At 44.3% G+C, this 72,089-nt stretch overlaps 3 protein-coding genes across 3 annotated transcripts; all 3 read right to left on the bottom strand.

Annotated features, from left to right (window-relative positions):
- Nucleotides 1-1,871: 1,871 nt before the first annotated feature.
- LOC112880942 (putative nuclease HARBI1) lies at nt 1,872-3,068 on the bottom strand. The gene has a single exon (XM_025945672.1). It carries the CDS (start codon nt 3,066-3,068, stop codon nt 1,872-1,874), a length of 1,197 nt encoding a protein of 398 aa, XP_025801457.1.
- Nucleotides 3,069-3,168: 100 nt separating this feature from the next.
- On the bottom strand, nt 3,169-4,111 carry LOC112883101 (zinc finger CCCH domain-containing protein 43-like). Its single transcript, XM_025948333.1, has 2 exons — nt 3,831-4,111; nt 3,169-3,745 (listed from the first exon to the last, which is right to left on the bottom strand). Exons 1-2 carry the CDS (start codon nt 3,966-3,968, stop codon nt 3,191-3,193), a joined length of 693 nt encoding a protein of 230 aa, XP_025804118.1. The 5' UTR covers nt 3,969-4,111; the 3' UTR covers nt 3,169-3,190.
- A 38,776-nt stretch (nt 4,112-42,887) lies between these two features.
- Nucleotides 42,888-49,327, bottom strand: LOC112879676. Its single transcript, XM_025944037.1, has 2 exons — nt 49,273-49,327; nt 42,888-45,585 (listed from the first exon to the last, which is right to left on the bottom strand). Exon 2 carries the CDS (start codon nt 45,580-45,582, stop codon nt 44,839-44,841), a length of 744 nt encoding a protein of 247 aa, XP_025799822.1. The 5' UTR covers nt 45,583-45,585; nt 49,273-49,327; the 3' UTR covers nt 42,888-44,838.
- Between the last annotated feature and the right edge of the window lie 22,762 nt (nt 49,328-72,089).

The following is a 72,089-nucleotide window of genomic DNA, read 5'->3' as shown; positions in this document are numbered from 1 at the left end:
ATACCAAAGCTATAGAACACTAAATTTTATAGTTACTATCAAAATTTAAAAGGATTTGGATGAACATAATGGGAGTTATGAATTTTCTCATAACCAGCAGCGTTCTGTCCACCTTTTTTCTATGGTCTTCCGAGTTCTACATCTTCCCGCACCTATCCTATTGAACCTTGGAAGTAATATGGATCATTTTGCTAATGAAAAACTTCCACATTTTAGATGGTTGGAGCAACACGTGGTAACCCTGATGGTTTTGGCAACTCGAGTGGTAGCGGATCGCAGCAGCCGTCACCACATACACCCAATCTGGTGGAAGTAATGGCCGCCCAGACCGAGTTGCTCCCCCAGCTCGTTCAAGGGCAGCAGCTCCAGCAGCAACAGCTAGGTGGGCACAATGTTCACCAACCTCAGGCTGCCATCTACTCAGATTTCCTAGGCACTCAGCCCTCTTTGTTTCACAAGATGGAGGAACCCTTGGACGTGGACGCTTAGATTCGCACAATTGAGTCCAATTTTTCTCTACTTGTGGTGCCATGTTCCGATGCAAATAAGGCCTATTTTGCCGCGCAACAACTTTGCGGTACCGCGCGCCTTTGGTGGGACAACTATTTCGCCATGCTCCCAGCCGATCATGTTGTCAATCTTGGGATGAATTCAAGAATGCCTTCAGAGCCCATCACATTCCAGAAGGGCTCATGGAAAAGGAATTGAATGAATTCCTGGCTCTCACTCAGGGTATCCGTACTGTACTCCAGTATGCCCAGGCTTTCAATAACCTTTGTCAGTATGCAGGCAATCACGCTGACACCAATGCTAAGAAGCATGATCGCTTCTGCAGAGGCCTTAGTTCCAAGCTCAAGGACCGCTTGAACTCCATCAAGGTAGACACTTATAATGATCTGGTTAACTTGGCCATCACTCAAGAAGATTGCATCATGGCTCACCGAGCCAAAAAGAAGAGAAAAGCATTAGCTGGGCCCTCTAGTGCTCCACCATAGAGGTATCGCTTAGTGCAGAATGTTACGCCTAAAGCTCCTTAGAAGGCCCCTCAACAAGGGTGTTGGGTTATCAGGCTCCCACAGCTGCAGGGTGTCACACGTTCCCGTGTTCCTCAGCAGACTGGCTCAAGGCCTAATGCTCCACCACTAGTTTGTCCTAGCAACGCAAATTGTTACTTCAATTGTGGGAGTTCTGGCCACTTTGCTTGAGAATGCCCCCAGCCTAAGCAGCTAAATTAGGGCAAGGCTCTATTCAGAACAATAAGAACAAAGAAAAAAGATAGACTGTTCAAGTTCGGCAGGGAAGGATCAATTTCACTACACTTGCTGATCTTCCAGAAGGTGCACCAGTGATGCCAGGTACATTCTCTATCCACAAGAAGCCAACAGTTATATTATTTGATTCCAGCGCATCATATAGTTTTATTAGTGTAAAATTCGGTGCAAAATTGGGACTGGATTTTTGCCATACAAAAGGGTCATACATGCAGCCTGTTTGGCACAGCTGAAACTTGTTCAGAAGCCAGCTGGTGGCTAGCTGACCAGAGAAGCAGCTGGTAAAAGAAGCAGCTGGTTACAGAAGTTAAATGTTTGGCAGACTGCTTATTGAAATGGGCTGAAATCCTATCAGAAGTGAGAAATGACTGAAAAACCCTTACTGTTTACTGAATACATGTATTTCTTATGTACAGATATATATTTATTTATTTTTACAACAGAACAACAATAGAATTATTAACAACACAAATATATCATACAATTAATCATAAATTACTCTTAAATAAGATAATAATAACTTAATTATAAATTAGATAACATAATTATAAATTAGATAATAGAGTGTCATTACATCATTTTTTTGCGTAAATTACATTATCAATATTCTCCGGCCAATGCTTGCACAATAGCATCTCGTACATCTTCCATATCTTCCTCATCACCAACATAACTAGTAGTAGTTCCCGAATCCCCATCAACATATGTCTCATCAGATGCAAGTGTATCAAAGTCATTATCACTCAAATTGCTATCTCTAATAAAGTTGTGCAACGCCATGCAAGCAATTATAATCTTTGCTTGCTTCTCCATTGAGTAGCTCGGCATTTTTAAAAGAATGCGCCATTTCATTTTCAGCACCCCAAATGAACGCTCAATAACATTTCTAAGCGATGAGTGAGCATGGTTGAACAACTCCTTCAACCCAATTGGTTGGCTAGCATTTTGAAATTCTGTAATGTGGTACCTTTGACCTTTATAAGGTGCTAGATAGCCATTTCTATTTGGGTAATCTGAGTCAACAAGATAGTACTTCTCGACGGGAGGTTGTGGAAAAGTATTTTTGTATTTATTGAACACAGTGTCCCTCCATATGCGAGTATCATGAGCAGACCCAGGCCATCCCACTACCACAAATGTGAATCTCATATCAAAATCACAAACAGCCATAGCATTCTGACTGCAATATCCATGTCGATTCATATGCACTGGCTGCTTAGATGGTGGAACAATGACTTCAATATGTGTTCCATCTATTGCACCTATGCAATTTCTGAAATGAGGCCAGGATCTATGCTCTCGGATTTTTGGATGCACCACAGCAAAGGTCTCATCTATGGGTTTAATATTTTTGGCAGCCAAAAGATTCACAGCTTCTAGGACATCATTGAACCTCCTACTCACAGTTTCTAAAGAATGTGAAAAAATATGCTTTGCTTGCCGAACTGATTGAGGTGCACCACACATCCATAAGAACATACCAAGTGCTTCTATCGAGCACATCTCATCTGAGGATGTCAAACCATAATTGTTAACTAGTTCCTCATGCAAGCTATAGAACACTAACCTTCCCATTCTGAACATGTTATAGCAGCTCTCTTCATTACTGAGTTGCCTCTGAACAAATTGATAGCCTGATTCTTCAGGCACTTTTCTTGGCTTCTTTTCAGATGAAGATATCCCACAATCAAGCATTGCATAAGCTGCTATTGCTGCTGCTTCATACATCCAACCACTTGATTCACTTGAATTACTTGCCATTTCAGAATCATTAGACTCACTTGAAGTGAAAGCCATCTATACAGATAACTAAAAGCCACATGTCAAAGTTCAAAATTCAAAACTGGTTCAGCATACAACACACTAAATTAAAGGTACAATACAAATGATAATTTGAAAATACAATACACTAGTAATCTCTAGCGTTTCTTCCTCTCCTCCCAAGTCCTCTTAAGCCATGCAAGCTTCCCTTCAGGGGTTTTAAGAGTGACAAACACATCTCTAAATTCCTTTTTGATGAGGAGTTGCGTGGCATAAAAATGTTCATCACTTCCTTCACATGCCCCAGCTTCAATGACTGATTGCAATATTTCTGCTATCTCTTGCCTAACATGATCAGTGGGTGAAGAAGTTGCAGAGCTTGAACTAGCTTTCTCCACAAATGAGTCCACAAATCGCTTGAACTGCATATCTCTAAAATTTTTCTTCCCCTTCTTTGGAGATTTATAAGCAGCACCTCTTTTCGCAGGTTGTTTTTCAGCAGGACTTGGATGTACCTCTTGGACATCATCACTACCATTATCCTTATCATTATAATTTCCATTTCCATTACCATTACCATTACCAGCTGACCCCTCTCTTGCACGTAGAGCCACAGCATTTGCATTGGTGCATGACGCACCACTAAACATGATTTCAACATCTTCTTCGTTATCCAAAGGGGCAAATCTAAATTTTTTGCACAACGACATGGCCTGAAACACAAAAACTCTATGAGTTTATATTATCATACAACAACATAATGAAATATACAAAAAAATCATATACAAGGTTGCTTACATCAATTTTTTCTTCCCACCAATCATCACTAGCAGCAATTGTACCGGTCTTTAGGTCTCTTCCCAATCCAGACGCACTAAGAAGTAGTGTCTTCCATGTGGTAAAATCAGCTTTCAATGCATCCCATCGGTTTTTCATTTGAACACGGGTGTAATTCCTACCCGTCCGTTCATTGAATTGGCTAATAAGGTTGGCGTAACCTTTGTTGTTCAAACAACCTTGTGGTCTGTTATTTGCCAAGACTTGTTCCACACATATCTCATTAAAAATTTTTGCGGCATTTGCATCCCATTGTGCATTGGGTTTCCTAGTATTTTGCATTGGCATGTTCTCCATCTATGCATTCAACAATTGATTGAGATTAGGATTACATGGTGCGTATCCATGATTATATAGCTTGGTTGAGTGGTTTAAGTGTTTAGAAGTTGGCCCTAGTCGTGCAAATTCAGAAGCTCCACCACTGCTAATGACCAAGAGATAAACAGATTTTCTATGTCAATGACACCCATAAAACAATTATATGGTTTGTATTTATCATTTTTATTTTTCATCTCTAAACTTTGTGATGCTTTTATACACTGTTCTCCTAAAATCTGTATGCGTACTTCATGCACAAAATAGTTACAAATTGGGGAAAGTAAGCGTTGAACCTTATTCCTGCAGAGGTTGCCCTTCTATTGAAACCAATTAGAAGCATATAAACTACAATATGACAGCCAGCCAAAAGTCCGAAACAAAGAAATGCAAAGAAAACCTTGCCACTCAAATTGATTTACTCGACAATGCAAATGCAAACAGTCACTCCACATTGCATGGTAACCAGATATGGAGTTACCAATATTCAAGCTCACTATATACAAATTATATATAGCTCTTTGAGGTTAAAATAGCAGGAATTGAGCCCTCAAATTCCATGAATGTTCTAAAAGATTCCCATACTCATAAACCAAACAACATAGTTTAAAGTTCACATATCTAAACTCCTATTCCTATATTTTAGTACCTCCAACCAAATACGTTGCAAGAGAATTGATTATTGGTTAGAACAGGCAGAGCAAGGTGTAAAGGCCTAGCTATTTGAGACACGGATTCTCTTCTACTAATTTTCCACCTCGAATAAAAATACTCGGTATTTCCAAAAAAAGATCGGAGATAGCATGTATGCATTCAACAGGAGGCTGCAGCGTCGAAGATCGTCGCAGGGGGTGGCGCGTGGCTCGGTGAAGACCGTCGCAGGGGGCGGCGCTCTCCCGGCGCAGGCTGGAGTGGGAGATGGTGCGGGCCCGGCGCGGGGGCGGCGCGGGCCCGGCGCGGGGGCGGCGCGGGCTCGGCAGTTTGCAAGTGGTCCGCCGGGAACTCGCCAGAGGCCGGCGCGGGGTCAGGCCGCCTGGGTTCTCCCAACCCTAGCTCGTCGCCATCTTCGGTCACGGGCATGGGAGAAATTGGATTGGGGAAGAGAGACGGGTAGAGAGGGAGGCAGCGCTATTTGTATGATGGCAAACGCAGGTAATTTTGATGAACTTTGAGGGGAGTTAGACCGCATAAGCTGCAGAAGCTGGTCCGCTCCCACTGCTCGTTCCACGCGTGTTTCCTGAAGGAGGTCCGCAAGCGCTGGTGGGGGAAGCGGTCAAGAAGCGGAGCGTTTGGCCGGCCCGTGGCTTAAAATTGCTCAGAAGCTGGTTCAGAAGCTGTCCTAAAAAGGCCCATGATATCAACACCGGATGGTAAAATTGCTTCAAACCAAATCATAAGGCACGTACTGATCAAGTTGGGTAGTAAAACTATCAAAACTCACCTTATCCTTTTAGCAGTGGAAGGCATGGACATTATTTTAGGGATGAATTGGATAGCGCTGCACGGGGTTACATTAGATATTTTTCCCGAGCCATGGAAATAAATTCACCCAGTCACGGAGCCACTACTCTTTACCTACCTTACCGGAAATGCATAAATTCTTGTGTTTTCACGATGGAAGGAGTCAAATCATATTCCAGTGGTATGCGAGTTTGCCGATGTTTTTTCAGATGACTCACTAGGAATGCCACCAGATAGGGACATTGAGTTCATTATGGAACTCCAGCTAGGCACTGCACCTGTCTCAAAAAGACCCTATAGAATGCCACCCAAGGAGTTGGCCGAATTGAAAATACAACTGCAGGAACTTTTAGATAAAGGTTTCATTCATCCAAGTGTATCACCTTGGGGTTGTCCAGCCCTATTTGTGAAGAAAAGGGATGAAAGCTTGAGGTTGTGTGTGGACTACCGACCTCTCAATGCGGTGACATTCAAAAATAAATACCCACTTCCCTGCATTGATGTTCTCTTCGATCAGCTAGCTGGAGCTAGGGTCTTCTCAAAAATTGATTTTCGCTCTGGCTATCATCAAATCAGAATTCGACCATCCGATATTCCTAAGACTACCTTTTCCACATGATATGGGCCATACGAATACCTGATCATGTCTTTTGGTCTCACGAATGCTCCTGCCTACTTCATGTATCCATAAATTCGGTATTCATGCCCAAACAAGTTCATTGTGGTCTTCATTGATGACATCCTGAAATATTCCAAAAATAAGGAAGAACATGTGGAGCACCTGCACATTGTTCTCCAACATCTCAGAGACCATCAGCTCTATGTGTCGGTGTTTTACCGGCTGCCCACCGAGGGATATACCCAAGGTGGTAAGTTTTGGTGAGGAGACGCCGAGACCAGGAACTCGAAGGTGCAAGGAACACAAAGCTTAGACATGTGGTAAGTTTTGGTGGTTAGTATTTCCTTTGGTGTAGTTTGATCTGGAGATCTTGTTTTGAGAGGGTCCCTGCCCTCCCTTATATATCCGGGAGGTCAGAGTTACAAGAATCCTAACCGATATCAGCTAAGGAATCATACCAGAACAAATCTCATATAGATTTCTTCTGTATCGGTTAGTTTTATCTCTTATTTAAATGGGATAAATAAAAGATAAACAAGGTAAATAAGAGATAATACGGACTTAATCTCTTAAACCTCTTTAAACTACGTTATGTACACAATCCCGTGGGCCCGGGTCTGACAAGCCTCGGAGCTCTTCGTAGCTGAGTACTACAGGCTTATCGAGTACTTTCGAAGTAGTCTTTGACTTCTTTCGAAGCTCCGTCTTGAAGTCCTGCTTCGAGTACGTACTTGGCTGCATCGAAGCTATGAGGTGCTCATGCCCCGAATTTTATTTCTGATATGGTGTGCGATTGAAAAATTGCACTCCATATGGAGTAGCCCCCGAGCCTTAGGTTGAATCGGAGAATCAGGCTAAGGGTCACATTAGTCTGTAATCCTCCTTACTTTTCAAATAAATTTAAAAAATAAGTAGTCGATGCCACGTATCCCGCAGCCCCCGAGACTTGAATCCAAATCGCTCAAATTTGGAAATAAGTATCCAAAAGTCGTGGCATGCAATGGAAAAAATGTTCCCATGTGAAACAATTGGAGCGATGGTACAAGTGATGGAAATTAGATTTCTATAATTCGGAAAACCCCTTTTTTCGGGACAATAGACCTAGAAAAAATGATTAATCGAATAATGTATCCAAAAATCCATCAAATGAACTCTCGGCTTCCGAATATTCCCTTTGATGATTCGTTCCCCTCTGGAACAGTAAATCTGAATCCAGTCGACGGTTATTTAACCCCGCGGTAACTTGGGGGTAAAATCCGTGCTACCAATCTGCAATCCGCCAAGAAATCCCCCAAGCAAAACGGCAATCTGCCTTCTTCCTTTTGAAGAGCCCCAATCCTCCCCCAATCTCTCCGCCCCTCTCCCCGTAGCCCCCGAGCAACTCGTGGCAAGCGGATCCAGAGATGGCGCCCAAGAAATCAGAGAAGGATGGGAAGAAGAAGGAGACGCAGCCGCCAACCGGAGAGTGGACACACAGTAAGCGCTCCCTCAACGAACTCAATAGGCTTGTTTCTGTGACACCCTAGGTGTCAAATAGATCAAACCAATAGAAATAATGTTTGGTGTGAATTAATTTGTGTGGAAATCTAGCAAAGTTGTGAAAATAAGGGTAATTGTGTAAATTTATGAAAATACAAGTCCTTTTATGTAACTTAGTTGGAGTATAAAGTAACTTTCCAAAAATTACTAAGGGTCAAAGTGAAAAAGGTGAATGACATATAACCAGCCTTAAATGCTTGCAGATAAGCCCAAGAGTTCATAAAAATTACTTTACTAGGACAAGTTTTATGTAAAGTTTATTTTGAGTGCAAAATGGTAAAATAATTTAGTGTGCTTTAGGTTTCTGAACTTGAGCCCTAAAGCAAAGTTATAGGTCTTGAAAAGTTCTACAACTTTTGTTTTAACTATTTTCTCATTAGGGCTTTGGATCAGTGGGAAATTTTCTGTTTACAGTGAAGTCCCTGAGGTTTTTACAATTTCCAACCAAGTCCCTTGGACCTCCTCCTCTCTTCTTCCTCCTCTGGCAACTCCTCTGCTCCGCCGCTGCACCCCTGCCGCCGGTGTCAGCACTGTTTCCCCGGCCATGTGCTGCGCCTCGGTCGCTCCCCGGCGCCACCTCCAGCTCCTAGCCACCCCACGCGTCGACCCCAACCCGAGCGCCGCTCTAGCTCCTCCTCCCTGGCCCTCTCGCGCGCGCGCCACGCCGACCCGCAGCTCTGCCGCCGCCACCTCGCCATCGCCATGGCATTGCCCGTGCACGCCCTCTCACCTCATCTCTTCTGGTTCAAGAGCAGCACTACTTCCCTCTCTTCCCATTCCATTCCCGTTTCTGCTCTTTGATTGCCCGGAACCCCAAGCACCACCGCCGCCATCTCCTCCATCTCCGGCGCCCTTCTGTTCGCCGTGGGCAACCCCCTCCAATCCTCCCCGCACCACCACAACACCATAGGAAGTTTCCCCTTGCTCCACTGAAGCTCCCGAACCATTCCCCGTGGCCGGACCTCCACCAGAGCTACCTCGCCGCCGTTCTCCTTCCGCCGGTAAGCTCCTGTCCGCCGTCGAACCCCTACCTCCACCCCTCCTCTGTCCAATTCGACTACCCCATTAGCTTCCCCTTGCCCTGCTGCAGCTCTCCAGCCCAAGCTTGGTCCTCCTCCTCATCGGGAATCCCATCACCGACGAGCACCCTTCCGCCGCCGTCTCGGCTGCCGTGGAGACGCCCCTTCCGGCCATCCCTTTCTTTTTCCAAGACCTCTGACAGGTGCGCCTTGACCTCCTGGTGCTTGCTGACCACTTATCCTCTGACCCCTCGCCGTCCCCTCGCCGGAATTTGGCCGGCACCTCCCTCTGCCCTTCTTCCCCGACGAGCCAAGGGTATAAGTGCAAGGATTTCAAAAATGTTAAGGGTGTCCCTGTAAATTTCCAAAGCCCCCCCAATTCAAAAGCAGTGAACTTCAAAAATATTTAGAAAATTGTAGAAAATTCAGAAAAATTCCAAACTAGTTTTGTTGGAATCCTTGAGTTAAATTCGACTACTTTTATGTAATGAACTTGAGCTATATATGTATAATTTCTGTTGCAGATTAAATACCAGAAAATAAGTGTTTTATTTGTATCTCATGTTGTAGGCATGTGTTGTAGCTAAAATTTGGAAATTAGATTGTATGTGCTAATTATATCTCTGTGTAAAAAGTTCGAGTACTTTACTGTTCATTTTCTTAGATTTTGAGTACTTTTTGCTATATGTTGATGAAATGCTTAAATTTTTAAGTAAGGGTGTTTCTGTTGATGTTTGTATTTGAACTTTTTACCATAACCTCCTTTTTGGATGTGTAATCCATGGTAAAAATATTAGGATTAATAAAAGGTCATACCCCAAGTTATGAATTTTTGGTTTGTTTCTAAAGATAATTTTTTATACTAGCTTTTATTCATGGAAAATTATGAAAATATTCTATGATGTTGTTCCTAAGTAGTGTAGCATAACTACAAAATTTCAACCTATGATTAGGTCTAAAATAGCTAAAATAAATAAAACTTGATTATTAGATCTATATTAAATAATAACTTAGGGTTTTTCAAGGTGATTAGCTAGTTAATTAAATAAAAATGTTAAGTGTAATTAGTTTAGTAGTCAACCATGTTACTTCTTGTAGTTAGCTAAATGTTTGGGGTAGATGACCCTGTTACTTAATGTAACTCAGTAATTTATTCAATACTCGATAAATGACTGACCAGTAAGGGGCAATTGTGTTGTTTGCTATTATATGATCTTATGTTCTTGGCTTGTAATTTTGTCGTGAAGTAGAATGACAATCTACGCATTTTCTTAATTGCATCTTTTTCATCACATGTAGACTCGACGTTTCTTGCCGACGGTGATTATCAGATCTTTCCGGAATCCGAAAGAGAAGTCTCTGAAGACGCTGGGAACATCGTCGGAGAATCAATCGAAGCCCCGAACCCGAGTTCGGAAAAAATTATTAACATTTCTGACCCCAGCCCCGCCAGTGAAGGCAAGCCCCAGACATAAACCCAGTATCTTATTTACACTGCAATTTACCTCTATATATAGTTATATACTTGTGCATTAAGTTCTTAGGAGTTGTCTGGAAACCGTAGATGCATCTCCCTAGGAACCAATGTACTGAATATTAGAACCTGAGTTCGACCAGTGCTATGCTCATAGGACCGGTAGAAGTCGAGTGATTACCTGTCACTCGCGCGATATAGGAATTGATTGATTACAATTCTGCAATCACTATAAGGATGACAGACGGGGTTATAAGTAGCATTTTGGAAAGAAAGAATACCCCGTCTGTGTTGATGAATTTGGTTAAGGTCGCAGAGTGTGGTAGTGGCAGTTAAGCGTTTGAAAGTACTAGCCACATGCCGCAAAATATGGTAAGCGATAAGCCTAGTAACCAATCGGCCCGGCAAGTGGACTCGTCCCCCACCACTCGACTTTTATTTTATGTTTAAACGCACCGACTGTGGGAGTACGTTCTGTAAAGCAGATGGGAATACGGTTATGTAGTCACGCTACAGACGTATGTCCTGCACATTGGATGTGCGTACGGTCCAGCAGTCGCTTGTGGTGGCTTTGTTCCATGACCCGGAATGAAAGGCAAACGGTTGCTTCGGAACGACCTGTTGGTGTTCCAAGCGTATGAGTTAGGTTTACCTTGCAAGGGTTGAAATTCGATTCAGAATCGTCCGTTTCTCACGAAGATTGGGATTGCTTAACTCTTTTGCCACATAGAGTAACAAGAGTAATGTTGTTGATGAGAAATACTGGTGTATGTTTAAAAGACTCTATCTTGCTTGAGTAATTACAGGTGCTTACTTAGAATCGTTAAAGAAACTAGAATCTGAAAGCTAAAATATGAAAGTAAGGACCTACTCTTTGTTGCTTTTCGGCTGAAACCAAACTTACCTCCTCATTAAAGCCTTCATAGTCTAGTTATGGGATAAGTATACCCAAATCTCCGGGTAAGCCTTGCTGAGTATTAGAGTACTCAGCCTTGCTATATGTGTTTATTTCAGGTAATATCTCTGAAGACCCTACTTACCCCATGCCTTGGCCTTATGCTTTGCCTGATGATTGGTCCGTGGAGTGGGACCCGTCCCCGGCCAACCCTGATCATAACGAGTGATGTTATGCCATGGCTTAGCATGACGTCCTTACTGGCGACGTGTATAGTTATCGTACTTTAAATTCCGCTGCTAGAAATTGAACTTTAAAACTGGTTTGTAATAATGACTCCTAGTTTGAACCTTTGCTGTTTCTGCAAACCTTGTAATAACTTTGCTAAGTGTAGAACTTTGTACTACTTGTGGAAACGTTTGTAAAATAATTTCCCTGTGATGTAAAAAATGATGGTGACTGTATCTCTGGACTCACCTTCGTGTGAGGTAACCTTATTTGATCCTGTATCGGTGGTTTATCGGGACGCTACCTGACAGACCAAGGGATTATACCGTTTGAAGTATGTTGGAGCCCTCTGGAGTGGACTCGCGTGCTTGAGCCGGTATAATTCAGGTTGGTTCTGCCACAGCTGGTATCAGAGCTATAAGGTTACCCTGGAGATACATTTTACTTTAAGAATGCCTTCAGTATAAAAGTTTGACCAACAAAATGATTGGCAAAACTACGTTGGATTCGTTAAGGATTGTGCTTAGTATGTAAAGCCCTAAGGTAATGTTAATATGGGAAGTATAAGTGGCTATAGTATATGTATATAACTCTGACTTCCAGCACTACTTTCTGTTAAACCTTAAATTTATGTACAACCCAACTTTACATTCTGTAACGACATCTTCGATGGTAAGGTAAGAAGGTAAGGATCCTCAGATAACTGGGGAGTTAGCCTTCCCGTCGGTGATGCAAACCGAACGCTGTTTCTCAAGCAGTGGCCTACTTAAGATGCTGCCAATATATCAACTTAGGTTGATGATATTGGGAGTATATGGTCAGTAGCAGGGTATGAACAGCAATGCCCCCGCATTTTGCGGTATCTTGTGAATACGTTGTTTCGATAACGTATGTTAACGTCGTCTGTACGGCGGTAATTGTACAGATGCTGTTTCTATAGTAAACAGTAATGTTTGAGGATGCTTTCATGAGTGCTGGCATGAAAGGTTCATATATATTGTGGTTTTCTGCAGGTACACTAACGCCGGTTAAATAGGTTAAGACGAATAAGCATATTCGATTAGTTATTATACAGAGAGACGGATATATTGTGCTACCGAAACTAATTATGTAAGTCCAAACATATTTGGCAATTATTTTGAGTTGTGAGGACGCATAGCACGTGTATGCATATTCCTTGATTTGATTGTATGAATGGCATGGCTTGTTGTTTCAATGATATCTAGAGGGTATGTTAGTAACCAGTATAGTTTGAAAGGGGTAATTGGATAGTTCTGAGGTTAAAGTTTCTACCTTATCATTTCATTCTCAGGATCTAGAACCATCTTTCGATCTTCAGATTTTTGTTGTTATCAGGGTAGGTCATCTCGTTTCTTTTACCCTGTAAGGATAGCAGTTTTCCAGTCAATCTATCAATCTAACCCACATTTGTATCTGCAACCTTCTCAAGGTGTATGGTTGAAAACTTGTAATCTCACCATTTGAATCCTTGTTTCAGATGGCCGAGCTTCCAAGGTTCTTTTGGGATTCCGCAGGACACGCTCATATCAATGCCTTGCATTGGGAGGGTTTTCCTCATCTTTTGTGGGAATCTCTCCAGGTGTTTGGTTACACCGAGCCTCCACCTTATGGTGGAGTAGAGTATGAAGAAGAAGGTGTTCCCCGTTGTAGGGTGAAAATGACTGTTCCTCCACATCCTACCTTATCTCCGTGGCAGCCGATTGAAGTAAATGTGATTGGTCATCGCCTTGCCGATACTTTTGAAGCAGCAGCTATAGAAGCTATTCACATCTTTTGTGATCAGCATCCTGAGGAAGTTGCAGGATACCCTATCAGTTTATTTCCTGCCATGGATTCTCGTGACCCAGAATGGACTTTCAGATTGACATACTGTGACCACTTACTAGGAACTCTAGCCGGAGAGACTTTACGCACCTAAGTCAGATTTATGAATGCACAGTATCGTTACCAGACACTTCAGCAGCATGGTATTTATCGCTTGACCAACATAGCCCAAAGGTATCGTAATCAAGTTGGCGGCAGAATACACAGATTGAGGAGCTTCAAGCCGCTGTCATTGCTAGGGAAGAGGTTATTACTCGGCGGGAAGAAACCATTCGGCATCGAGAGGAACAAATTGTTGAGAGCGATACTCTCATTACCCAGCGCGATACTGTCATTGACTTTCTTCAAGAGCAAGTTCATGAGCTCAACCTTAACCTTGGCCAAGCCATTGACCATATCAACATGCTTCATGAGCAACCAGTTCAGCCTGTTGTAGATGAGTTTGAGAGTGAAGAAGAAGTAGAAGACCCTGAAGAGGTCGAAGGAGTTTCTGAGATCGACTCTGAGCATGGAGATCCTGTGCTTAGTCCTCACCATTCCTCTTCCGGTAGTCAGTCATCTGTGGGCAACCTTGATGACTTCTAGTCTTGTTTGAGTTGACGGCATCCTAGATGTAGATAGTGTGGTAATGGAGTGAGTAGTTAGATGACTTGCGAGCCACTTGTTGTAGAATATGTGGCAAACCTATGTATGGTTTGGTTTGGAACCATGTGATGTAATATGGGACAAGTTTTAGTTGGTTATGTAAATCTGAGTTGCTGTTTGGATGGTTAACACTTGTGACTTGGATTTATTACCTTGCATTGTTCAATAAAGCTATATTGGTACTATATGATTTCTGAAATTAGAAGCAAGTATGGGTAAATGCTTATGGATGACTTCTATATTTCAGATGGTTGGCGCTACGTGCGGAACCCCAGAGGGATTCAGACTGGATCAAGCTAGTGGTTCACAACAACCACCACCTCCGCGACCACCGAATCTAGCGGAAGTGATGGCCCGTCAGATCGAACTCCTGAACATGCTGGTGCAGGCCTAGCAACATCAGTTCCGTTCTCCTCAACGTGGACGTGAAGAGTATCCCTCGGCTGGTTATCAGGATTTCTTCAGTACACAACCCCCACTCTTTCATAAGACTGAAGAACCCTTGGATGCAGATGCATGGCTCCGTACAATCGAGTCCAAGTTTGCATTACTCTCGGTTCCGTGCTCTGAAGCAAACAAAACTCTATTCACAGCCCAACAGCTCCGTGGTAATGCCCGCCTTTGGTGGGATAATTATCATGCCATGCAACCGGATGGACATGTCGTCAATTGGGAAGAATTTAAGGCCGCCTTTAGGGCGCATGTGGCAGAACCAACCTGAATTATACCGGCTCAAGTACGCGAGTCCAATCCTGAGGGCTCCAACGTGCTTCAAACGGTATAATCCTTTGGCCTGTCGGGTAACGTCCCGATAAACCACCGATACACAGGATCAAATAAGGCTACCTCACACGAAGGTGAGTCCAGAGATACATTCACTATCACATTTTACATCACAGGGAATTACATTCCAAGGGTTTCCAAAAGAGGTACGATAATTTAAATTCAAAGAAAAGATTACAAATTGTTAAAAACTATGGTTGTTAGCAGCGGAAAACATACGCGATGATTACCATACGACGTTAAGACGAATGTCATGCTAAGCCCGAGCACGACATCGCTCGATATCACCAGTACTGGCCGGGGACGGGTCCCATTCCACGGACCAACCTTCTGGGAGAGCATAGGGCCAAGGCAAGGGAAGAGTAGGGTCTTCAAGACATCATCTGCAAAACATATAACTAGCAAGGCTGAGTATACTAATACTCAGCAAGGCTTACCCGGGATTGGGTATACTTAGCCCATAACTAGACTCATGAAAGCTTATAATGGTTCTGGGTTTAGTTTCAGCTGAAAAGCAACAAAGAGTAGATCCTTAACTTCAAGTTTTAGCTTTCAGATTCTAGTTAATTATTCATTCTAGGTAAGCACCTATAACTAAGCAAGCATGGTATAATCTTTGGTCAAACATCATCTTTGATAACCATAATATTGCTCTTGTTACTCTATGTGGAAAAGGGATCAAGCAGTCTCAATCTTCGTGAGAAGCGGACGATTCGAATCGAATTTAACCTTGCAAGGTAAACCTAACACACACGCTTGGAACACCACAGGGTCATTCCAAAGCAACCGTTTGCCTTTCATTCCGACTCGTGGATCAGAGCCACCACAAGCGACTGCAGGAATATACGCACACCCAATGTGTGCAGGACATACGTCTGTAGCGCGACTACAAAACCCGTATTCCTGGTTGCCCTTGCAACACGTATTTCCCCAGTCGAATCAAGTAACCAAAAGAACCAAATACATGTGGTGGGAGGTATGTCCACTCCTCGGGCCGATTGGCTACTAGGCTTACCGCTTACCCAAAATTCACGGTATGTGGCTAGTACTTTCAAACACTTAACCCGCACTTCCACACACTGCGACCTTATCAGATTCATCAACACAGACGGGGTATCATCTCAACCATGATACCGCACAAAACTCCCGTCCGGCATCCTTATAGTGGTAACAGGAATGTAAACATTACAACTCCTAAATCGCGCGAGTGACAGGAAATCACCCGACTTTTACCGGCCCTATTAGCGGAGCATCTATCCGTTAAGGACTCGGGAGCATTACATTGGGTTCCTAGAATTCATGCATCTAGGGTTTCACTCCAATTCCTAGACTTAATGCAAGATATAATATGGATAGATATAGATTGCAGTGTAAATAAAATAGTGGGATATGTCCGGGGCTTGCCTTTACTGGTGAGGTTGGGGTTAGTCAAGTTAATAACGTCCGAACTTTGATTCGGGCCTTCCGAGAATTCCCTGATGAAGTTCTTGGGGTCTTCAGAACAACCTTCTTCTGGTTCTAGGATCTGTAAGAATTTCCACGGCTTGGTCCACGATCAGCTGATAATCACCTCCAGCGAGAATAGTCGGATCTATATGATATGCAAAAATATAGAATTAAGGGATGCATAGTCTTTTTATTTTATTTCACAATACGTTGCAGTCCAAAATATTAACACCCAAGAATTCATGGTGTAAAAGAAACTTAAATTTTGAATTATAACTATTCAACTTACGACCATAACATTAATTTAATTGGAAACAGGAATTAAAATACTTAAATTTAAATTTAAGATTGAAAGTAAACCCTAAATAATTAGGGTTATAAAGTTTTGAAAACTTAAACACAGATCAATTGCATATTTAAAGATTTTGATCAAAAGATTTAATTAAATAAGCTTTACTGAAAAGGCTTTAGCTAATTTTTATATAAAACAAATGGAATTGATTAATCTTATAAGAATTGAATTATAAACAAGATTAGGTTTAAATAGTCCATATTATTACATACTTAATCTATGGAGATTGTATATTACAAATCATGATCACCAAGTTAACCTATAGGGTAAAAGTTGGAATTACGAATTGGATATTACATTTTTATGTCTTAGATTCAACATTGATTCAAAACTATTTGGTTTCAAATCAAACTCACTTAATAGAAGTTATAGAGTTCAAAACCTAGTTTCAAACAAAATTGGTTTTGTAATTTTTGGAATTTCCTACAATTCTCTATTGAATTTACAAGCCAAAAATACCACTCACATGAAATAACAAGCGCCCATTCACTTCTATTCTAAATACGGCACAAACTATTTATTTTCACAGCATGGTCATAAAACAAAGGTGATAGAATTTGAAATGAAGATTCACATGCAACTGGTTTCATATTTTTTTGAATTTTCTACGATTTTCTAGGGATTTTACAAGTCAGCAGCATCACTTCACACGAAATATCAAGCACCCTTACATACAGGTCCTCGAACAGTACTGTTCCTATGGGTCTACACTTCGCAGAAAACACCCTGAGCTTGCTCTAATTGTTGCACAAGGTCCTCAAGGCGAGCTTGAATAGAGGAGGCGCTTGGGGAGTTTGGTTCCAACGGGAGGGGACCATGCCGGCGGTCGGGGAGTGTCGAGCAGCACCCTGGGGACTCCTTTTGGCGATCAGGAAGCGAGGAGAAGGGCCACAGGGAGACATCGACGTTGGGGAAAAAAACTTACAGGTGCTGCTGTTCTGTGCTGCTGTTCTGGCCGGTTGGGCAGGAGGCGACGATGCAGCTCTGTCCTGGGGAAGGGCAGGGGCGGCACAGGGACCCGGAGGCGGGGTTGGAGGCGGCCTGGAATAGAGGGGCAGCGCACAGCAGGGAGGAGGAAGGGGATGGCAGTTCTGCGCAAGGGAAGCAGCAGCAAACAGAACGAGGGAAGGAAAATGAAGGCGTCAGGAGGTGGGGAAATGCCAGTGGAGGCAGTCCTCTGTGGTGAAGCAACTCAGGAAGGAGAGGGCCGTAGCAGGGATAGGCAGGAGGCGCACAGGAGGGGGTGGCGTGGGGAGGTCGGCCACGTGCAGCTCGAGCGGCAGCGGCAGACACGTAGGGGCGCGAGGAAAGGCCACGGAGGCGGGCTAGGGCAAGGGGGCAGGCCTAGGGGTGGCGCACGGGGGTGAGAGGGCAAGGGGAACGCACTGCCGCAGCCTGTATTCAAGAATTGCGGCGCCGGAACAGTGAAGCAAGGGAACAGAGAGGATTATCCAGAGGAAGAAGAAGAAAGAAGATTGGGGACGACTGGACCTAAATGTAATTTTTCAAAATTCCAGGGACCTGTCTGTAAACAAGCGATAACTTTTAAACTAGAGCTCAAAAGGAAAAGTGTTCAAAATGAAAGTTGTAAAACTTTTCAAGCTCTACAACTTTGTTTTAGGGTTTGAATTCAAAAACTCAAAATATACAACTTTATTTTGAGATTTTGGACTAACCTTAAGTTTTATAAAAATTTGTCCTTGTTGCATATTTTACACACAACTTGGGCCTAATTGCAAGTTTTCAGAGCTGTCATGATTACTTGCATTCTTATAATTTGGCCCCTAGTAACTTTTGAAAATTACTTTTGTAACTCATGCATTTGCACAAAAGGACTCATATTTTTATAAAATTACACATAGGGTCTTATTGCTACAATTACATCCAATCTTATACATATCTACACATGCATTACATTTCATACATATTATGGTACAATTTGACACCTAGGGTGTCACAGCCCTCCCCCCTAAAAAGAATCTCGTCCCGAGATTCGAAGGCAGAAAGAATCAGACGATTAGGTTTGGGGATTGGCTTGAAGGAAGTTTGGGAAATTTTGTTGAAGATAATATTCTGTTTCCCAGGTTGCTTCTTCTTCGGTGTGGTGATCCCATAAGATCTTGTACATCTTAACTGTCTTTCTTCTGGTGGCTCTTTCCTTGGTATCCAAAATTTGAATAGGTTGCTCGGTGTAAGACAGATCAGGCTCAATCTCAATGGCGGTGGTTTCAATGATCTCCGTAGGTACTTTAATACACTTCTTGAGTTGAGAGACATGGAAAACATCATGAATGGCAGCCAATTGAGATGGAAGGCGAATTTTGTAAGCCACTGGGCCACAAACTTTAAGAATCTCAAAGGGTCCAACATACCGTGGTGCTAACTTTCCTTTTATGCCGAAACGCTGGACACCTTTGGTAGGAGAGACTCGGAGATAAACAAAATCTCCTACTTGGAACTGCAAAGGTTTCCTTCTTTTATCTGCATAGCTTTTTTGTCTAGACTGAGCGGTTTTGAGATTGGCTTGAATAACCTTGACCTTATCTTCGGCTTCTACAACCAGATCGGGTCCGAAGATTTTGCGTTCACCGGTCTGAGACCAATTCAAAGGAGTTCGACATCTGCGACCGTATAACGCCTCAAATGGAGCCATCTGAAGACTAGATTGATAACTGTTGTTGTAAGAGAACTCGGCCAAGGCAAGACATTTATCCCAGCTTGTACCATAATGTATAACACAAGCTCGGAGCATGTCTTCAAGAATTTGGTTGACTCGCTCAGTCTATCCATCAGTTTGGGGATGATATGCAGAGCTTCGAATTAGTTTAGTTCCAAGAGCAAACTGCAACTGTTCCCAGAAGCATGCAATGAATTGGGGCCCTCGATCAGAAATAATGGTTTTAGGAACACCATGCAACCGAACAATTTGATCCAGATAGACTTCGGCATACTTCTTAGCTAAGTAGGTGGTATGCACGGGAAGAAAATGAGCTGTTTTGGTAAGTCTATCAATGATTACCCATATGGAGTCATGCTTTTGAGATGTATTGGGAAGACCAACAATGAAATCCATACTGATGTCTTCCCATTTCCATGACGGAATGGGTAGTGGCTGAAGTGTACCAGATGCTTTGAGATGAGTGGCTTTGACTCTCTGGCACGTATCACACTCGGATACATACTTGGCAATTTCTCTTTTCATTCTGGTCCACCAAAAATTTTGTCGAAGATCTTGATACATTTTGGTACTACCAGGATGAATAGAGCACTTGGATAAATGTGCCTCATCAAGGATTTGCTTGCGAAGTTGGTGATCTTTAGGTACAACAATTCGATTGTTGAACCATAAAGTTCCTTGATGATCAGTGTGAAAACACTTATATTTAGCTTCTCCCTGTGATAGCTTTAGCTTGATATTACTGATACCCTCATTATGTAGTTGAGACTTGGTAATTTTATCTCGAAGGGTATTCTCGATGGATAAATGATTCAGACTACCTTGAGGAATGATTTCTAAATTGAGTTTCCTCATCTGATTGCAGAGAGTGTCACTGATGGTTGCTATAGACAAACAGTGACAACGTGCTTTGCGGCTAAGGGCATCTGCAACCACATTGGCCTTGCCAGGATGGTAATGTACCTCAAGGTCGTAGTCTTTGATCAGTTCTAACCAACGCCTTTGCCTCATATTCAAGTCAGCTTGGGTGAAGATATACTTGAGGCTCTTATGGTCAGTGTAGATGTTACACTTAGCACCCATAAGATGATGTCTCCAGATCTTGAGAGCATGAATAACCGCTGCCAATTCAAGATCATGAGTTGGATAATTTTGCTCATGATTTCGAAGTGCTCTGGATGCGTAAGCGATGACTCGGTTGTTTTGCATAAGAACACAACCAAGGCCAGTTCCAGAGGCATCGCAATAGACATCAAAAGGCTGAGTATTATCCGGCTGAGCTAGTACTGGGGCAGTTGTCAAAAGTCTTCTCAAAGTGTGGAATGCTTCATCACACTTAGTATCCCAGCAAAACTTAACTTCTTTCTTCAATAGCTCAGTCATTGGTTTAGCTATCTTGGAGAAGTCTGGAATGAATCGACGATAATATCCTGCCAAGCCAAGGAAACTTCGAATTTGATGGACTGAAGTTGGGGGCTTCCAATCCATAACTTCCTGGACTTTAGTAGGATCAACCGATATGCCTTCACTAGAGATAGTGTGTCCCAAAAATTTCACACTATCTAGCCAAAATTCACATTTCGAAAATTTGGCATAAAGGCGATGATCACGTAGTCGTTGAAGCACGACACGTAGATGATTAACATGGTCTTCTTTAGTCTTGGAATATATCAGAATATCATCGATGAAGACCACGACGAATTTGTCAAGTTCCGGCATAAAGACTGAATTCATAAGATACATAAAATATGCCGGTGCATTGGTAAGCCCAAATGACATAACCAGATATTCATAAAGTCCATATCTGGTTGAGAAGGCCGTTTTTGGAATGTCGCAAGGCCTAATCTTGATCTGATGATAGCCAGAGCGTAAGTCAATTTTTGAGAAGACTTTAGCTCCAGCTAACTGATCAAATAATATGTCAATGCGGGGAAGAGGGTACTTATTTTTGATGGTGACCGCATTGAGTGGACGATAATCGACACATAGCCTTAGGCTATTGTCTTTCTTCTTTACAAAGAGAGCAGGACAACCCCAAGGTGACGCACTAGGGCGTATGAAACCTTTATCAAGGAGATCTTGGAGTTGGATTTTCAATTCAGCCAATTCATTTGGAGGCATGCGATACGGCCTCTTCGAGATAGGAGCTGTGCCTGGTTGGAGTTCAATAATAAACTCAATATCTCTGTCAGGTGGCATTCCAGGCAAGTCGTCCGGAAAGACATCGGGATATTCACAGACTACTGGGATATCTTTTACTTTGACGTCTGTGATGGCATAAGTGCAAGAGTGCAAATACTCTTGCTGAGGCAGATAGAGGATAATAGCTTCTTGATGTGGTGAGTTAATCTCAATAACTCGGGATGAGATGTCTAACAACACTCCATGTTCTGTCATCCAATTTGTCCCGAGTATAACATCAATACCCTCTAGATCTAGCAGTACTAAATCAGTCTTGATTAGTTTACTGCCGAATTGAATTGGTACGCTTCTAATCATTTGATTAGAAGTAATCTTCCCTCCAGGAGTAGAAATCATGTATGATCCTTGGGTAAAACAAGGATCAAGTCTTATTCGGGTACTGCAGTTGTTACTAATGAAACTATGGGTTGCTCCTGAATCGAATAATGTAACAACTGGTTTGTGGTGTATCGAAAATGTACCCGACATGATAGGAGCTCCATCCGGAAGTTCTGCAAGGGTAGTGAAATTAATTTGCCCTTGCCGGACTTGCATCATCGGCCTCTTACCCTTGTTCTGATTATTCTGACTGGAGCTTTGCCCTCGATTAGATTTCTTGGGTTGCGGACAATCTCTGATAAAGTGATCCGCACTTCCGCAATTTAAACAGCAATATGTGCTGCTTTTCTGCTGAACTTGTTGAACATTTGACCGTGTACCAATTTGTTGTGGTTGTTGCCGAGACACAGAAGATTGATATGCTCCTTGCTGTTGAAGCGGCCCAAGAACCAGTCTGCCGATCGGAGCATTTCGTGGTGGTGCTTCAGGCAATATGTTCTGATCAAACTGATACCACGAGGGTTGAACGCTCGTGGATCCAGTGGAGACCTTACGCTTCTTTTCGGCACGGTGTGCCGTAATGCAATCCTCCTGAGTTAGTGCCATGTTGACCAACTCGCTGAAAGTATTTGCCTTGACAAGATTCAGATGCTCTTTGAGCTTAGTATCCAAACCTCGACGAAAACGATCTTGCTTCTTGGCATCACTATCAGCATGATAGCCCGCATACTGGCACAGGTGATTAAAAGCCTGTGCATACTGCAGTACAGTGCGGGTGCCTTGTGTAAGTGCCAAGAACTCATTCAGTTTCCGTTCCATCAGTCCTTCAGGTATATGATGTGCCCTAAAGGCATTCCGGAATTCTTCCCAGGAGATAACATGGCCATCAGTTTGCATAGCACAATAATTATCCCACAAGATACGGGCAGCTCCGTGCAATTGTTGGGCAGCAAACCGAGCCTTGTTAGAGTCCGCACATGGAATCGTAAGAAGAGCAAACTTAGAGTCAATAGTGCGGAGCCAAGCATCAGCATCCAAGGGCTCCTCCGCTTTGCTGAACAGCGGGGGCTGAGTACTGAGGAAATCTTGATAAGTTGCCACCTGAGGTTCATCACGACCTTGTGGCTGCTGGTGTTGTTGATTCTGTTGTGCTTGTACCAACAGATTGAGAAGTTCAGTTTGCCGAGCCATAGCCTCGGCTAGATGTGAAAGCAATGGAGATGGTGGTTGGGAATTGCTGGATTGATCTGCCCGGAAACCTTCCGGGGTTCCACGTGTAGCTCCAACCATCTGAAACAAAGATTCGGATGATAGAATTTATTTACCCTGCTGAAGACTTACAAGGCAAATAGGACGAGATAATTGATTTTGATATAGCAAGGATTGGAAAGCAGGAAGATACTTAAGAGACTTAATCAATACTGCTACAAGAATCCCACTAACCACACCAAAGATCAACATTCTAACACACATCCTTAGAAGAACCCAAAACACACCCTGTATGATGCATTTAATGATGAGTTATGCATGCATGTTCTACTCGTCCTCACAAACTAAAAACAATTGCCGAATATCTTCGGACTTACGTGGTTAGTTTCGGTGGCATAATACATACGTCTCTCACTATTAACTAGTCGATAATCCCTATGCGTCCTAGTTTCGTATTCGTGGTTAGTGTACCTGCAGAAAACCACAATATATATCCAATGAACCTTTCATGCCAGCATGTCATGAAAGCGTTCCCATTCATTACTGTTCACTATAGAAACAGCATCTGTACAATTACCGCCGTACAGACAACGTTAGCATACGTTATCGAGATAACGTATTCACGAGGGTACCGCAAAATGCGGGGATATTGCTGTTCATACCCCCTTACCTAACTATATACTCCCAATGTAATCAACCGAAGTTGGTACATTGGCAGCATCTCAAGTAGGCCACTGCTTGAGAAACAGCGTTCGGTTCGCATCACCGACGGGAAGGCCAAGCTCCCTCAGTTGGCTGAGGATCCTTACCTTCTTACCTCATCGTCGAAGGTGTCGTTACAGAATGTAAGGTTGAGTTGTGCATGAATTTAAGTTTTGACAGAAAAGTAATGCTGGTAGTTAGGGTTATATATATATGTATAGCCACCTCTATTTCCCTCATAAGCATTACCCTAGGGCTTTACGTACTAAGCATAATCCTTAACGGATCCAACGCGACTTTGCCAAACATTTTGTTGGTCAAACTTTTATACTGAAAGCATTTTTAAGGTAAAATGTATCTCTAGAGTAACCTTATAGCTCTGATACCAGCTGTGGCAGAACCAACCTGAATTATACCGGCTCAAGTACGCGAGTCCAATCCTGAGGGCTCCAACGTGCTTCAAACGGTATAATCCTTTGGCCTGTCGGGTAACGTCCCGATAAACCACCGATACACAGGATCAAATAAGGCTACCTCACACGAAGGTGAGTCCAGAGATACATTCACTATCACATTTTACATCACAGGGAATTACATTCCAAGGGTTTCCAAAAGAGGTACGATAATTTAAATTCAAAGAAAAGATTACAAATTGTTAAAAACTATGGTTGTTAGCAGCGGAAAACATACGCGATGATTACCATACGACGTTAAGACGAATGTCATGCTAAGCCCGAGCACGACATCGCTCGATATCACCAGTACTGGCCGGGGACGGGTCCCATTCCACGGACCAACCTTCTGGGAGAGCATAGGGCCAAGGCAAGGGAAGAGTAGGGTCTTCAAGACATCATCTGCAAAACATATAACTAGCAAGGCTGAGTATACTAATACTCAGCAAGGCTTACCCGGGATTGGGTATACTTAGCCCATAACTAGACTCATGAAAGCTTATAATGGTTCTGGGTTTAGTTTCAGCTGAAAAGCAACAAAGAGTAGATCCTTAACTTCAAGTTTTAGCTTTCAGATTCTAGTTAATTATTCATTCTAGGTAAGCACCTATAACTAAGCAAGCATGGTATAATCTTTGGTCAAACATCATCTTTGATAACCATAATATTGCTCTTGTTACTCTATGTGGAAAAGGGATCAAGCAGTCTCAATCTTCGTGAGAAGCGGACGATTCGAATCGAATTTAACCTTGCAAGGTAAACCTAACACACACGCTTGGAACACCACAGGGTCATTCCAAAGCAACCGTTTGCCTTTCATTCCGACTCGTGGATCAGAGCCACCACAAGCGACTGCAGGAATATACGCACACCCAATGTGTGCAGGACATACGTCTGTAGCGCGACTACAAAACCCGTATTCCTGGTTGCCCTTGCAACACGTATTTCCCCAGTCGAATCAAGTAACCAAAAGAACCAAATACATGTGGTGGGAGGTATGTCCACTCCTCGGGCCGATTGGCTACTAGGCTTACCGCTTACCCAAAATTCACGGTATGTGGCTAGTACTTTCAAACACTTAACCCGCACTTCCACACACTGCGACCTTATCAGATTCATCAACACAGATGGGGTATCATCTCAACCATGATACCGCACAAAACTCCCGTCCGGCATCCTTATAGTGGTAACAGGAATGTAAACATTACAACTCCTAAATCGCGCGAGTGACAGGAAATCACCCGACTTTTACCGGCCCTATTAGCGGAGCATCTATCCGTTAAGGACTCGGGAGCATTACATTGGGTTCCTAGAATTCATGCATCTAGGGTTTCACTCCAATTCCTAGACTTAATGCAAGATATAATATGGATAGATATAGATTGCAGTGTAAATAAAATAGTGGGATATGTCCGGGGCTTGCCTTTACTGGTGAGGTTGGGGTTAGTCAAGTTAATAACGTCCGAACTTTGATTCGGGCCTTCCGAGAATTCCCTGATGAAGTTCTTGGGGTCTTCAGAACAACCTTCTTCTGGTTCTAGGATCTGTAAGAATTTCCACGGCTTGGTCCACGATCAGCTGATAATCACCTCCAGCGAGAATAGTCGGATCTATATGATATGCAAAAATATAGAATTAAGGGATGCATAGTCTTTTTATTTTATTTCACAATACGTTGCAGTCCAAAATATTAACACCCAAGAATTCATGGTGTAAAAGAAACTTAAATTTTGAATTATAACTATTCAACTTACGACCATAACATTAATTTAATTGGAAACAGGAATTAAAATACTTAAATTTAAATTTAAGATTGAAAGTAAACCCTAAATAATTAGGGTTATAAAGTTTTGAAAACTTAAACACAGATCAATTGCATATTTAAAGATTTTGATCAAAAGATTTAATTAAATAAGCTTTACTGAAAAGGCTTTAGCTAATTTTTATATAAAACAAATGGAATTGATTAATCTTATAAGAATTGAATTATAAACAAGATTAGGTTTAAATAGTCCATATTATTACATACTTAATCTATGGAGATTGTATATTACAAATCATGATCACCAAGTTAACCTATAGGGTAAAAGTTGGAATTACGAATTGGATATTACATTTTTATGTCTTAGATTCAACATTGATTCAAAACTATTTGGTTTCAAATCAAACTCACTTAATAGAAGTTATAGAGTTCAAAACCTAGTTTCAAACAAAATTGGTTTTGTAATTTTTGGAATTTCCTACAATTCTCTATTGAATTTACAAGCCAAAAATACCACTCACATGAAATAACAAGCGCCCATTCACTTCTATTCTAAATACGGCACAAACTATTTATTTTCACAGCATGGTCATAAAACAAAGGTGATAGAATTTGAAATGAAGATTCACATGCAACTGGTTTCATATTTTTTTGAATTTTCTACGATTTTCTAGGGATTTTACAAGTCAGCAGCATCACTTCACACGAAATATCAAGCACCCTTACATACAGGTCCTCGAACAGTACTGTTCCTATGGGTCTACACTTCGCAGAAAACACCCTGAGCTTGCTCTAATTGTTGCACAAGGTCCTCAAGGCGAGCTTGAACAGAGGAGGCGCTTGGGGAGTTTGGTTCCAACGGGAGGGGACCATGCCGGCGGTCGGGGAGTGTCGAGCAGCACCCTGGGGACTCCTTTTGGCGATCAGGAAGCGAGGAGAAGGGCCACAGGGAGACATCGACGTTGGGAAAAAAAACTTACAGGTGCTGCTGTTCTGTGCTGCTGTTCTGGCCGGTTGGGCAGGAGGCGACGATGCAGCTCTGTCCTGGGGAAGGGCAGGGGCGGCACAGGGACCCGGAGGCGGGGTTGGAGGCGGCCTGGAATAGAGGGGCAGCGCACAGCAGGGAGGAGGAAGGGGATGGCAGTTCTGCGCAAGGGAAGCAGCAGCAAACAGAACGAGGGAAGGAAAATGAAGGCGTCAGGAGGTGGGGAAATGCCAGTGGAGGCAGTCCTCTGTGGTGAAGCAACTCAGGAAGGAGAGGGCCGTAGCAGGGATAGGCAGGAGGCGCACAGGAGGGGGTGGCGTGGGGAGGTCGGCCACGTGCAGCTCGGGCGGCAGCGGCAGACACGTAGGGGCGCGAGGAAAGGCCACGGAGGCGGGCTAGGGCAAGGGGGCAGGCCTAGGGGTGGCGCACGGGGGTGAGAGGGCAAGGGGAACGCACTGCCGCAGCCTGTATTCAAGAATTGCGGCGCCGGAACAGTGAAGCAAGAGAACAGAGAGGATTATCCAGAGGAAGAAGAAGAAAGAAGATTGGGGACGACTGGACCTAAATGTAATTTTTCAAAATTCCAGGGACCTGTCTGTAAACAAGCGATAACTTTTAAACTAGAGCTCAAAAGGAAAAGTGTTCAAAATGAAAGTTGTAAAACTTTTCAAGCTCTACAACTTTGTTTTAGGGTTTGAATTCAAAAACTCAAAATATACAACTTTATTTTGAGATTTTGGACTAACCTTAAGTTTTATAAAAATTTGTCCTTGTTGCATATTTTACACACAACTTGGGCCTAATTGCAAGTTTTCAGAGCTGTCATGATTACTTGCATTCTTATAATTTGGCCCCTAGTAACTTTTGAAAATTACTTTTGTAACTCATGCATTTGCACAAAAGGACTCATATTTTTATAAAATTACACATAGGGTCTTATTGCTACAATTACATCCAATCTTATACATATCTACACATGCATTACATTTCATACATATTATGGTACAATTTGACACCTAGGGTGTCACAGCGCACCATATCCCGGAAGGACTCATTGAGTGGAAGCTCAATGAATTTTTGGCACTAACTCAAGGGAATCGCACAGTACTCCAATACGCGCAAGCTTTCAATCACTTGTGCCAGTATGCGGGCTATCATGCTGATACGGACCCCAAGAAAAGAGATAGATTCCGTCGCGGACTAAACACCAAGCTGAAAGAGCGCTTAAATCTGGTCAGGGCCGACAATTTCAACGAATTGGTCAACATGGCCATTACCCAAGAGGATTGTATCTCAGCACATCATGCTGAGAAGAGGCAGAAAGTGTCTACTGGACCCTCGAATGCACAACCTTCGAGGTATCAGGTGATTCAGAACCTAGCTTCCCGAGCTCCACCCAGAAATGCTCCCGCAGGCAGATGGGTAGCTAGGCCTCCTCAGCAGCCTTGATTCAACAGGCCATCAGTACCTCAACCGCAGCAGCAGCAACGACCAGTTGGTCCAAGGCCGAACCCTCCGCAGTTTAATCAAGGGAATAACATCAATCGATGTTTCAACTGCGGTAGTCTGGCATATTTTGTTAAAGACTGCCCCCAACCCAAGAGGACATTCCCTGGATAGGCTTCCAACTCCAACTCCAAGAATAAAGGCAAGAGGCAGGTTATGCAAGTCCGTCAAGGAAGGGTGAATTTCACCACTCTATCGGAACTTCCAGAAGGTGCACCAGTGATGACGGGTACATTTACTCTACACCATTACCCTGCTATTATACTTTTTTATTCTGGTGCAACCCATAGTTTTATCAGTACAAGGTTTGGGACCAAAATAGGATTGGATTTCTACCCCACAAATGGAACCTATATGATAACAACCCCAGGAGGTAGAATTGCATCAAATCAAATCTGTAGAGATGTACCAATCCAGATGGGTAGCACTTTAATAAGGACAGCCTTAATTGCATTAAATCTAGAAGGGATGGATATTCTCCTAGGCATGGATTGGATGACCAGACATCGAGTATCTTTAGATATCTTTTCTTGAGAGGTGGAAATAAATTCTCCAGAATATGGACATACCATCCTTCATCTTCCACCACAGGAATATATCAGTTCTTGTGCGTATGCTACAGCAGGAATTAAGCTAGAGGATATTCCTGTTGTATGTGAATACCCAGATATTTTTCCAGATGAGTTACCCGGAATGCCACCGGATAGAGATGTTGAGTTTGTCATAGAGTTACAACCTGGCACGGCCCCCATTTCTAAGAGACCTTATCGTATGCCACCCAATGAACTGGCTGAATTAAAACTTCAGCTTCAAGAACTCCTGGATAAGGGTTATATTCGCCCAAGTGCTTCACCTTGGGGATGCCCTGCCTTGTTTGTTAAGAAAAAGGATAAGAGTCTCAGGTTATGTGTTGATTATCGTCCCCTCAATGCGGTTACTATTAAGAATAAGTATCCTCTTCCCCGCATTGATATTCTGTTCGATCAGTTAGCCGGAGCCAAGGTATTTTCTAAGATTGATCTTCGCTCCGGGTATCATCAAATAAAGATTAGACCAAGTGATATTCCGAAAACCGCCTTCTCCACCAGATATGGACTCTATGAATATCTGGTTATGTCCTTTGGTCTTACCAATGCACCGGCATATTTCATGTATCTCATGAACTCTGTCTTCATGCCAGAACTTGATAAATTCATCGTGGTTTTTATCGACGATATTCTAATCTATTCCAAAACTCTTGAAGATCATGTTAAACATCTTGATGCTGTTCTTCAACATCTACGAGATCACCGTCTGTATGCCAAATTCTCTAAATGCGAATTCTGGCTAGATACCGTCAAATTTTTGGGTCATACCATCTCAAAGGACGGTATATCTGTCGATCCGAGTAAGGTTCAAGAAGTGATGGATTGGAAACCCCTACTTCGGTCCATCAGATCCGTAGTTTTCTCGGTCTTGCTGGCTATTACTGTCGTTTCATTCCAGATTTTTCCAGGATAGCCAAGCCCATGACAGAACTGTTGATGAAAGGGGTTAAATTCTCCTAGAATGAGAATTGTGACGAAGCTTTCCACACTTTAAGAGCACATCTTACCACTGCTCCAGTTTTGGCTCAACCAGACACATCCAAACCTTTTGATGTCTACTGTGATGCATCAGGCACTGGACTTGGATGTGTACTTATGCAAGATAATTGAGTGATTGCATATGCCTCTAGAGCACTTTGGACGCATGAGCAGAATTATCCTAATCATGACCTTGAGCTTGCAGCCGTAATACATGCACTTAAACTTTGGAGACATCATCTTATGGGTACTAAGTGCAATATTTACACAGATCATAAGAGTCTACAGTACATCTTTACGCAAGAAGACTTGAATATGAGGCAGAGATGTTGGTTGGAACTTATAAAGGATTATGATCTTGAAGTACACTACCATCCAGGCAAAGCCAATGTGGTTGCGGATGCACTTAGCCGCAAGTCACATTGTCATTGTTTATCAGTAGAAGTTTTCAACGACACCCTTTGCTGGGAAATGAGGAAGCTTAATCTGGAAATCGTTCCTCAAGGCAGTCTGAACCATATAGCAGTTAAGCCTATACTCCAGGATAGTATTGTGATGGCACAACAACACGATAAGGGAGTTCAAATGATCAAACAACAATTAGCCCAAAGAGAAGAGAAGTATAAATGTTTCCAAGAGGATTCTAAAGGAATTCTACGATTTAAGGGATGTATAGTTGTACCCAAAAACCATCAGCTTCGCAAGCAAATAATGGATGAAGCACATCTATCTAAATTTGCTATGCACCCTGGCAGTACGAAAATGTACCAAGACTTGAAACAGAATTTCTGGTGGACTCGTATGAGAAGAGAAATAGCAAAGTACGTCTCTGAGTGCGATGTTTGCCAAAGAGTTAAGGCTAGTCACTTAAAGACTTCTGGTATGCTACAGCCTTTATCTATTCGATCTTGAAAATGGGAGGATATCAGTATGGACTTTATCGTAGGTTTACCCAATACTTCTCAAAGGCATGATTCTATTTGGGTGATTGTGGATAGGTTAACCAAGACCGCTCATTTTCTTCCAGTACATACCACTTACACTGCTAGGAAGTATGCGGAAATATATCTAGACCAGATCGTTCGTTTCCATGGGATACCTAAAACGATCATCTCTGATCGTGGAGCACAGTTTGTTGCCCGTTTCTGGGAACAGTTTCAACAAACTCTTGGAACCAAGTTAATCCGAAGCTCCGCATATCATCCGCAAACAGATGGGCAGACAGAAAGGATCAACCAAATTTTAGAAGATATGCTTCGAGCTTGTGTAATCCAATACGATAAGCATTGGGATAAATGCTTAGCCTTGGCAGAATTCTCCTATAATAACAGCTATCAGTCAAGTATCAAAATAGCTCCTTTTGAAGCCTTATATGGTCGCCAATGCAGAACTCCTCTGAATTGGTCTCAAACTGGTGAACGCGAAGTATTTGGACCGGATCTAGTTAATGAAGCAGAAGAAAAGGTAAAGATCATTCGGAATAATCTTAAACCAGCTCAATCAAGACAAAAGAGCTACGCAGATAAAAGGAGGAAACCAATATAGTTTGAAGTAGGTGATTTTGTATACCTGCGAGTATCTCCTACTCGAGGCGTTCAACGATTTGGTATCAAAGGCAAACTCGCTCCTCGCTACGTTGGTCCTTTTGAAATCCTCAAAATTTGTGGACCCGTAGCCTATCGACTTCAACTTCCTCCTCAGCTAGCAGCCATTCATAATGTCTTCCATGTATCCCAACTGAAGAAATGGATTCATGTTCCTACCGAAATCGTTGATACACAAAGTATCGACATCGAGCCCGATCTTTCCTATAAAGAACTTCCAATTAGAATCTTAGATACCAAGGAAAGAAGTACTAGAAGAGCAACGGTCAAAATGTTTAAAATCTAGTGGAATCATCATACAGAAGAAGAAGCTACCTGGGAAAAAGGTGAATGTCATCATAACCAGCCTTAAATGCTTGCAGATAAGCCCAAGAGTTCATAAAAATTACTTTACTAGGACAAGTTTTATGTAAAGTTTATTTTGAGTGCAAAATGGTAAAATAATTTAGTGTGCTTTAGGTTTCTGAACTTGAGCCCTAAAGCAAAGTTATAGGTCTTGAAAAGTTCTACAACTTCTGTTTTAACTATTTTCTCATTAGGGCTTTGGATCAGTGGGAAATTTTCTGTTTACAGTGAAGTCCCTGAGGTTTTTGCAATTTCCAGCCAAGTCCCTTGGACCTCCTCCTCTCTTCTTCCTCCTCTGGCAACTCCTCTGCTCCGCCGCTGCACCCCTGCCGCCGGTGTCAGCACCGTTTCCCCGGCCATGTGCTGCGCCTCGGTCGCTCCCCGGCGCCACCTCCAGCTCCTAGCCACCCCACGCGTCGACCCCAACCCGAGCGCCGCTCTAGCTCCTCCTCCCTGGCCCTCTCGCGCGCGCGCCACGCCGACCCGCAGCTCTGCCGCCGCCACCTCGCCGTCGCCATGGCATTGCCCGTGCACGCCCTCTCACCTCATCTCTTCTGGTTCAAGAGCAGCACTACTTCCCTCTCTTCCCATTCCATTCTCGTTTCTGCTCTTTGATTGCCCAGAACCTCAAGCACCACCGCCGCCATCTCCTCCATCTCCGGCGCCCTTCTGTTCGCCGTGGGCAACCCCCTCCAATCCTCCCCGCACCAGCACAACACCTTAGGAAGTTTCCCCTTGCTCCACTGAAGCTCCCGAACCATTCCCCGTGGCCGGACCTCCACCGGAGCTACCTCACCGCCGTTCTCCTTCCGCCGGTAAGCTCCTGTCCGCCGTCGAACCCCTACCTCCACCCCTCCTCTGTCCAATTCGACTATCCCATTAGCTTCCCCTTGCCCTTCTGCAGCTCTCCAGCCCAAGCTTGGTCCTCCTCCTCACCGGGAATCCCATCGCCGACGAGCACCCTTCCGCCGCCATCTCGGCCGCCGTGGAGACGCCCCTTCCGGCCATCCCTTTCTTTTTCCAAGACCTCTGACAGGTGCGCCTTGACCTCCTGGTGCTCGCTGACCACTTATCCTCCGACCCCTCGCCGTCCCCTCACCGGAATTTGGCCGGCACCCCCCTTTGCCCTTCTTCCCTGACGAGCCAAGGGTATAAATGCAAGGATTTCAAAAGCCGGAATGTTAAGGGTGTCCCTGTAAATTTCCAAAGCCCCCCCCCAATTCAAAAGCAGTGAACTTCAAAAATTTGTAGAAAATTGTAGAAAATTCAGAAAAATGCCAAACCAGTTTTGTTGGAATCCTTGAGTTAAATTCGACTACTTTTGTGCAATGAACTTGAGTTATATATGTATAATTTCTGTTTTAGATTAAATACTAGAAAATAAGTGTTTTATTTGTATCTCATGTCGTAGGCATGCGTTATAGCTGAAATTTGGAACTTAGATTGTATGTGCTATGTATAGCTCTGTGTAAAAAGTTCGAGTACTGTACTATTCATTTGCTTAGATTTCGGGTCCTTTTTGTTATATGTTGATGAAATGTTTAAATTTTTAATTAAGGGTGTTTCTGTTGACGTTTGTATTTGAAATTTTTACAATAACCTCCTTTTTGGATGTGTAATCCATGGTAAAAATATTAGGATTAATAAAAGGCCATACCCCAAGTTATGAATTTTTGGTTTGTTTTTAAAGATAATTCTTTATACTAGCTTTTATTCATGGAAAATTATGAAAATATTCTGAGATGTTGTTCCTAAGTAGTGTAGCATAACTACAAAATTTCAACCTATGATTAGGTGTAAAATAGCTAAAATAAATAAAACTTGATTATTAGATCTATATTAAATAATAACTTAGGGTTTTTCAAGGTGATTAGCTAGTTAATTAAATAAAAATGTTAAGTGTAATTAGTTTAGTAGTAAACCATGTTACTTCTTGTAGTTAGCTAAATGTTTGGGGTAGATGACGCTGTTACTTAATGTAACTTAGTAATTTATTTAATACTCGATAAATGACTGCCCAGTAAGGGGCAATTGTGTTGTTTGCTATTATATGATGTTATGTTCTTGGCTTGTAATTTTGTCGTGAAGTAGAATGACAATCTACGCATTTTCTTAATTGCATTTTTTTCATCACATGTAGACTCGACGTTTCTTGCCGACGGTGATTATCAGATCTTTCCGGAATCCGAAAGAGAAGTCTCTGAAGACGCTGGGAACATCGTCGGAGAATCAATCGAAGCCCCGAACCCGAGTTCGGAAGAAATTATTAACATTTCTGACCACAGCCCCGCCAGTGAAGGCAAGCCCCGGACATAAACCCAGTATCTTATTTACACTGCAATTTACCTCTATATATAGTTATATACTTGTGCATTAAGTTCTTAGGAGTTGTCTGGAAACCGTAGATGCATCTCCCTAGGAACCAATGTACTGAATATTAGAACCTGAGTCCGACCAGTGCTATGCTCATAGGACCGGTAGAAGTCGAGTGATTACCTGTCACTCGCGCGATATAGGAATTGATTGATTACAATTCTGCAATCACTATAAGGATGACGGACGGGGTTATAAGTAGCATTTTGGAAAGAAAGAATACCCCGTCTGTGTTGATGAATTTGGTTAAGGTCGCAGAGTGTGGTAGTGGCAGTTAAGCGTTTGAAAGTACTAGCCACATGCCGCGAAATATGGTAAGCGGTAAGCCTAGTAACCAATCGGCCCGGCAAGTGGACTCGTCCCCCACCACTCGACTTTTATTTTATGTTTACACGCACCGACTGTGGGAGTACGTTCTGTAAAGCAGACGGGCATACGGTCATGTAGTCGCACTACAGACGTATGTCCTGCACATTGGATGTGCGTACGGTCCAGCAGTCGCTTGTGGTGGCTTTGTTCCATGACCCGGAATGAAAGGCAAACGGTTGCTTCGGAATGACCTGTTGGTGTTCCAAGCGTTTGAGTTAGGTTTACCTTGCAAGGGTTGAAATTCGATTCAGAATTGTCCGTTTCTCACGAAGATTGGGACTGCTTAACTCTTTTGCCACATAGAGTAACTAGAGTAATGTTGTTGATGAGAAATACTGGTGTATGTTTAAAAGACTCTACCTTGCTTGAGTAGTTACAGGTGCTTACTTAGAATCGTTAAAGAAACTAGAATCTGAAAGCTCAAATATGAAAGTAAGGACCTACTCTTTGTTGCTTTTCGGCTAAAACCAAACTTACCTCCTCATTAAAGCCTTCATAGTCTAGTTATGGGATAAGTATACCCAAATCTCCGGGTAAGCCTTGCTGAGTATTAGAGTACTCAGCCTTGCTATATGTGTTTATTTCAGGTAATATCTCTGAAGACCCTACTTACCCCATGCCTTGGCCTTATGCTTTGCCTGATGGTTGGTCCGTGGAGTGGGACCCGTCCCCGGCCAACCCTGATCATAACGAGTGATGTTATGCCATGGCTTAGCATGACGTCCTTACTGGCGACGTGTATAGTTATCGTACTTTAAATTCCGCTGCTAGAACTTGAACTTTAAAACTGGTTTGTAATAATGACTCCTAGTTTGAACCTTTGCTATTTCTGCAAACCTTGTAATAACTTTGCTAAGTGTGGAACTTTGTACTACTTGTGGAAACTTTTGTAAAATAATTTCCCTGTGATGTAAAAAATGATGGTGACTGTATCTCTGGACTCACCTTCGTGTGAGGTAACCTTATTTGATCCTGTATCGGTGGTTTATTGGGACGCTACCCGACAGACCAAGGGATTATACCATTTGAAGTACGTTGGAGCCCTCTGGAGTGGACTCGCGTGCTTGAGCCGGTATAATTCAGGTTGGTTCTGCCACAGTTTCTGAGGGATTTCTCCAAGACAAGAATCTTGTCAATTGGCACCCCTCATACCGCAAACCATTCCCCATGGAAAATGTTGACGAAATCATCACATTTTACCATTTTGCCGAACGGGGTCGGGCCCTTCCCTCTTGCTCCTTTTTCCGTGGCCTTCTTTACTATTACGGGCTTGAGCTCCACCATCTCAACCTGAACTCTATTTGCCACATCTCAATTTTTATCCATTTTTGTGAAGCCTTCCTCGGAATCGAACCCCACTGGGATCTTTTCCGTTTCCTCTTCCGAGTCAAACCGCAACCCACCACTAAGAATTCGTCCGTTGTAGGGGGCGCCGGCATCCAACTGCAACAGCAGGCCGGCGAGAAGTACCTCTCATACAAATTCCCCTCCAACATTCCCGGGTGGAAAAATCATTGGTTCTATACCGAAAATCATGCCCCCCAACTCCTAGAAAAAACAAATAACCCACCCGTAGTGAGGCCGGAGTGGAATATTGTGCTTTCTAGGGGGGACATGGATCAAGTCAAGGAACTGCTAGAGATCATAGAAGCTAATAAGCTGATGGGAGTGACCGGCGCATCCGTTATGTTCTCCTTCTTCAAGCGCCGAGTCCAGCCGATCCAACAGCGCCACAAACTTGGATTCGAGTACACGGGCGCTGAAGATCCATCTCGCATGTGCGCAGAGGAGCTGTCAGACGACGCCACACTCCTCCGAGTCAAGCGGGTGCTGCTGGACGTGGACGCCGTCCCCTACGTCCCAGGATTGTTTTCCACGCGAAATCCTCCGATCAGGTGAGTATTCGACTACTTTTTGTTGAAGACGAACTCTGTTCTGCCTCTGCTAACTGAAAACCTTCTGCAGGGGCACACAGAACTATACCGCAGCTACCTGCCGCAACCCGATGTCCCCCGGCCGGACACCTCCTCCCCAGCGCCGCTGTTGAAGCAAAGAGGGCTCGCATAGCCCAGGCTCTGCACAGCAGCGAGTCCGTGGAGGACGAGAGCCCCCTGGTGGAGATGAAAGCCGAAGGAGAGGCGAGGAGGGACAACTCCTCCAGGCCAGCCGTGGAGTTGACCGAAGCTCTGCCTCTGGTACCGCAGGGTCGTCGGGTGGTGCGCAAGCGAAAGGCGCAAGAAGTCGAATCTTCCAAGTACTGGTTTGCTGCTTTGTTGAGTTGCCAAACATCAGTATTATTACATGCTGACAGTATCCATTTGTAGTCTTTCCGCCTCTTCACCCAGGACCGAGCCCGAAGAGGTGGGAGCAGCTCCATCTGCCACCACAGCCATCACCATCGCCGTGGCGGGGACCACGCCACCAGCTGGTGAAACCCCACCGCCAGCAACGGACACTCTGCGACGGGCCTTGCGGGTGAAAAAGGCCGTCAAAAAGAAGTCTACACTGTAAGTTTGCATCTGGTTGCATAATAAACATTCTGCTCTTTTCGGCTTGTATGATAATAGACTCGACTTCATTAGGGCTGCAAGCGCCGTGAATCTCCAGCTGAAGCTGGCCATGACTACCCCAGCCTTCGGGTCATCAACCCGAGCTGAGTCTACAGGTGCAGAGCTAGTCACGGCTGCTCCAGCCCCCGAGGCATCAGCCCCTGGTGGGTCGACGCCAACGGAGCCAGCCCCCGAGGCGGACGTGACGCTGCCTGACTTGCCGCCTCCCGAACTCCAACAAGGCGAAACCGGAACCAGTGGCGAGGAACAAGTCGAGGCCCCTGATGCCACTCCTACGGATGGCACAGGTAAGCATCTGACCACCCATGGCTAGCTGCCGAGACCCAGGCACCATATGCTGAAAACATTTGTACTCGCAGGTGCCCAGCAGCCACCACCTGAAGAAGCCGCGGGGACCTCCTGGGGTCCTCGTGAAATACTGAAGGCTGGGCCCGGGTACAAGAATATCATCAACACCGACCTGGTGGATGACCCCATCCTGACGGCCGACAACATAAAGACCTTCAAGAAATCTTACAAGGAACTGTATGATTTTGCCATGGTAAGACCTGAGTATTTGGCTGCTTGTATGCTTTGTCGAGTAGTTTTGACTCAATCTCCTCTTTTGTGCAGAATGTGATCACTCACTCGCAAAAGAAATCAGAAAAACTGAAAGCAGTTGTGAGTGGTCACCAAGAACTTGCTGCCCTGGATAAACGCGTATCCGAGGAGATTACGAAGAACGACTTGCTGGAGAGGAAGCTCGAGATGTTGGAGCATGAAAGGACTCGAGAGACATGTGAAAGGACTTCAAGATGCCTAGAGGGGGGGTGAATAGGCTAATCTGAAACTTAAAGCACTTCAAACACGGTTAGTAACACAGATATCCGGATACTCCGGATATCTAGTTCGGAGTTTCCGGAGATAATGTCCGGACTATCCGGGTATGAAATAAGCTACACAAAAATAAAGATAATGATGCTGTAAATTAGATCCAGTAAATTTAGAGGGACTAGTGGTGCCTTTGAAGTGTTTCTCACCAGTTGTCTTACTCCAGAGACTTGTGTAATAGTAGATCGTCCTCAAACCCTACTAAGTTAGTCTCACAAGCAAATAGCCACTAAGACAAGCTAGAATTGCAAGAGTGAGACAGAAATTGTTTCTCGAAGTTTACTCCCAAAGGAGCTACGTCTCCGTTGAGGAAGGATTCAAGAGACGGTGCTCAAGAACCCCTATACTACTCTTCCAAGGGTGAGACCAATGCTCAAACCCATGGTCACTTACTATGAGTTCCTCGGAGAAGAATGATGATTACAAACTTGCTGTGATGCACACAACTCAATTTAGCATTCACAAGCGACGCCTAGCCATCTAGGAGCTTGAAGCTCTAAGAGTAACAAACTAGAATCCACCGGCTAGACTTGGATGATGTGCTCAAGAGATGGAATCGAGGCTTACTTGCACAAATCTTAGCTCTTGCAACAATCTCACTTGAATCCCCTAAGAAAATCACTCAAGAATGAAGTAAATGGGAAGTGAGAGGGCTCTCTTTTGCTTGTTAGCAGTTCTGGTCGAAATGAGCAAGAGAGAGAGAGAGAGTAAGAGAGGGGGGTATGGGGTATTTATACCTCTCTCACAGAAAAACTAGCCGTTGGCAAAGGGTACCCGGATACTCCAGGTATATGTCCGGATACTCCGGACACTAGGGTCCGGAGTGTGACACTCAGGTAATTAGTGTTGTCACACCCTAAATTTTAGTGTGATGTTATGTGCAAAATGTGGTAAAAGTGTGTTTAAAATTTAAATACTAAGGGAAAAGTGTTGTTTATATAATTATATTTTAATAAAGGTCCTTTAGTGCTAAATGGGTAAGCATGGAGGGTAGAATTCAAATGTATGAGGGTTGTTTTGCAAAAGTCAAAAACTTGTGTTTAAATCACAAATGTAGGTGAAACTACACATAGGATATATATGTAGTGTAGTTTTAAAATAGGATTTATGTAAAGTTTGGAAATCTTGTTAAGTTTCAAATTAATAGCAAATCCTTAGCTCTTCTGCAAATGAGCCTTAAAGCAAAGTTGTAGATTTTGAAAAACTATACACTTTTGCTTTTGGGCCCATTTCGATTTGAGCACTGGTCTAAAAGTAATCAGATCATTATAGTAGGGGCCCTGCATTTCTATGATATTGCACCTAGGTCCTCCATCGTCTTCCTCGAGTCCCCGATCTCCTCTGCTCTCTGCCGCGCGCGTGATCTCTATCGCCGGCCGCCCCCGAGCACCTGCAGGTCTGCGCTGCCCTTATCTTGCTCCAACGCGTTGCCCCACCCCTCCTTCCACCGCCCGCTCTGCCCCCGCTGGCCGTCCCCTGCTCAGCCACGTCGGGTCGCCGGTGCCGAGCAGCTGCCACGCACCCGAAGGGCACGCTGGCGCCGCCCGCCGCCCTGAGCCCGATCCCGTGACCACTCTCTCTCTCCCTCTTTTCTACGAAGCAATGCACTCCTATAAAGCCCGACCCAAACTCCATTTCCTCGCCTGTTTCCTCTTCTTCCTCCTCGCGCCACCGAAGCTCGCCTCGCGCTCCTCGCCGGAATTCGCCGCGACCGCTCCACCCCACCCAAATTCCACCTGCCCACCGCCTCCTCACCTCCTCCGCTAGCTCCCCGACCTGATCTGGTCCAGCTCCCGGCCCTCTTTCGCCGGAATTTCTCCGACCCCATGCCACCCCTCACCGGAGACGCCCGTGCGCCGCCTCGTCGTCGACAACCCCCTTCCGCTCGACCTCCAGCTCATCTAGGTACTCAGGTTGAACCCTCGCAGCTCACTGGTGCTCGTGCGCGCCTTACTTGCCCATGTTCACCGGTCCCTCACCGGGAACGCCGGTACCCTGACACGGCCGCCGCCCCTCCTCGCCGCCGGCCGTGCTCCACCCGTGCCCATCGAGCACAACCCCCTCCAACCAACTCCCCACGTCCCGTAGGTCATGCCAAGCCAGCCCCTCCCCGCCGGTGACCTCGCTGCCAGTGGGAACGTGCCGGAGCCGATCGACCGGCCGCCGTCAGGGCCTAGCAGGGGCACATGTGCGAATAGATTTCTTGTTCTAGGGACCCAGGCGCAAAAAGACTAAGGACCCCCCTAATGGTTTTATTATTTTATGTGCACAAGCTGCTGCCTTGTAAAATTCATAACAAATTGTAGAAAAATCCAAAAATTACCAAACTAGTTCTGTTGGAAACTAGAATTCAAACTCTACAACTGTTGTTAATGAAGTTTGGTCTGAAACTAAATACTTTTGAGTCTATTTTAAACCTAAGGTTAAAAGGTATATTGTACATAACTTCTACATACTAGCCTATCTTCTTGTGATCTTTGGTATGAAGCATATTTAGGTCATGTGTGAGCTAGTATAAAAATTTCATGCTCATTACTGGTATGAAGCAAATTTCATGCTCATAACTTGTGCAAATCAAATTTTAAAAGGGTTTGAATTTAGTAAGCATATTCCTAAGGCTTATTCATTTAGATCTTTTTATTATAATCTCATATGTTGATAAATAGTTCATAACTGAATTTTCAAGACTTTATAATTCTATTTATCTAAGATTTGAATTTAAACTTGAAGTTTGAATTCAAATTCAGATGTTTTAGTCTTTATTTTCAGTAATTCCAGTGTTATAACCATAACTTAAGTATGAATAGTAACTTGAGAATAAACCCCCTTGTTTCATTAGTTCATGTGTGTTAACTATTGGATAACAACTTTATCGTGAAATAAAATCTTTAACGCAAGCACCATCTCACTTAAATCATTGCATACCATGTAGAATCGACGACGCTCGACGACGGAGACTACGAGCTAGTCTTGGAACAAGATCAAGGGTTTTTTGAAGACCCGACAAACGTCACCGAGAATCTAACTGAAGCCCCGAACCAAAGTTCGGAAGTCTCTGACACTCCTGCCCCCAACCCCACTCAAGAAGGCAAGCCCCGATGCATACACCAGTATTTCAATTTATTACAATTTCATTATTATATTATATATCTTGCATTACGTCTAGGAGTTGAAATGAAACCCTAGTTGCATAAAATCTTAGGAATCCAATGTATTGTACCCGAGTCCTTATCGCATAGACGCTCTGCTAAATAGGGCTGGTAAAAGTCGAGTGCTTTCCTGTCACTCGCGCGATATAGGAGTTGCATGTTTACTATTCTGCAATCACTATAAGGATAATGGACAGGGTCATGTGCAGTATCATGACCTGGAGGTTTACCCTGTCTATTTTGATAAAAGTTGTTAAGGTCGTAGTGTGTGGTAGTGGTGGCTAAGCGTTTGAAAGTACTAACCACATACCGCGAAATATGGTAAAGCGGCAAGCCTAGTAACCAATCGGCCCGGCAAGTGGACATACCTCCCACCACTCGTAATTTGGTTTTTCTCACGCACTGACGTGCGGGAGTGCGTTCCGCACTGCGGACAGGAGTACGGTCATGTAGTCGCGCTACAGATGTATGTCCTGCACAATTGGTGTGCGCACAATCCTACAGTCGCTTGTGATGGCCCTGTTCCACAACCCGGAATGAAAGGTAAACGGTTGTTTCGAAACGATCTTTGGATGTTCCAAGCATGTGAGTTAGGTTTACCTTGCAAGGGTGAAATTCGATTTAGAATCGTCCGTTTCTCATGGAGATTGAGACTGCTTATTCCTTCTGCAACGTAGAGTAAGAAGTGCAATTATTAATGGAATTATCTTGATGAAAGTTAAGCTCAACCTTGCTTGCTTAGTGTAGGTGCTTACCTAGAATGGATAATCAACTAGAATCTGGAAAGCTAAAATTTGAAAGTAGATCATACTCTTTGTTGCTTTTCAGCTGAAAATAAACCCAGAACCTTTACAATGCCTTCATGAGTCTAGTTACCTGGCTTAGTATACCACGAAGAGGGTAAGTCTTGCTGAGTATTAGTATACTCAGTTTTGCTAGTAAATTTTTCAGGTATGACCCTCGAGAACCCCATGGACAACCCTGCGTGGCCAACTTCTGTTCCTTTTGGCTGGTCCGTGGAGTGGGATCCGTCCCCGGCTGGCAGTGACCCTCCTGAGTAACACCAGGCATTGGGCTGAGCATGGTGTCAGCCTTCGCGACGTGTTTAGTCGCGTGTTTATTTTCCTTCCGCTGTGAACATGGACAAGCTGTTAAGCTTGTAATTTTAAACACTGTTTGTATAAGTTTACCTTAAGTTTGAAAAAGGCTTGTAATAATAATATTTGTGTTTCTGTAAATTAAAAAGTTGATGAGCTGTGCTGTGATTGTAAACTCGCCTTCGCGCGAGGTAAACCTGCTTCGATCCAGTTGAACCGTGGTTGTATCGGGTGGAGACCCGACAGACCAATGGATTGTTCCGTTTGAAGTGCGTTGGGTTAGTATCGGCTGAACAACGATGACTAGTGCACTTGAGCTGGAATAATTTAGGCGGTTCTACCACACGGAGACTTCGGACCAGAGAGTTTTGCGGATAGGTAACAGTAACTCGGAGACTCCGGGTATACGTCCAGATACTCTGAACTCTCTGTCCGGACATTCCGGACAGGAACTCGGACACTCCGGGTTAGGCAGGAATTTCACAGGAAGTCTCTTTTTAATGGTAGGATTGTTTCTCATGGTTTTTGTAGGTTCTCTTAAGCACAACTACCACATCAACGCTTGTGGATCAAAGTCCCTCTTGATAGTACGGCGTTCGTATACTCAATTTCAAAACTAAAATATAGTCTTTTAGTACACTTGAAAACACCGCTTTTCATATCCTTTTTGAGGGTTCATGCTTCGTTATATGCTTTGCTTAGTCACCCTTAGCACCTGCACACATGCTTAATAACATGATTAAATATACATGTGCTTTGTCATCTATCACCAAAATCCACTAAGGGGCCTATATATATTTCAATCTCCCCCTTTTTGGTGATTGATGACAACCCACATGTATCTCATTTGATAACCATAAAGATGTAAACTTAGGAATGTAAAGAGCTCTCCCTTAATGTATTCCATGAATTTGAATTTCAAATTGACTTCTCAAAAGTCAAAGTTGGCATATTAGGAGAAGATATGAAAGCTCTTTGTACACTCTACAGTGGGGTGAGCAAGTGTGTGCTGAGATAGTGTGTAATGCACATGTCATGTTATTCAATCAAGAAAAACTTGTGTTGTCAACAGAACTCGGAGACTCCGGGTATATGTCCGGAGACTCCGGATCACGTGTCCGGAGTATCCGGAAGTATTTCCGGAGTATCCGGACCATCAGCATAGAACCCCGAAAAAAATAACACTGCATCACAATTTAAATAAGAGTCACACTATCACTTCAGCCTTAAAATAAACTTCAAACTGACAATCAACACAGAGTAACACACATTACAAGTTTTCTCACACCACATAGTCCTTACACAAAGATTGTTCAAGCGAAACGATAAGACAACATTAAGTTTGATACAAAGCCCAAATGAGTACATAAATGATCATTTTCACTCCCCCTTTGTCATCAAGTGCCAAAAAGGGAATGAAAAAGAGCAAGGAGGTCTTCTACTCATCATCATCTTGGGCGTCCTCATTGGAGGTATCCTCATCGTCATCCGAGTAGGGTATCTCGCGGTAGTTGTGGGGTTCTTCTTCCTCGGTCTCTTCCTCTTCATCAAAGATCTCTTGGCCATGAGGAGGAGAGTGACGAGAGTGTGTAGGAGCACGGGTGCGTCGACGTGGGCGAGGAAGTGGAGCATGAGCAGCAGCAATGGCGGTCTCATCCGCAGCATCCCACTTGGCAAATGGGTCATCAAACTCGGGCAACTCATGGTAGGGATCCGCTGGAAGTCCTAAGTGACCCTTGATCTTAATAATGTCATGGTGGTTTTCATTAATCTCATGAGTTGCGGTCTTGCACATGCTAAAGATGCTCTTGAGTGCCCGCTTGAGGAACGAATCATGATGATGGTGGCGAGAGGAAGAACATACACCAGAATGAGATGGAGCGGGATCAAATCTCGGATTCCTTGTAGCACCGCATGAAGAGGAGGAGCGTGCGGTGCATCACCGGACCGAGGACGAAGGTGAAGAGCTGTATGCTTGCAGTCCTTAGGAAAAGTGACCTTGGTAACCCTCTCGATCATGTACATGATATAAGGAGCAGATGGTAGAAATTTCTAGGGATCATTCATCGTCCTCCTTAACTCATTCCAAATAAAATCCATAATGGAGAAGGGTCTCCCACCGAGCATGACACGGGCAAGAAGGTTGCAAGCAAAGTATCTTAGTGCTGTAGCATTCGTTGGCAGAAGCAGAAACGATCCAATCCATTCGGGGCTTCGGGGAACCCAAAAACGAACTCTGTTTACTTTTTTCATAGATAGATGATATATATAGGAATAATATATACATCCCTTTACTTTAGATGTCTATGTATCTTTTTCATCTCCCGATTATCTTTTTTTTTAGTTCGCACTGCTCTTTCTCTCTAAATTGCATCAATCCTTGGCATCAATGGTGGCATGAAAGAACTGATTCATTGTATAGTAGAAAGGTTGAGGGTGCTTGCATTACCGGCTTCCGCTAGAATCGGATTGTAGAAGAGGGCCGGTAGCTGATTTGGCTTCAATTGATTTTCCACATGAATTGGATCTCTCTTCTCATCCTCTAAGCCAAGTCCAAGAAGTCTAGAGAAGGTCATATAATCTACCCCATACTTCACCCCCTCGGTGGTCCAAAAGAAGGCAATTTGCCTTGCTCATAAAATAGAGAGGAGTGAAATTGAGCAAGTATCTCCTCATTCCAATCGTACCTAAACCCCATGATGTCATAGAGTCCGAATTCCTTGTACTTTGCAATGGCTTGATTGAAGAATGGATCGTTGAGCTTCTCAAAATATGCCCAATCAACATACTTGCAAGAGACAATTGGGGCCTTGCCCTTGTGCATGATGACAGAGGAGTAGAAATCTTGATGCAACTGACACCAAAATCTCCTTTCCAAGTTTTCTGCCTTCTCATACTTGTACACGTCCTCCTTGCGTGCATTGGTGAGTGCCACTATTTGCTTGAAGTTGTTTCTTCCCATGGAAACAGTAAACTCGGGCAGAATTTGAGGACGGGTAAGCTTCGGGCACCTAGGATATTGACGTTGATCTTCTTGATATTCGATTTGAAGACGTGGAGGTGTGCGAGGGCAGATTTCCCAAGCAATTCCTCGTCTTGATGGATTTGCTTGAGAAGGAGGAGGCACAGCCATGCTTGGCATCATGTAAGGGGCCTGACGAGCTGCACGAGATGAGGCTTGGCTGCTGCCGGCAGGTTCCTTGCCGGGGCGATGGTTAGGGTGAAGTTCCCTTGGAGGAGGACTCGGAGGGGAGTCCTCTTCCACTTGATGTTGAGGATCATGGCGACGTTTTTGCCGTCTCTGCCCAGTAGAAGCATGTGCACGGTCTCTTCCCATAGCCTAGACATAGGATTGAGTGATTAGAATTAGTCTAGAAACAATAGAGGAGAAACGTGCTGGCTGGAATTCTGAAAATCCGGAGAGTCCGGGTATATGTCCGGATACTCCGGCCACACCGTTCGGAGTATCCGGATAGAGCATCCGGAGTCTCCGGGCATCAAATTTTAAACCCTACTTTCAAGAAATTGAAGGATTCAACCATGGGATTTGAGTGAAATTTGGGGTACGAGCTGCTAGACATGAGTGAAGATAATGCCCTAAAGAATATCCAATTTCATCAACTACATTGAGAGATCGGGCGATTTGAAGTTTGAATACCTTAATGGAGTTGAAAATGCGGGAAACTTCAAATCCAATGCGTTCTCCAGAGATTCTGGATGGGAGAGTGCTCTTCCTTCAACGATTTGCAAGTCTTATGGGCTTGGATTGTGGAAATCGCCCCGTGGGCGTGAGGGAGGCAGAGGAGAGGAAGAAGGAGGCGGTGGCGGTGAAAAAGAAGAACGAAACGTTTTAACCAACCCCCTCCACGGTATATATGGGATGGTTTTACCATCCGGAGTATCCCGGACGTATGACCGGAGTATCCGGCTCATCCCAAGCAGAATTTTTGGTGAAGGATAGGATGGAATTTTGACAGTGATATCTCGTGATATGAGAGGCTCACTTAGCTTGAGACTAGCCAACAATCAACAATGGGAACATTATGTGGCAGAACCAACCTAAATTATACCGGCTCAAGTACGCGAGTCCACTCCCGAGGGCTCTAACGTGCTTCAAACGGTATAATCCCTTGGACTGTCGGGTAACGTCCCGATAAACCACCGATACACAGGATCAAATAAGGTTACCTCACATGAAGGTGAGTCCAGAGATACAATCACCATCACATTTTACATCACAGGGAATTACATTACAAGGGTTTCCAAAAGAAGTACTAAGTTTCAAACTTAGAGAAATTATTACAAACTGATAAAGTTATGGTTTTTAGCAGCGGAAAACATACGTGACAATTCACAATGCGTCGTCGAGACGGATGTCATACTAAGCCCTGGCATGACATCACTCGGTATCATCAGTGTTGGCCGAGGACGGATCCTATTCCAAGGGCCAACCGTCTGGAAGAGCTCCGGGCCAAGATAAGGGAAAGAGTAGGGGCTTCAAAGACTTTACCTGAAATACATAACTAGCAAGACTGAGTATACTAATACTCAGCAAGGCTTACCCGGGATTGGGTACACTTTAGCCCATAACTAGACTCATGAAGGCATTACAAGGGTTCTGAGTTAATTTTAGCTGAAAAGCATCTAAAAGTATAATCTATTTGCAAGTTTTAGCTCTCAAATTCTAGTTTGATTAGTCATCTAGGTAAGCACCTATACTAAACAAGCAAGATAGAAATTATCATCCATCAAGATTGCTTTATCAATAATTTCACTTTTTACTCTCTGTGGTAAAAGGGATAAGAAGTCTCAATCCTCGTGAGAGGCGGACGATCCGAATCGAATTTAACCTTGCAAGGTAAATCTAACACACACGCTTGGAATACCAACAGAGTGTTCCGAAGCAACCGTTTCCCTCATATTCCGGGTTATGGATCAGGGCCACCACAAGCGACTGTAGGACCGTACGCACATCACTCGTGCAGGACATACGTCTGTAGCGTGACTACAAAACCCGTATTCCTGTCTGCCATGCAGAACGTACTCCCACACGTCGGTGCGTGTAAACATAAAATAAAGGTCGAGTGGTGGAGATGCGTCCATTTGCCGGGCCAATCGGGTACTAGGCTTACCGCTTACCATATTTTGCGGTATGTGGCTAGTACTTTCAAACGCTTAGCCACCACTACCACATGGTTCGACCTTAACCACTTTTAACAAAACAGACAGGGTAAATCTTCAGGTCATGTTACAACACATGACCCTGTCCGTCATCCTTATAGTGATTGCAGAAATGTAAACATGCAACTCCTATATCGCGCGAGTGACAGGAAATCACCTGACTTTTACCGGCCCTATTTAGCAGAGCATCTAAGCGATAAGGACTCAGGTACAATACATTGGATTCCTAAGATCTTATGCAACTAGGGTTTCATTTCAACTCCTAGATGTAATGCAAGATATATAATATAATAATGGAATTGTAATAGATTGAAATACTGGGATATGCACCGGGGCTTGCCTTTACTGGTGGGGCTGAAGTCAGAAATGTCAATATCTTCTGAACTTTGGTTCGGGGCTTCAGTTAATTCCTTGGTGACGTTTATTTGGTCTTCAGGAACATCCTCCGTCGACTTCGGGGAGATCTCATAGGTACCGTTGCCGAAGTAATCGTATCTACATGCAATGCCACATTACATTCAAAGTGTGCATATGAAACTATCTTACTTCACAATACAGTTGCAATCCGGCACTCATATAACACACTATTCACATCACAACCAAAAAGATTTGAAGTTAAACTTAAACAGAGCTGTAGGTGGATAACTAATTAGAATCAGCTACTCGTTGAAGATTACAACAGAGCCGATTAGAAATAATAGAGGTTTAGCCGATGGAAAGGTGCATCGGTTTCCTAGATGATCGATGAAAGCATCGATTACTTTGGCAGAAGGATGATTCCTAAAGCAGTTGTCTTAAATGAGATGTGCTTAAGTGTTATTCTAGGTAACTAAGTGTGGTTATATCGACTCGATTGCGTCAGCACAACAATTGAGTGACGTATAGCCGAATGAAGTGTGGTTAAGGGTATATGATCGATAGCTATATAGCCAATCTCTTAGTCGATAAATCGACTGATAGAAGTATGTGGATAAGGATGAGAAAACTAAGGATTGATCGGCCATAACTGATATGGAGAGCAACTAAAATCGGCTTGGATAGGTCGATGGCAAGAACCCTAAGATTGTGTGTATACCTTTGATACATCGACTATGTGCAGCCGGTGTAGGACAGAACAAAGAATTGTATCGGCAGTAGCCGATACTAGAAAGGTAACAACCGTTTCAGTTAATCAGCCGATGGTAGAAGTACCAAAAGAAATGCATCGGCTGATAACTGTTACACAGAAGTATTCTAAACTCAAAGGAAACAGGTGCTTAGCGGCTGATCTGATAGCCGATACTAAAGCATAGCTGCAGAGAGGTATTGGCTAAGTAGCAGATACACACGGATTAACAAGGATCTTTATACGAAGTGAACCTTAATGAAACGACAATCAAGACGAGGACAATGTCTTGAGGGCAGAGATATGAGCACTCGGGTGACAGGATTAACTAACTGTCACATATCTCCATTTAAAACATATATTCTATACTTATTTCTCAGCTATATCACATGCATACAATATAAAGCACAATAAAACGTTCATTTCCTAACATTTGACCTAGACCACACATCAAAGATTTTCAATTCAAGAGCACAACATAAAATTTGTAAGGTTTGACTTAGGATTTCAAACAAAACTGATTTTACATTTTTATGAATTTCCTACGAAAATCTATGAAATGTAGAAGTTCATCGATTTGAAATACAGAAATCTTTGGAAATCTTACAAAGAACACCCTAGAACTTTCTAAAACATAGCAATCAAGTCCCTGGTCCAGAAAAACAGATAACAGGAAGTTAACGACGATATTCCGGCTAGGGAGTCGCCGGCATTAGGAAGATTTAGTGAATTAGGGCAAACCTTGGGGTAGCCTTGTTTATGAAGGGGAACACGCGGAAAGTGAATTCCCACGGTGAACAGGTTTGGCGATGAGAAGAGCTCGACGGTGACGAGATTCCGTGAGTGACGAAGAAGTTTGCCGGGAAGGGTTGCCGTGGTGGAAGATGGCCGAAGGGATATTCCCCGCGGTGATTTGTGGTCTTGCTCGGTGATCGACGAGGAATAGGAGCTGCTGGATGTCGTGGATCCCTGGGACGAAACGATAGAGCTGGATTGGTTCGCTATACCGACTTCTCCGCGAACGTCAGGGTTTTCTTGTTCACGAGTTCAACATCCTCTGCCCACGGAAGAAGAAACTCTCCTTGACCTGACTGCTCCGGTGCATGCACTGCCGGCATACTCGCGCAACCACTCGCATGGCCGCCGCTCCCGTTCTGCTTCCACACCATCGGCCCCCAGCCTGCATGCGCGTGGTCGATTGCCTTGCTTCCGCATGCGCCTGCGGAAATGAATCGAGTCGGCCGTCAGTCCTGCGTCGCAAGTCAGACCCGTGTCACATTGCTCCTGCTTCGACCTCCGCACGGATAAAGGGAGCTCGCCGTGCGTGGCTCCTCCGAGCTCGTTACATCCGGCCACCACCTCCGCTTCGCCGCCTTTCCTTCCGGCTCGCCTGCTCCTCGTGCATCTCGCGAGTGAACGAGTTCGCATCCACCCTTCTCGGCCACCGCCCGTCCTCTGCATTTGGCGAATGACCCCAAGAGTCGCCCAGACGCGGCTGCGCTGCTCCTCCGGGCTCACCATGCCCGGCCACCCCGCGCCGTTCCAATGCTGCCTGTACGCCCAGCACTGCACTTGCTCATGTCCATGGGCCTGCTCTGCTCCGGCACCAACACCGTCTGAGCCGCGCGCTGCTCCACCCCGCGTGCGCTTGCGTTTGCCACCAGCCCTGCGCTCGCGCCGGCTCTCTATGCCCGCGCTCCACTTGAACTGCCCTGCATCGTTGGCGCCCAGCTCCCGCGCTTGCACAGCCCGCCTGCCGTCTGAGCCAGCGCGCCCCTGCTACCTGTGCTCCGCTCCTGGGCTCGCTTGCACCGCACTGCAACCGTCACCTGTGCCAGCACGTTGCGTGCCGCCAGCCCACACTCGCCCGGCGCTCGCTCCGCGCCGCCTGCGCGCCCAGCCGCTGGCTCCGCACCAACCGAGCTGCCCCCGTGCTCCTGGGCCGTGCGTCCGCGCGCTGCCGGCCTGCCTCCGCTCGCGCCAACGCCCGGGCGACTGGCCCTGCGCCAGCCGCCGCCAGCACCTGCTGCCGCGCGCTCGCGCGCCACCCGAGCCCGCGCACCCCGCCTGGGCCCGCCTAGCGCAGCGCCTCCGCTCGCCGCTCGGGCCGCGGCTACCGCTCGCCCGTGCACCGCGCCCACGAGCTGCCCGTACCGCCAGTGCCTCCCGCGCGTGGGCCGCTCGCCTGCCGCTCGCGTGGGCCGCTCTCCAGCGCTTGCTGCAGCCGCCGCCCCGCCCGGGCCTGCGCTGCGCGCCTCGCACGCCGGCTGCCTGAGCCGAGCTTGGCCGCGCCTGAAGCTGCAGTGCCGGCCCGCGTGACGCCAGCGCACGCCGCCTGCCCGGGGCAGGAGTGCCCCTGGGCGCCACCCCAAGTGAACAGAGGGAGGGAGGAAGGAAGCAAATGAGCGCCGCCTGAGGGAAGGAAGGAAATAAAGAGAGAGAGAGGATAAAGATTGGGACTGTGCTGCCGGTGGAAGAAGCAAAGAAGAATTGCCAGGGAAGAAGATAAGGGCGCCAGGGAAGAAAAGAAATAGAGGAGAAGGATGAACAGATTTCCCCAAGGACCTATACATAAATACAGAAAATTGCAAGGGCCTATCTGTAAAATAAAATTTCCCGTTGATTTAAAACCCAAATGAAGAAATGCCCAAAACGAAAGTTGGAGAGTTTTTCAAACTCTACAACATTGCTTTAGGGCCCAAGTTCAAAAACTCAAAACTTATATTTTTACACGTGAATCTTTGAACAAAAGTCGGATTTGAATTGCTTTTGTCCTAAAGAATGAAATTTTATAAAATTCAGGACCTAAATGCAAGCATTTATGACACGTCATGATGACGGGATAGACTCGTCATAATGGTTGGATAGACATGTCATGATGACTTGCACTTTTTACACTTTAGTCCTGGGTAACTTTAAAAGTTACTTTTGTAAATCAAACATTTGCATAAAAGGACTTGTACTTTTATAAAATCACATAAATACCCTTATTTTTACCACTTTACCCAAAATTTTTACACACTTCAACATACACATTTCAAATGAAACTTTTGGATAAATAATATATTTTTATAAGGCATAAAATAAGAAAAACATGTTTACAAAACCACCTTTCACTTATTTTGAAATTACCCTTATCCAATTACATTTTACAAAAATAACCCTAGGTTTTTCTGCATTTACAAAAATACCCTTTTTTTACTTGCACTTTAAATTTTCAAAAGCTTCACATAAACACACATAAGCTTTATACAAACAAACACACATTTCACACTAACAAAATATATGTCTAACATCACAAATACACGAACTGTCACACATTACTCTCAAGTAAGAAAGAAAAGATTCAAGTTTTCTTTGAAAATTACTCTATAGCAAGCAAAACATGTGCATGATCTCAAACTAAGTTATGAGAATCCAAAATATTTAGCTCACTCCTCAAGTTACAAAACCTTTGCTCATCAAGTGGTTTGGTGAAGATATCGGCTAGTTGTTTATCGGTGCTTACATGACTCAAAACGATATCTCCTTTGGTTTCATGGTCTCCCAAGGAATGATGTCTTATATCAATATGTTTGGTTCTTGAGTGGTTTACTGGGTTGTTTGCTAGCTTGATGGCACTCTTGTTGTCATACAAGAGTGGAATCTTACTAAACTTGCAACCAAAATCGCTCAAAGTAAATCTCATCCACAATAGTTGTGCACAACAAGCACCTGCAACAACATACTCGGCTTCGGCAGTGGATAAGGCAACGGAATTTTGTTTCTTAGAACTCCAAGACACAAGGGACCGACCAAGGAATTGACAAGTCCCCGATGTACTCTTCCTATCTACTTTGCAACTGGCATAATCCGAATCGGAGTAGCCAAGTAGATTGAAAGCGGAGCCCTTGGGATACGACAAGCCAAGGTACGGAGTGTAAAACAAATATCTTAGAATTCTCTTAACAGCCATAAGATGACATTCCTTAGGATTAGCTTGAAATCTTGCACACATGCACACACTAAGCATGATATTGGGCCTAGATGCACAAAGGTAAAGAAGGGATCCAATCATGGAGCGATATACCTTTTGGTCTACGGCCTTGCCATCTTCATTTAGATCGAGATGTCCATTAGTTGGCATGGGTGTCTTGATAGGCTTGGCATTCTCCATGTCAAACTTCTTCAGCATATCTTTAGTATACTTGGTTTAACAAATGAAAGTGCCTTCCTTGAGTTGCTTGATTTGAAATCCAAGGAAGAAGGTTAACTCGCCCATCATGGACATCTCAAATCCTTTTGTCATGATCCTACTAAAGTCCTCGCACCAAGATTGATTAGTAGTGCCAAATATAATGTCATCGACATATATTTGGCATACAAAAATTTCTTTGTCAACTTTGTGAGTGAAAAGAGTAGGATCGGCTTTGCCTATCTCAAAGCCTTTCCTTTAGAGGAAATCCTTAAGGCATTCATACCATGCTCTAGTAGCTTGCTTAAGCCCATAGAGCGCCTTATGGAGCTTGTAGACGTGATTAGGAAACTTAGAATCTTCAAAACCCGGTGGTTGCTCAACATATACCAATTCGGAAATTGGTCCATTAAGAAAAGCACTCTTCACATCCATTTGGTATAGCTTGAAATCATGGTGAGTTGCAAAGGCAAGCAAGATACGAATTGACTCAAGCCTAGCTACGGGGGCATAAGTCTCACCAAAATCCAAACCTTCAATTTGTGTGAAGCTTTGAGCAACCAGCCTTGCTTTGTTCCTTGTCACCATGCCATGTTCATCTTGTTTGTTTTGAAAAACCCACTTTGTTCCAATAACATTTTGCTTGGGTCTTTCTACTAAGGACCAGACTTCATTCCGTGTGAAGTTGTTCAATTCTTCTTGCATAGCCATCACCCAATCCGGATCATCCAGAGCTTCTTCTACCTTAAGTGGTTCCAAGGAAGAAACAAACGAGTAATATTCACAAAAAGTTGCCAAAAGAGAACGAGTAGTTACCCCTTTTCTTATGCTTCCAAGGATGTTATCTACGGGATGATCCTTTTGGATAATTTGATGGATTCTTGGATGGGGAACCTTAGCTTCATGTTGTATTGGCTCAACTTCTTCTTCAGCCTGAGATTGATCTTGATGTGGAGTTGAGGGTTCAACTTCTGTAATCCGGATAGTCCGGTCCACAGTCCGGATACTCCGGATAGGGGATCCGAAGTCTCTGGATGTATTACCGGAGTTTCCGGGTTGCACTGCGGAGGTGGATGTAGATGTCCCTCTCAACATCAACATATCATCATCATCATCACCACCATCTTGATCTATTCGTTCTTGAGGCTTTATTTCACCAGTGGCTAGCTTCTTAATCGCCTTGCTTGGTGATTCCTCCATTCCTATAACACCATCAACTTGCTCCCCTTGAGAGCTATTAGATTCATCAAATGTCACATCACACGCAACTTCAACACAACCGGAGGTTTTGTTGAAGACACGATAGCCATGAGCATTTGAGGCATAACCAAGAAGAAAACCTTTATCAACTTTGGGTGCAAATTTGGAGTTCTTGGGCTTCTTGTTAAGAATGAAGCACTTACTTCCAAAAACTCTAAAGTAAGACACGTTAGGATTTTTACCAAGTAGAAGCTCGTAGGCTATCTTGTTCAAGATCTTGTGTAGATAAAGACGATTAATGGCATGGCATGCCGTGTTGATTGCTTCCGCCCAAAATTTATCCGAGACCTTGTATTCATCAAGCATTGTCCTTGCGGCTTCAATGAGAGTTCTATTTTTCCTTTCAACAATTCCATTTTGTTGTGGAGTATATGGAACGGAGAACTCATGACCAATGCCCTCTTCATCAAGGAATTTTTCAATGTTGGTGTTCTTGAATTCGGTGCCATTGTCACTTCTCACTTTCTTGATCTTGGTGTCGAATTCATTTTGAGCTCTCTTTGCAAATTTCTTGAGTGTATCTTGCACTACACTTTTGTCATGCAAAAAGAATACCCAAGTGAAACGAGAATAATCATCAACAATGACAAGGCCATATTTATTACCACCAATACTCATATAAGCCACCGGGCCGAATAAGTCCATGTATAGTAGCTCCAATGGCTTGACGGTGGTGACAATGCTCTTTGATGGATGAGGAACTCCAACTTGTTTTCCGGCTTGACAAGCACTACAAATACGATCTTTCTCAAAAAAGACATTGGTTAGTCCTAGAATGTGACCCTCTTTTAGGAGTTTTTTTAGGTTTCTCATCCCAACATGGGCTAGTCGGCGATGCCATAATGTCACACCCTAAAATATTCAATTTTAGGATGTGACTATCTTTTACAATGTGTTCATCTATCAATAGGATTTTCCGAGAATTTTTTTTAAAAAAATTGGCAATTATTCTATTTATCTTAGAGCTAGATCCATTTTTATTTTATTTGGAAAGCTCTAAAATTCTTTTTCATGAAGTTCAAATATTTTATTTGGATTCCTCGTATCCCAAATTACCTCCCGAGTTTTCCTCGGAATTTTTAGGATTCTTCCGGAATATATTTTTCGTGGTTTAAAATATTTATCTAGACTTTTCTAGATTTATTTTCAACTTGAAAATATGTTCTGGAAAATATTTCTATTTTGATTCTCATCGTAGTCGGACCGAGCCATATCTTGTTGTACATCCTTTTAATCTTGTCTCTTCGAATCTTTAAGAGATTCCATCGAGTTCCTGATCCTCTAACCATTCTCCTCGATCAGGTCATGCTTGAAAACGATGCCTCGCGGCTCGTCTTCGGTGTTTTTCCGATGATGTTCGATCGCCGTCAGCCCCAACGACTCGGCCTGATCCTTTTCTCCTCTTTTTGCGTTACCGAATAAATGGTTCACGTTCAACTAGCGCAGTCAGCTCGTTTTCGTGTTCAGCTCTCACCCGATCCTGTTTTGGCCCACAACCGAATCCCTCGGCCTCGCATCGGTCCCCTGCTCGCTAAATCCTCGACCCCCCCCCCCCGCACCCCCACCAGCCAGGCTCGATCGAGTCCAGGTGCTGTGCGACGGTCCCTTTTTCCTTGGCGTATCTATCATGCCAAGACAGGATGTTTCGCTCTATAAAGATCCGCGAGTCGAGCCCCCGTTCCGATCTACTTCTTCTGCACGCCGCCCTCCCCCTGTGCCCTAGCCCCTGCACCTATATAAAACCTACCTGAGACACTGCGCATCGCGTTTCTTCTGCCCAGGTAGCCGGCCCTAACCTCTACATCCTTCCCTGCACGCCCATCGTCTCCCTGCTCGCATCCCCCTGCCGTGCGCCGCCATCGCATACCCTCCCTCCTCCTGCGCATCCACGAACAGATGCTGCCGCCGGCCACCAGACGCGCCGTCGCCCAGCCCCTGCAACCCGCCATGCGTCGCGCCTCCCTCCTTGCGCCGTGCCCCCTGCAGGCCGCTCGGCTCTGCCCCTGCATCTGCTCTTTCCCCTTCCGTGAGCGCCACCTGCAGAAGCAGCCGCCCGTGCGTCTCCTCCTCTGCGCCCGAGCCCAGCGCCACGTCCCCCTTTCCCCACAGCCGCGCCCCCCCCTGCAGGCCGTCCCTGGTGCCCAGCGTCGCCCCTACAGAACCATGCCCAGCACAGGAACAAGCGCATCAGCCCAGGAATGGAACATGCATGAACAGAACAGCCACCGTGATCTTCCTCCGCGAAATTCGATCACCTCGATTCGTCCCCGTGGTAAGTAAGGTATGGAACGGAATCCCCTCGTCGTCCTCTTTCAATTGCCCCGCTTCCCGCGACCTCTCGTGCCCTAAATCGACAGGAATTCGAGCTACAGTACCCGCCGGTCATCATTGCTGCCTGTTTCAAGCTTTTCGTGATCTAGTCCCTGGAAGCTTCTGTAATTTCCGCGAAAATTCCTATGTCTTGCAAATATTGCAGAAAAACCCCCTAGATCTATTCCATCTTCTCAATCCAGCCCCACCATCGAATTTTTCAGATCTAACCCTAATCTTTTCCTATTTTGCAAGCACTATTTTCTGTGTCTTGTATTTCTTTTCAGCTAACCCCTAAAGTCTATAGTTAATTGCATATAGGTCCCTGCAACGCTGTTTTATGTGTAGATTCCGCATTTTAGATCCGTTTTGATCCGTTCTTTTTGCGTTAGTCTTCTAAAACCCTAAGCTATCGTTTAGTAGCATTGTTGTGCCGTAATTCCTGTCTTTAAAATTAAATATCAATTTAATTTGAATAATACCCTCTCATCTACTTTTCCGAAATAAAATCCAATTAAGTCTTTCCTCCGGTTTTCATAATTAATGTTAATTGGATTAATATCAACTCAAATGTGTTTGTAATTTAATTTTAGTTGAACTCGAATCATAAAGTTATGCGTTTAGATGTTCTCATAAGTTTTCTTTTGTAATTAATTATTTAATTAGTGTAATTTATACATAGAGAATTGTATATAAAATTTGACTAAGTTCTATTTCGTTTTTATAAATGCAAATATAATATGAGTTAATTATAATTAGGGATATTCTCTTTTGAATATCTTTCACATTGGTTTTCTAAATTAAAAAAAATGAAAGCCTATCGTTCTTTTATTCTTTTATAATATAAATCTCCCGATAGCTGTATCTTTTCAACCCTAGATCCGTTTTCCGCGTTTCTTGCGCTCTCGTGACCGTAGCAACGAGCCTTATCCTTTAGTTCGCTCTTTTAAAGCTTTTCTTTTGTTTGCTGTATCTGTTCTTAGTCGTTCTTGTTTGTTTGCTTGCTTGTATGTTTTGGGCCCGTTGCTTGTGTGATGTTAGAAGGAGCGTGATCCAAGAGCTTTGAAGATATAGAGTTTCAAGAATAAGAGTTGAAGACTCTGAGCAGCTATATTCTAAAAGAAAGGCAAGTGTTTCCTTGATCATGCTTTTGTCCTAATAATCACAATAAATACAACATTTTCTTTATATGCATGCATGTGTCCTAATTTTGATGGATCCTAATTAAGGATATGCCTAGTCTTTATGATCATTCCTTGTCAACCTGGGTTTTATCCTTATTGTTGGGTAGCTATTGCTTAGTTGCTTCAACTGGTTATGGTTTGGGAATAATATATAATCATGATGACAACAATGATGATGTTTCACCTATTTTATCCATGTTCATGCTCTTGGTGATGTTAATCACAAGATTATATGTTTTAATCGGAACATGGAGAACCACCTAGGAAAACAGTGCAACCACAATACTATATGGCTCTGGTCTTGGCTAATTAATTAGAAACTCTAGCTTGTGATGATTTTACCGAAAGGGCAAGAGGGGAGTGCGTTGATGGGGTATAGCCCGGTCCTCTTGAGGCATATTGATATATGTGGTCCTTGGCTAAGACATTTCCTCATTAGGGAGGGTTATGACCACTGCGGCCTGAAACCTTAGCGGATTATCATAAGTTGGGGAATCTTTGTAAAGGCCTCGTAGTGAATCCCTTGCCACTCACCTCGGAAGTGTTTAAGAGGCTAGCTACCTCGGGCAAATCGGGAAACACGAGTTGTGGGTAAAGTGTACAACCTCTGCGGAGTGAAAACTGATATATCAGCCGTGCTCACGGTTAAGAGCGGCTTGGACCCTCACATGATAATTGAACTTGAAGATGAATTAAATCGTGGACCATGGCTATGGTTATGGTTATCGTGGACCATGTTTATGGTTGTGGTTATGCTTATGCTATATCTCTTCTCTCTCTCTTAATGTGGGCTTTGGTATGAACTTATACCTTAGTAATCAGGTGCTAATAAAATTTGACCAACTAAAATTGCTTATCGCAGTAAGCCAGTCAGCCTTTCCTTGATTTTGGCCTTCATATCATATAATTCCCAACACTTGCTGAGTACCAACCATAAGTGTACTCACGCTTGTTATAATTGCTGCTCAGAGGAGAAAGTGATCTGAAGACTTTTTGAAGATGATGCTGAGTTCTAGGCCTGCGCAAACCCCCGGTCGATTGCCTGTGAAGTTTGAAGTCTCCGTTTCCAGGATAAGCTGTATAACTCTGATAGTCTTTATAGTCGTTTAATTGTCTTTTCGTGATACTGTTGCTGATTATTCACTGATGAAGTCACTATATGTATGGAACTTGATCCTGGCATACATATAGTTATGCATTCGGTTTGTCTTTAAAAACCGGGTGTGACACATAACCAACCCAAGCTAGACTTTGCCACCAAGCATGTATCAAGTTGCGCCTTCTCTTGTGAAAAATTCACTAGATAAAGCTTTCCCTTAAGTACACCCTTGAAGGCAACGGAGCCATCACTTCTCCTAATGACAGTCACACCTTCGTTAGTAAATAAACAATTGAAACCCGACGTATAAAGTTGTGATATGGACAACAAGTTATACCCAAGTGATTCAACTAAGAGAACCCTTGAAAGAGAAAATTTTGAGTTTAGATCAATGTTACCGGTGCCAAGCACTTTTCCCTTTTGATTTCCGACAAAAGTAATGTAATGATCACCATCGGATTCCTTCAAGGTTTCAAACATACTTCCTTCTCCAGTCATATGATTTGTACATCCGCTATCAATCACCCATGTTGATCCACCGGAGAAGTATTCCTACAAAACAAGATTATTCCTTCCTTTTAGGTACCCAACAATATTTGGGTCCTTGAGTGTTAGTCAAAAGCACCTTGGGTACCCACACATGGCTTTTCACCTTAGTGTTCCATGAGCGGTGACCCACAAATATAGCAACCACGTTACCATGATGGTTCCTAGTTGAAACATAATCCGCATAAGAAGATATTTGAGATAATGATTTTTGTGTCTTAGGGGCTTGAAACTTGTCTTGCTTTAATGAGGATGCAACAATTTTAGCACCTTCATCACATGTTGTGCCTCTCTTGATAAACTTGATATGACTTGTCCCTTGTTTTTCACCAATTCCCTTGTGGATGGGAGTAGTCATGTTCACTAGACCTCCTTTTGCCCCTAAGGCGGCCTTCTTGTTATTCTTGACATAAGAGATGGTTTGAGATGCACCATCTTCATTCTTTCCAGGTCCCTTACCTTTCTCAAATCCATATTTGCTTAAGTACTTCGATCCAAATCCCTTGGTATGCTTCTCAAACTCACCTACCCTTAGTGAGGGATTTATCTTGAGTACTTGTTTGTGAGATGGTGCTTCTTCTTGCACTAATTGAGTGAGTCTACTAATCTCTTTCTTCATGGCTTGCATTTCAGCATGGTTAGTAGCACAAGTTTGAATATCAATATTAGAGCATCGTGCACAACCGTTACTAGTTGAAGGACTAGATGATTTTAATGACTTACAAATGTTAGAGGAGCTTTTCAAAAGAGTATTAACTTTAACTTCAAGTGCCGTGTTGAAGCGTCCCCTCATCCGAGGTGACTTAAATGTGATATAAACATCAGTCCCAGGAGGCTGATACACATTTATTACATCAGATGGTACATTACCGTACAAACCTCCGAGGAGGCGGATACTTGATACAGACGATAATCAGTAATAAAACAGCTATGGTGATACACAAAAGCACGACCCACATGGGATCCAGCTCAGGCTCAGAGTAACACGCTAGTAGAAGCATCTTGCGGAGGGCTAACACCACAGGTAAGGTTGGGTGCGGACGCAACCTCTATTCAACATCTTCAACAACGAAGTCCGGGTCTTCCTCTGAAGAAAACCACAAATATATATCAGGTGAGTACAAAGGTACTCAACAAGTCCAACCACACCCGCGGAGGGGAAATAATAAAGATCATGCACGGGTATATCAAGGATGAGGCTAGGGTTCATTTGCGATAAAGCGAGGTTTTACACATGCAAGGGTTCGTTTAATAAAAGAGTTTTCTCAAGACATTTTTATAGTAATCGAATAATAAGTGGGGTTGATCCTACACAAAGGATCCTAGTTTCACTGCTACCGGACTCCACGTCCACAGTAGCTTACTGCACAATTGCCGGGCACTTTCAAAACAACTAACGCCACAAAACCAACTATCCCAAGATATCTATTGAAGTGACCATGCCGTAACGCGTCCAATACCGTGGACACGACTATTTGAATAGATTTTTCACTCTGCAGAGGTGGTACACTTTACCCACAAGTAGGGTACCGCACTACGAGCACCTTAATGTCGCGGCGGATCCTAACGAAGCCATTACCCACCTTACCCGAATCTAACTAGCCAACGCGGAAGCTACCATGGGGTTAATGACCTATCAACAAGGTCATAACCGGGACATAACTCACACAGATCGTATTCCTTCTCCATGGTCTCCCGTTGCTCACCCGCTCTCCTTTTGGCTAGCAGAACAACTAGTGGGGTTCATGCTAAGCCGTTGCCCACACAACGGTCGAGTGGTTGTACGATAAATGGGTTAGGCAAGATGACACTTCAGTTCATCCTTATATTGACCAGACGGACATCTCCTGACCATGCTCAACCACAAAGGTACCAGCACACTAGTAGCATTTCACACAGAAAACGCCGTCCATCTCATCAGACTATATCTTTCCTTTATTTTCCCAAAATCCCGTTTTATCTTTTAAAACACTCGTACCCTTATTTTTTGTAAAGGCTTGTGGTCATGGTTCAAAATATAATAAAGGGAATAACAGGTAACAAGCACCTCTAGCAGTAGCTAACGTCTTGCAGAGCAATTCCTAGGTCATCAAGGGATGGTCATAACAATCAGGGGGTGGCTATCCAATCATGTCTTGCAATAAAAAGATGCATTTTATAAAACAGGCCAATAGGTTGCATTTGTAACACTGGGATAAATATGCATCAAAGGATGGGATTGGACTTGCCATTCACAAAGCCTTCCAGGAAGTCCTGATCGAGGTACTGTCCTTCAGGTTCGGGCTCGCGGTACTGGCCCTCGGGCTCTTGCTCGCAGTACTGCTCGTCGGCGGGTTCTCCCTTGGTCACTTCGTGATCTACAGCGCACACAAACAAACATACAATAAAGAAAAAGAATTAAAGGTTTTATCTTCGAGCCCGAATCAGGGATAACTTAAGAAACAATGGTAGAAAGAATATTTTTGGGAGATTTCTTGATGGCATGGCCGACATTATGTTAGGAATGGTGTGATAAAGTTTCGGGGCAAACGGAAGGTTTTTAGCGCATGAAATAATAGGCCAAACGGGGTTTAGGGAATGAATAAGGGTCCAAGGGCCTATTTGTAATTACTGTTGGGAGGGGAGGGCTTGATTAGAATTTCTGGGGATACCTAGGGTACTCTGAAAAGGGTCAGGGGCTTATCCGTAATTATTTTGTGTAGTGGAAGGGTTCATTTCCTAAATAGAGCGAACATGGGGTTGATTTGGAAAAAGGGATTAAAGAGAGGGAGGGCTCTTAATGAAATAGGCAGAAGGGCAGGGGGCTCAGGGCAAAGTTGCCCTTCTTCCTCCTCCCGTTGCCTGGAATAGAGGAGGGGGAGGGGCGCCGGCGGCGGCGCCGATTCCGGCGGCTCCAGAGCACGGCGGCGGCCGGGGGCAGGGGCAAAACGGAGAGGGGAGCAAGGGGAACCTATTCCTCTACTCACCATGAGCTGGGGTGGCGCACCGCGGCCTGCCCATGGTGGCTAGCAGCGGCGGGCGGAGGCTCTTGCGGCGGCAGCGATGCAGGGTCGAGGAGGGGGGGCTAGGGTGGCGGTGGAGGTTGTGGTGGTGGCGGGGCGCGACGTGGGGGTATTTATAGGCCGGCGAGGGCGGGAAGGAAGGGGGGCGCGGTGGAGGCCGGTGAGCTCCGGAGGCGGCCAGTAATGGCGGTGGGGGCGGCGGTGGCGCTGGGTCGTCGCCGCGTAGGGTGGTCGGTGGCGCGTAGCGGGGAGGGCGGCCTGGGGTATGCGCTGCGCAAGGGGGGCGGCCAGTGGCGAGGCGACGCGCGGCAGCCAGCTCTGCTCCGCCGCGGCTCGTAGGGGCAAGCGCGAGCGCCGAGGCGGGCAAGGGGGCACGACGCGCGCAGAGGAGGGGCCAAGTTAGGCAGCGCCAGTGAAGGTCGCCACTAAGGGGGGGTGGTGGTGGCCGGGCGCTCGGCGTCGAGCTCTGCTCGGCGTCGTGCTGCGCGTGCAAGGGAAGTGAGAGGAGGAGAAGGAAAAAGGAAAAGAGAAAAGGGGAAAAGAGAAATAGGGGAAAAGGAAGGGAGGGGGGTGCGTCGGCGGAATTCGCGGTGACGGTCGTGTAACAACCTAATGTAATTTATCAAAATTTTTAAATGAATTTATCTTGGCTCAAATAAAATTTCTAGGGCTTTCTCTAAATTATCTTGCATTTAAAGTAATTTTATAACGCAGGAAAATAAAATTTATTATAGGATCAACTTGTTTGTGCATTCATGCTGGAGCATTATTTTCCTTGTGTTGAGTTTATAGGGTTTGAATTCAAATTTATTTGAAATCAAATAGAATTGTTTGAATGGTTTGAGTGTAGAAAAAAAAGAAAAGAAGAAAAGGAAAGAGAAGAGAGCAGCAGCCCAGCCCAGCAGCCCGGCCTGCTCTCTTTTCCTTTTCCCTTGGGGCCGGCCCTTTCTCTCCCTAGCAGCCCAATCCCTTCTTCTCCCTTTCCCCGCATGGGCCACACCGAGGCCTAGCTCCCTCAGTCCTCAGCGCAGCTCAGCCCGAGCGCCCCTCCCTCTCCCTCTTTCTGACCGAGCGCCGCACTCTCCCTCCCTTTCTCTCTCTGCCGGGCCGGTCCCGCACGTCAGCTCCTCCGTCCTCCTCTGTTTCCTTTTCCCCGGCGTGCAACGGCTTCCGAAGTCCCCGGCCGCCGTGATCCAGCTCGGGCCCGCACGCCAATGTGGCCGCCGCCCAACATAAGGGGAACCCCTACGCCCTAGTGCCCTAGAACCCTAACCCTCGCCGCCAACCAAACCCCCAGCGCCGCCGCCCTTTTCCTCCGCCGCACAAACACCCTCGGCCTCACCGCCGAACCACCGTTCCGCCGCGCCCCGGACCACCGCATCCCCCGCAAAAGCTCCACCTCGCCATCCTAAAGCTCGTCGGGCTCAGCATTGGAGCTCTACGCCTCGGTAACGATGGAATTTCCCGAGGGAACTTTCGCCGGTGAGTTGCCCCGCCGCAACAATTTCGTGTGTGCTTCGATTTGGGGGACCAGCAGATCTGAAGCAGTCCCACCTCGGCCCGTCCGCGGTCACACCGAGCGTCGCCTCTGCAGGACCTCGCCGCCGGCCGTCCTCCGCCACGCTCCGGGCATCGCGAGCCCTCAGTGAGCTTCCTCTTTGCTCCCTGGTTCTTTTGCTCTAGGCGTCGTGGTCCTTAGTTGGCCGCAGTGCCTAGACCGGCATGCACGCCGGCGAATCCGCCGCCCCGAGCCGCCCCTCACCGTCGTGCTCATCACTAGAGCCCCTCCCGTGCCTCGCTTTGACCCTAGATAGATTGCACGTGTCACGCGGATCACACCCGACCCAAGCCCCGGTTGTTTTGACCCCTGGAGCCTGAGATTGCCAGGCTCCGGCCGAGCGCCGCCACGGAAGCGGTCGCCGGCGAGCCACCGCCGCCGCCCAGGCCCCTACCCCCATCCCCTTTGATCAGAGCCACCCGATCGAGATCCAGCGGTTCTGATTAGAAGATACCGCTTCAGCATGGTATTCTTGCTAAAGAGCCCCTGCCCTTTTGGGAAATCAACCCGCAGTACATCCTTAGTTCAAAACTATTTGCGGATAAGTCCTGTTTTATTCTTTTAAGCCCCTGAGTGTCACACCCGGTTTTAAGAACAAAACCGAATGCATAACTATATGTATGCCAGGATCAAGTTCCATACATACAGTGACTTCATCAGTGAATAATCAGCAACAGTATCACGAAAAGAGAATTAAAAGACTATAAAGATTATCAGAGTTATACAGCTTATCCTGGAAACGAAGACTCCAAACTTCACAGGCAATCGACCGGGGGTTGCGCAGGCCTAGGACTCAGCAGCATCTTCAAAAGACTTCACATCACTTTCTCCTCTGAGCAGCAATTATAACAAGCGTGAGTACACTTATGGTTGGTACTCAGCAAGTGTTGGGAATTATATGACATGAAGGCCAAAAGTAAGGAAAGGCTGACTGGCTTACTGCGATAAGCAATTTTAGTTGGTCAAGTTTTATTAGCACCTGATTACTAAGGTATAAGTTCATACCAAAAACCCACATTAAAAGAGAGAGAAGAGATACAGCATAAGCATAACCACAACCATAAACATGGTCCACAAAACCATGATCCACGATTTAATTCATCTTCAAGTTCAATTATCATGTGAGGGTCCAAGCCGCTCTTAACCGTGAGCACGGCTGATATATCAGTTTTCACTCTGCAGAGGTTGTACACTTTACCCACAATTCGTGTCTCCCGATTTGCCCGAGGTAGCTAGCCTCTTAAACACTTCCGAGGTGAGTGGCAAGGGATTCACTACGAGGCCTTTACAAAGATTCCCTAACTTATGACAATCCGCTAAGGTTTCAGGCCGCAGTGGTCATAACCCTCCCTAATGAGGAAGACGCCTTACCCAGGAACATATCTACACCTCAAGAGGACCGGGCTATACCCCATCAACGCACTCCTCTCTTGCCCTTTCGGTAAGATCATCACAAGCTAGAGTTTCTAATTAATTAGCCAAGACCAGAGCCATATAGTATTGTGGTTGCACTGTTTTCCTGGGTGGTTCTCCATGTTCCGATTAAACATATAATCTTGTATTAACAACGCATAGCGCATGAACATGGATAGAACAGGTGTAACATCATCATTGTTGCCATCATGATTATATATTATCCCCAAACCATAACCAGTTGAAGCAACTAAGCAATAGCTACCCAACAATAAAGATAAAACCCAGGTTGACAAGGAATGATCATAAAGACTAGGCATATCCTTAATTAGGATCCATCAAAATTAGGACACATGCATGCATAAAGAAAAAGTTGTATTTATTGTGATTGTTAGGATAAAAGTATGATCAAGGAAACACTTGCCTTTCTTTTAGAGAATAGCTGCTCAGAGTCTTCAATTCTTGTTCTTGAATCTCTAAATCTTCAAAGCTCTTTGATGGCACTCCTTCTAACGTCACACAAGCAACGGGCCCAAAACATACAAGCAAGCAAACAAACAAGAACGACTAAGAATAGATACAACAAACAAAAGAAAAGCTTTACAAGAGCGAACTAAAGGATAAGGCTCGCTGCTACGGTCACGAGAAAGAAAGAAACACGGAAAACGGAGCTAGGGTTGAAAAGAGACAGCTATCGGGAGATTTATATTATAAAAGGATAAAACAACGATAGGCTTTCATTTATTTTAATCCAGAAAACTAATGTAAAAGATATTCAAGAGAGAATATCCCTAATTATAATTAACTCATATTATATTTGCATTTATAAAGACGAAGTCGAACTTAGTCAAATTTTATATATAATTCTCTATGTACAACTTACACTAATCAAATAATTAATTAGAAAAGAAAACTTGTGAGAACATCTAAACGCATAACTTTATGATTCGAGTTGAACTAAACAAATTAAATTACAAACACATTTAAGTGGATATTAATCAAATTAACATTAGTTATGAAAACCGGAGAAAAGACTTAATTGGATTTTATTTCGGAAAACTAGATGAGAGGATATTATTCAAATTAAATTGATATTTAATTTTAAAAACAGGAATTACGGCACAACAACGCTACTAAACGATAGCTTAGGGTTTTAGAAGACTAACGCAAAAAGAACGGATCAAAACGGATCTAAAACGCGGAAACTACGCATAAAACAGCGCTGCAGGGACCTATACGCAATTAACTATAGACTTGAAGGGTTAGCTGAAAAGAAATATAAGACACAGAAAATAGGGCTCACAAATACAGAAAAGATTAGGGTTAGATCTGAAAAATTCCATGGTGGGGCTGGATTGAAAAGATGTAAAAGATATAGGGGGTTTCCTACAATTTTTGCAACACACAGGAATTTTCACGCTAATTACAGAATCTTCCAGGGACCTAATCTGAAAAAGCTCAAAATCACGCAGCAATGGTGGCGGCGGGTACTGTAGCTCGAATTCCCGTTGATTTAGGGCACGAGAGCTCGCGGGAAGCGGGGCAAATGAAAGAGGACGACGAGGGGATTCCGTTCCATACCTAACTTACCACGGGGACGCATCGTAGAGATCGAATTTTGCGAAGGAAGTTGCGCCGGCGGGTCTGTTCTGTTCCTGACCGATTCTGTGCGTGCGGCTTGCAGGGGATGAGAGCGGGCTGCACCAGGAGAGGGAAGGGGCGGTGCTGCTGCAGGGTGATGCAGCACAAAGGCCAAGGACGCAGGCAGGGAGACTGGCGCGGGGCAGGCCTGATGCACGGCGGCGTGCGGCGCTGGCTGCGCAGAGACTCGTGTAGGCAGGGGGGCAAGGCGTGAAGGGGTCAGGGCGGCGCTGGGCAGGCACGGCCTGCAGGGGGGAGCGGTGCAAGGAGGTGCGACGCAGGGACTTGCAGGGGCTGGGCGACGGCGCATCTGGTGGTAGCTCTGGGCGATACAGGAACACGAGGATGAAGACGCGCTGCAGGGGCATGGCGGCGGCTGCGCAGAGATGAGCAAGAGATCGTGCTGCGGCATGAGGGTTTTAGCTCACCTTTTATAGGGTGCTGTGTGCGAGGGGTTCGAGTTCTCCGCGTGCACGGGTTGGGCCTCAACAGAAAACGAAACGGGTTGGGCCTGAACAGAAAGCAAAAAGGGAAAAAGGAAATGACAGGTGGGGTCGAGGAGGCGCATCGGGATGGGACTCGTTCCTGAGTCCGCATTGCTCACGGAAAGCGAGATTAGGTTGATCAGCAAGTTCCACAATTTAGCGAGCAAAGAGAGGATACAAGAGGTAACGGAAAAAGAAAACGGGATTGACCAAGCGAGTTCGGTTATGCGCCGAAACAGGTTCGGGTGAGGGCTGAAACACGAAAACAAGCTGGCAGGGCTGGTTGAACGTGAACGAGTTATTCGAGAACGTGAATTATAAAAGAGAGAAAAATCAGGCCGAGTCGTTGGGGCTGACGGTGAGCGAACATCATCGGAAAAACACTGAAGACGAGCAACGAGGCGTCGTTTTCAAGTATAACTTGATCGGGGGAAACGGTTAAAGGATCGGGAGCTCGATGGGACATCTTAAAGATTCGGAAAGGATAAGGTTAAAAGGATGTACAACAAAATACGGCTCGATCCAACTGCGATGAAAATCAAAATAAGAAATATTTTCCAGAACATATTTTCAAGTTTAAAATAAATCTAGAAAAGTCCAGATAAATATTTCAAACCAAGAAAATATATCCGGAAGAATCTCAAAATCTTCGGAGAAAAACTCGGGAGGTAAATTTAGGACACGAGGAATCCAAATAGAATATTTTGGACTCATGAAAAAGAATTTTAGAGCTTTCCAAGTAAAAAAAATGGATCTAGCTCTTGGATAAATAGAATAGTTGCCAGAAAAATCTTTAAAACTCTCGAAAAAATCCTATTGATAGATGAACACATTGTAAAAGATACTCACATCCTAAAATTGAATATTTTAGGGTGTGACAGAACTACCCCCCTTAAACAGAATCTCGTCCCGAGATTCGCAAGGGTTGGTGGCAAAGACGAGAGCTAGGGCAAAAAGATTTCATCAAGAAGACAACAAGATTTCAAGGCGGGTATCGAGAAAGGAGAGAATTTAGATTGGGATCTTCACTTGCTTTTAGCTGGATTGACCAAAAGGCGTTGACGAGAGATTCACAAGGGCTGGTGATTGGAAGGGAAGATAGAACACAGAGGTTTTTTTTTTAATAAGAAGCAAGGCGAGATGGCAAGATGGGTATCAAGAAAAGGAGGGATGATGATTGGATCTTCTTCACGTGCTTCCAAGCAGATGGGGTTGACGAGAGATTTACAAAACCTTGTGGTCGAAAGGAGGCGACAAGGTAACAAGATGGGTATCAAGAAAGAGAGAAAACAGATTTGGGTCTTCTGTGCTAACTTTTGCTAAGGAGCAAGAAGACGGCGTCGAAGAGAGATTCGCAAAGTCTAGAGATAGAAAGGAGAGATAAGGCAAAGAGCTTCTGACTAGGAGTAGAGCGATATGATAATATGGGTATCGAGACAAAAAGATGGAATTTGGGTTTGGGTCTTTCTGCTAGCTTATGCTTTGGAACGTGAGGATATCGTGGTTGAGAGAACTAAGGGATAAATGATGTCATTGCAGGCACAAGTCCCACAACACATCAACGAGAAAAACAAAGAGTCTAAGCAGTTAAGAGCAAACAACAAGCATTACAAGCACACCAAAACAAACTATCAAACAACCGGAACTAGCATTTTACAACTGAAAAGGGAAACCTCTTAAGTATGGGTCATATCCTAAAGCTTTAGCATTCTTGATGTAGGCATCTCTCTCAGCTTGTCTGATGGAACATTGACTTCTTGAGTGTAACGCCCATGAGTCCAGTGTAGTCTTCAGTTGCTCTAGCTTGACTTCTTGTAGTAGACTGCTACTTCCATTCTTCAGGGTACAAGGTCGGACAGTCTAGCGTTTGTAACCAAAAGGAGAAGAGAAAAAATAAATCCTCTTGGAATAGAAGACAAGGGGATTTCCAAAGTGGCCAAACTTGAAATCAAGGAGGAGGTAAATTGGAACAAATGGATACAAGGTTACCAATGCCATTGAGGGTACAAGTAGACAAGGAATTTGTGAGATGTAGAAGCAATGGAAATGAGGGAATAAAAGAAAAGAATACAGAGTTAGATAAAAGCAGCATCAAGGGTGAGATAAATGAAGAAGGATGAGGAATAAACGACAAGAGGGTCAAGGATATGGTAAAATATGACTTTTATGTCAGAATAGATCTTAGAAAACGACCATTACTATCTAGGCTGGCGTCCTACGGTCGACACAGCTCTGATACCACCTCTGTCACACCCGGTTTTAAGAACAAAACCGAATGCATAACTATATGTATGCCAGGATCAAGTTCCATACATACAGTGACTTCATCAGTGAATAATCAGCAACAGTATCACGAAAAGTGAATTAAAAGACTACAAAGATTATCAGAGTTATACAGCTTATCCTGGAAACGAAGACTCCAAACTTCACAGGCAATTGACCGGGGGTTGCGCAGGCCTAGGACTCAGCAGCATCTTCAAAAGACTTCACATCACTTTCTCCTCTGAGCAGCAATTATAACAAGCGTGAGTACACTTATGGTTGGTACTCAGCAAGTGTTGGGAATTATATGACATGAAGGCCAAAAGCAAGGAAAGGCTGACTGGCTTACTGCGATAAGCAATTTTAGTTGGTCAAGTTTTATTAGCACCTGATTACTAAGGTATAAGTTCATACCAAAAACCCACATTAAAAGAGAGAGAAGAGATACAGCATAAGCATAACCACAACCATAAACATGGTCCACAAAACCATGATCCACGATTTAATTCATCTTCAAGTTCAATTATCATGTGAGGGTCCAAGCCGCTCTTAACCGTGAGCACGGCTGATATATCAGTTTTCACTCTGCAGAGGTTGTACACTTTACCCACAATTCGTGTCTCCCGATTTGCCCGAGGTAGCTAGCCTCTTAAACACTTCCGAGGTGAGTGGCAAGGGATTCACTACGAGGCCTTTACAAAGATTCCCTAACTTATAACAATCCGCTAAGGTTTCAGGCCGCAGTGGTCATAACCCTCCCTAATGAGGAAGACGCCTTACCCAGAAACATATCTACACCTCAAGAGGACCGGGCTATACCCCATCAACGCACTCCCCTCTTGCCCTTTCGGTAAGATCATCACAAGCTAGAGTTTCTAATTAATTAGCCAAGACCAGAGCCATATAGTATTGTGGTTGCACTGTTTTCCTGGGTGGTTCTCCATGTTCCGATTAAACATATAATCTTGTATTAACAACGCATAGCGCATGAACATGGATAGAACAGGTGTAACATCATCATTGTTGCCATCATGATTATATATTATCCCCAAACCATAACCAGTTGAAGCAACTAAGCAATAGCTACCCAACAATAAAGATAAAACCCAGGTTGACAAGGAATGATCATAAAGACTAGGCATATCCTTAATTAGGATCCATCAAAATTAGGACACATGCATGCATAAAGAAAAAGTTGTATTTATTGTGATTGTTAGGATAAAAGTATGATCAAGGAAACACTTGCCTTTCTTTTAGAGAATAGCTGCTCAGAGTCTTCAATTCTTGTTCTTGAATCTCTAAATCTTCAAAGCTCTTTGATGGCACTCCTTCTAACGTCACACAAGCAACGGGCCCAAAACATACAAGCAAGCAAACAAACAAGAACGACTAAGAATAGATACAACAAACAAAAGAAAAGCTTTACAAGAGCGAACTAAAGGATAAGGCTCGCTGCTACGGTCACGAGAAAGAAAGAAACACGGAAAACGGAGCTAGGGTTGAAAAGAGACAGCTATCGGGAGATTTATATTATAAAAGGATAAAACAACGATAGGCTTTCATTTATTTTAATCCAGAAAACTAATGTAAAAGATATTCAAGAGAGAATATCCCTAATTATAATTAACTCATATTATATTTGCATTTATAAAGACGAAGTCGAACTTAGTCAAATTTTATATATAATTCTCTATGTACAACTTACACTAATCAAATAATTAATTAGAAAAGAAAACTTGTGAGAACATCTAAACGCATAACTTTATGATTCGAGTTGAACTAAACAAATTAAATTACAAACACATTTAAGTGGATATTAATCAAATTAACATTAGTTATGAAAACCGGAGAAAAGACTTAATTGGATTTTATTTCGGAAAACTAGATGAGAGGATATTATTCAAATTAAATTGATATTTAATTTTAAAAACAGGAATTATGGCACAACAACGCTACTAAACGATAGCTTAGGGTTTTAGAAGACTAACGCAAAAAGAACGGATCAAAACGGATCTAAAACGCGGAAACTACGCATAAAACAGCGCTGCAGGGACCTATACGCAATTAACTATAGACTTGAAGGGTTAGCTGAAAAGAAATATAAGACACAGAAAATAGGGCTCACAAATACAGAAAAGATTAGGGTTAGATCTGAAAAATTCCATGGTGGGGCTGGATTGAAAAGATGTAAAAGATATAGGGGGTTTCCTACAATTTTTGCAACACACAGGAATTTTCACGCTAATTACAGAATCTTCCAGGGACCTAATCTGAAAAAGCTCAAAATCACGCAGCAATGGTGGCGGCGGGTACTGTAGCTTGAATTCCCGTTGATTTAGGGCACGAGAGCTCGCGGGAAGCGGGGCAAATGAAAGAGGACGACGAGGGGATTCCGTTCCATACCTAACTTACCACGGGGACGCATCGTAGAGATCGAATTTTGCGAAGGAAGTTGCGCCGGCGGGTCTGTTCTGTTCCTGACCGATTCTGTGCGTGCGGCTTGCAGGGGATGAGAGCGGGCTGCACCAGGAGAGGGAAGGGGCGGTGCTGCTGCAGGGTGATGCAGCACAAAGGCCAAGGACGCAGGCAGGGAGACTGGCGCGGGGCAGGCCTGATGCACGGCG

Source organism: Panicum hallii, chromosome 2, assembly GCF_002211085.1.
Source record: "Panicum hallii strain FIL2 chromosome 2, PHallii_v3.1, whole genome shotgun sequence".
NCBI classification, from domain to species: Eukaryota; Viridiplantae; Streptophyta; class Magnoliopsida; order Poales; family Poaceae; genus Panicum; species Panicum hallii.
The sequence above is the reverse complement of the archived record's forward strand: the minus strand, read 5'-3'. Positions and strand labels throughout refer to the sequence as shown.

What these genes read in the sequence shown, in the direction of transcription:
- LOC112880942 (XM_025945672.1), bottom strand. Translation starts at nt 3,068, where the DNA reads ATGGCTTTCACTTCAAGTGAGTCTAATGATTCTGAAATGGCAAGTAAT.
- LOC112883101 (XM_025948333.1), bottom strand. Translation starts at nt 3,968, where the DNA reads ATGAAAAACCGATGGGATGCATTGAAAGCTGATTTTACCACATGGAAG. An exon ending in GGTGGGAAGAAAAAATTGAT is followed by an intron (nt 3,746 to 3,830) that starts GTAAGCAACCTT and finishes TTTGTGTTTCAG; the next exon opens with GCCATGTCGTTGTGCAAAAA.
- LOC112879676 (XM_025944037.1), bottom strand. Translation starts at nt 45,582, where the DNA reads ATGGGAAGAGACCGTGCACATGCTTCTACTGGGCAGAGACGGCAAAAA.